General features: G+C 34.1%; 6 protein-coding genes across 8 annotated transcripts; 1 reads left to right on the top strand and 5 right to left on the bottom strand.

Annotated features, from left to right (window-relative positions):
• Positions 1–9,987: 9,987 nt before the first annotated feature.
• Positions 9,988–13,348, bottom strand: LOC112755182 (protein SIEVE ELEMENT OCCLUSION B). The gene is made up of 7 exons (XM_025803107.3): positions 12,807–13,348; positions 12,565–12,669; positions 11,982–12,430; positions 11,797–11,906; positions 11,568–11,710; positions 10,956–11,465; positions 9,988–10,878 (listed from the first exon to the last, which is right to left on the bottom strand). The coding sequence occupies exons 1-7, from the start codon at positions 13,017–13,019 to the stop codon at positions 10,201–10,203; spliced, it is 2,208 nt and encodes a 735-aa protein (XP_025658892.1). The 5' UTR covers positions 13,020–13,348; the 3' UTR covers positions 9,988–10,200.
• A 2,074-nt stretch (positions 13,349–15,422) lies between these two features.
• Positions 15,423–17,265, bottom strand: LOC112755181 (uncharacterized). The gene is made up of 2 exons (XM_025803106.2): positions 16,500–17,265; positions 15,423–15,850 (listed from the first exon to the last, which is right to left on the bottom strand). Exons 1-2 carry the CDS (start codon positions 17,001–17,003, stop codon positions 15,545–15,547), a joined length of 810 nt encoding a protein of 269 aa, XP_025658891.1. The 5' UTR covers positions 17,004–17,265; the 3' UTR covers positions 15,423–15,544.
• A 9,305-nt stretch (positions 17,266–26,570) lies between these two features.
• On the bottom strand, positions 26,571–29,645 carry LOC112755180 (uncharacterized). Of its 3 annotated transcripts, none has more exons than XM_072221278.1 (7): positions 29,484–29,645; positions 29,264–29,342; positions 28,909–29,159; positions 28,385–28,482; positions 27,905–28,222; positions 27,066–27,117; positions 26,571–26,927 (listed from the first exon to the last, which is right to left on the bottom strand). In XM_072221278.1, exons 3-7 carry the CDS (start codon positions 29,139–29,141, stop codon positions 26,846–26,848), a joined length of 783 nt encoding a protein of 260 aa, XP_072077379.1. In that variant the 5' UTR covers positions 29,142–29,159; positions 29,264–29,342; positions 29,484–29,645; the 3' UTR covers positions 26,571–26,845. The 3 variants fall into 3 exon arrangements, with proteins under 3 accessions (XP_072077379.1, XP_025658890.1, XP_025658889.1); XM_025803105.3 differs by having other exon boundaries at positions 28,909–29,156; positions 29,484–29,641; XM_025803104.3 differs by lacking the exon at positions 29,484–29,645 and having other exon boundaries at positions 29,264–29,481.
• Positions 29,646–31,393: 1,748 nt separating this feature from the next.
• LOC112757644 (protein FAR1-RELATED SEQUENCE 5-like) lies at positions 31,394–32,578 on the top strand. The gene has a single exon (XM_025806196.1). The coding sequence runs from the start codon at positions 31,394–31,396 to the stop codon at positions 32,576–32,578; it is 1,185 nt and encodes a 394-aa protein (XP_025661981.1).
• A 13,912-nt stretch (positions 32,579–46,490) lies between these two features.
• LOC140179863 (uncharacterized) lies at positions 46,491–47,460 on the bottom strand. The gene is made up of 2 exons (XM_072219609.1): positions 47,385–47,460; positions 46,491–47,273 (listed from the first exon to the last, which is right to left on the bottom strand). Exons 1-2 carry the CDS (start codon positions 47,440–47,442, stop codon positions 46,816–46,818), a joined length of 516 nt encoding a protein of 171 aa, XP_072075710.1. The 5' UTR covers positions 47,443–47,460; the 3' UTR covers positions 46,491–46,815.
• A 13,107-nt stretch (positions 47,461–60,567) lies between these two features.
• LOC140180268 (protein MAIN-LIKE 1-like) lies at positions 60,568–61,412 on the bottom strand. The gene is made up of 3 exons (XM_072220724.1): positions 61,332–61,412; positions 60,671–61,210; positions 60,568–60,624 (listed from the first exon to the last, which is right to left on the bottom strand). The coding sequence occupies exons 1-3, from the start codon at positions 61,410–61,412 to the stop codon at positions 60,568–60,570; spliced, it is 678 nt and encodes a 225-aa protein (XP_072076825.1).
• Between the last annotated feature and the right edge of the window lie 4,882 nt (positions 61,413–66,294).

The following is a 66,294-nucleotide window of genomic DNA, read 5'->3' as shown; positions in this document are numbered from 1 at the left end:
TTAAATCAAAATCTCACCCCCAACCAACGTAATCGAGCGGCTGCTAGGGTTCGCGAAGCTGGGTGGAGCCATGGTTGCCGAGAGCTCACGGTCATCTGCGCAGAAGATGGAGCTTCTCTGTGGACATGGTGAGAGACCGTGCTAAGAATTTCGGGAACGAAGAACAACCATGGGCGAGGATTTCAAGGCTGTGTCTGCTATGAGGTTCGTTTTTTAAATTTTTGTTCGTGATTGATGGCAATGTTTTCTTTTTTCTGGGTACTGACTCTGGTGGGATGCTGTAGATTAAAGAAGAGTGTGAGTTCTTCCGATGGACAGACCCAGAAGCAGAGAGTGAAGATCCGCAGGTTGCAAGGATGAAGAGGAAAGTTGCAGCCCTGAAAGTAAAAGTGAGGGACATTGAGTGGAAGTTCAAGGTTGCTGCAGTGTTGGGCACGGTTGGATGGGTTGGTTTAGTTTTGTTCTGGTTGAATCAGAAGCAGGGGCTACCTTGTGTAATGCCACTGAAATATGCCTGTTGGATCTCTTTTTACCTCTAGTTGCAGATTGCATAGCAGGTTGTGATGAGTACCTCTGAATCTGTCTCCTCCTAGACAAGTGGGACTGGCTGCTGTCCTCAACTTTATTTGGTCCTCTCTTCCTCTTCTTGACTGGTCTGTGGCTAGGCTTTCGATAGGGAGGTGGCATCACATCATCAAAGTTCGTCTTCTCCTACAAATCTGGGCCATTTATAGGGTTGATCACCAAATCATAGCATTTGACATAGACAGGCTTCTTGTAGCAATCATCCCCCTTCTTGTTTGCATTGCATATGTTGTTACAGTGTCTTTGAATTCCTCTCTTGAAGCATATATAGTTCCAACCTCCCATTTATAACTTGTCATGTCTTTAATATCTTTGTGAATCAGATACCGAGTAGCTTCATCGTTATCATTATCCTGTCTGTCCTCCTTATCTGAACCACCACCAACTTCATAATCCAAATCCACTTCATCACTATTGAAGCCTTCCTCATCACTGAAATCACCGTTCACAACTCCTTTGCCTTTATCAACCCGATCACTATCCGTAGCACCTCTAAGTTCCTCAAACCCACTCTCATCATCGTACTCCTCTTCACTATCTGTAAACTGAATATCATCTGCACTGTCAATCTCAAGATCAGACGGAATAAACTCCGTATCATCGCTATCATCGTCACTGTTCGATTCAACCCGTGCATTTTCAGCCTCTACATCCGGGTACAATTTATCTCCTTCATTAACCTGTTCCGCATTGTCCCTTTCCACCTGTTGACCCTGTTCACTCTCAAAAACCACCAATTGTTTCCTAGTATTTTTTCTGTTTGGCCCTGTTCACCCTATCCTCCGATATCAATATACCCTACTTCAGGAAAACCTTCAACATCCTCAACCTTATACACCACAAAAAGCTCAACATGACTCCTTAACTCCATTATTCTACACATCTCAAGTGCATCTCTGTCACCCGCAAATAACTTTAGATCCTTCTCTAACCACTCAGAACTTGGATCCTTATACCACAAAGCTGAAATGTTTTTCTTTGTGTGCCCAAACTGTCTCACCTCAGCATATGCCTCAAATACAGACCAGCAATCACTCTCAACATCTTCGATCAATGTCTTTTCTCCCCCTATATACTTCAATGTTCCATTGTCATATCCAAATCGCCCCCATGGTAGACACTCAGGTTAAAGGTTCCCATCCCTTAAAACAAAAAAAAAAAACAAAAAACCATAAATCAAACCCTACCAGTTTTTGAAAACTACCGAAACCAATGGTGCATACATACCTGATTCGAGATGACTACAGCGGAACGACCTCCTCCCACACTCTTGCCAATGCAATCCAAATGCAATAACGTTACTCCTTAGGTGACGACGAACCTCTGTTAGGGTATCATTGAAGGTGAAAGATCAGTTTCTAAGTGTACAACGTAAATCAGACACTGAAGCCCTTTTGCGGGAAGAAAACGAAGCGTTAAAGGCTTCAGGGGCAAAGGTGTCCGAAAATTTTGTTTAATGGAGGGAATGATGATTTTAAAGCATTTTTTAGCATTGGGAATGATTTTAATAACAAAAAAGGTCGGGGACGAATTTGATTTTTGCCCCAGACCTTAAGGACGAAAAAAGTACTTAACCCTAAAATTTATTATTTTTAGTTATCAGTTACTTATTAATGTTTAAAACAATAGGATAAAATATGTTGTTAGATTATTGGAATAAATATACTAGACTAAAAAAATTAAGTTAATAACTAAAAATAATAAATTTTGATGGTTCTCTAATATTTTTCTTTAATCTTTGAAAGATTGAGTGTCTCAAATTGATTCTTGAATAAAAAATTAGATGGATTTTTTATTAATTAAATGATGATATATAATATAATTATTTTGTAACATATTATTATGGAAAGATTAATTTGACTTATGATGGTTTTCAGTGGCTAAGAGAAGGGGGGGTTGAATCTTAGCCCCCTTTTTTTGCTCAGTAACACTTGCTGGTCCTTAGGAGACTCTCGTCCCTAGCCACGAGACTTTTCTTTTTGTCTCGTCACTTGGCACGAGACTTTTATTTTTGTCTCGTCACTTGACACGAGATATTTTCGGTTTTAGCTCCTGTGCAGTAGAAACAGAAATAGAGTAGAGATGAGAGAAAATTGCACCCTGATATATCCTGGTTCAGCTGCTAAGTGCAGTGCAGCCTACATCCAGTCTCCATCACAACCATGATGGAATTTCACTATAATCTTCTTGATTACAATCTGTAAAGTGCTAACCCAACTTACAAGGGGATTCCCACAGAATCATGAAACACAACATAGATGAACAAAGGAACTCTAAGGACATCTATGGCTTTTTCTTTTGATTTTGCACTCTTTGCCTTTTTCCGCTCTATGGCTTTTTTATACAAACCTCACTGTTTGCCTTTTTCCATGAGACTTAAGACATGACAAAATTAAATAGAAAAATACTAAACAAAATACATTGAAGGAGAAGAGAAAACTGTTAGCTCAGGTAGCTCTGAGAACACTGTGCCTTGCACTCTCAAACTTTCTCCTTGCTCCAAATAGTGGCTGTTCTCTCTTTTTATAGAAGAGGGAAGCCTCCACTTTTGAAGCCAAAAACCAAGCCAACTTCTTCTTCTCCAAGTAACAAAACCGGTTCGGCCAGAGAGAGAGAAGAGATAATCCATGCAAAACCCAACATGCAATTATCTCTAGTCCTTCCTTGGTCATCACTCTTCATCAATCCGAGCGCTCCATCCTTGGCTTGCTCTCCAAGATGGATTTCTGGCCCTTGATGCTTCATGATGATGATGGCTTCTTCTGCTCCACTTTTGCTTCCTCTCTCATGTAGCCACCCTAGCTACCTTCTGTGATGAGTGAACCCAAAAGCAGTGACAAGCCATCTCCTCCAAGATCTTCTCTTTGCTGGCCGAATCTCCTTCAACCATTTTTGGTATGGAGAAGCCAAGATCTCATCACAGAATCTTACTACAAGTGATAAGAATCTCAGCCACTACATTTTTTATGTTTTCTTGCCATCATTGTGATGGTCTTTTGGCGTGCCTTTTCTTCTTTTCAATAGCTCAATGTAGCTTCCATGGTTTGCTGGGTATTGTCCGAAAAGAGAAGAAAGAAAGAATGAATGAAAGAGAAGAAACAAATGAAAGAGAAGTAATTAAATGAAGTTAAACAATTAAGTAGAAAAAGTTGCTTTTACTTCCCTTGCTTGAGTGGCGTGCTGCACAAAGTAAATCAATCATGTCACTCATAATCTCTCTCATAGTTCTCATGCAATTAATGAAAATTGAGTGAATTTGAAATCCATCATGTGACAAGCTTTGAGATCCGTTAGAAGACATAAGGCAAATGATAATATTTGCTTTCCTGATGAATTATTTTCGGATCAAGCATGAGAAACAATTTTGGGCTTGGAGCATTGAAAATCATTCTAGCCCAAGTAACATAACAATCAATTCAGCCTTATAACATAAGAAACATTAATCAAGGCTGAGTGTAATTTTGATTTGGGCTTGCACCAGAATTCTTTTTATTTTCGGCCCAATTAAACAAAATATGGTTTCAGCCACTATGATCACAATAATTTGGCATCAAGGCTGAATGAGAATTATTCCAATGGGCTTGCTTAAATATTATTTTGTTCGGCCGATAAAGAATTCTGCACAGCAAAAATTATTATAATTAACATAATTTAATCACAAATAATTTAATAATTTTGCTGTTAATAATGTTTGATTATCATCAATTTAAATTAGAGTTTTCCAAACTCATCAACTTATTTTTATATTTTATTTTATTTTTTAGGTATTAATTTCATAATTTGAGATATTTAATATTTTAAAAGCTAAATTAATGAACTTGTGATCTTTTAGACATTATTTTGACTATTAGCCCTTTTAAATTTCTATTTTACGTTGCATGAGTTTTTAATTTCTAACACCAGAGAGGCGAAGAAATTTTAAACAGACCGCACCATAATCAGAACAAATACAGTAACATGAAAAAGTTTGTACCTGTAAAAAAAAGCATGAAGATAAATTATATCTCATGTTATTATTCAGGTATACTTAAGTGAAAAAGACCCCACCTACCCTAACAGAGATGGATTTATTAATAATTTAATATAGCTGTGTGGGGCTGTGGGCAATTGTCTCCATTAAAATTTTGTAAAAATATTAGAAAGTACATATATATAGTTGTATACTAGTATATATATGCCCATATTATGAAATTTACAGCATCCATGCCTATAACTAACACTAAAACACATGGTAATAGTATTATCTCTACAAATACATGCTACACTCCTACAAGCGTGACCCATAAAGCTTTTCACATGCATATTACACATTCCACGTGTTGGATTTTTGGGTTCCCTTCCTATGTGGAGAAAAAGTTCAAATACTAGTATCCAAATTCATGAATAGTTGAAGTGGCTGAGGTGAGTTAGGGTTGAAAGAGAGAGAGGTCATTTTGAAAGGAGAACACCAAATACTAGAGAGAAAAGAAGAGAGAAAGTTATTTTCGCACATACACAAAGCTGTCTCTGTAAATTGGTCGCTGCAGATTCGTTAACCGTTGGATCGAGCTCAAATTTGAACAGTGTGTTCTACATATCTGGTTCTTTGATTTCACCATTCAGATCTTTGATTCAATGTCTAGCTGGAGATATTTGGCCACACACAGTAGCTCTGTTTTTGTGGTATTTTCATCTTCTTGTTCTTGTTTTGTAAGTTTTGAAGCTTGGGTTGTTTGGCATTTTGTATGCACGTTTTGTGCAGCAATTTGTGACTCTCTTGTACCCTATTTTTCATCATAGTGAAGCAATATCCTGGCCTTGGTAACTCGTGGTTTTTACTTCTCTCATTGAGGAGGTTTTTCACATTAAAAATCTTGGTGTGTTAGCTTGTTTCTAATTTCTGGTTTATATGATTTTCCGCTGCTATTGGGTATTATTGTGCTGGTGTTAATACTTGTTGTGAGTGGATATTGTTGCTCCTCTAATTCTTGCAAGTAGAAAATTGTGTGTTTTATTCTTATTAATTGGTATCAGAGCTCAGTTTTGGGTATTTGGTTATAACTTGCTTGAAAGATGGAAGCAAATAATTCTACTAGGATGATAAGTTTGAATGGCACTAATTACTATCTATGGAAAGGCAAAATGAAAGATTTTTTGTTTGTCAAAAATCTACATTTACCCGTATTTTCTACACAAAAACCAGAATCTAAAACAGATGAAGAATGGGAGTTTGAACACCAACAAGTTTGTGGTTTTATTAGGCAATGGGTGGATAATAATGTTTACAATCACATTGCTAATGAGACTCGTGCTAGGGCTTTGTGGAATCAAATTGAATCCTTGTATGCTTCCAAGTCTGGCAATAATAAATTGTACTTGTTGAATATGTTGATGAATTTGAGTTACAAGGATGGGTCACAAGTATTAGATCACTTGAATGCATTTCAAGGGGTTCTGGATTAGTTGTCAAGCATGGGAATCAAGTTTGAAGATGAGATTCAAGGATTGTGGTTGCTAAATACTCTACCAGATTCTTGAGAGACATTTCGTATCTCTCTTACTAATTCTGCTCCGAATGGTAAAGTGAGCATGCAACTTGTTAAAGGTGGCATTTTAAATGAAGAGATGAGAAGGAGGACACAGAATTCTTCGTCACACTCTGAAATGTTAGTCACTGCAACCAGGAGAAGAAATCAGAATAGAGTTCAAAAGGATAGAGGTAAAAGCAGGAGCAAATCCAAGGGAAGATACAAGAATGTTGAGTGTCACTACTGTCACAAAATGGGTCACGTTAAAAAATATTGCTATCTTTGGAAAAAGGAAAACAAAGATAAGCAAGAAAAGAAGGATGATAGTGGTAATGATCGTGTATTTTCTATTTCAGATGATCTTCTTACTGTTGATATTGCTGATTATGAGTACAAGGTCAATCTTGTTTCTGATGATGAGTTCAGCTGGGTAATTGATAGTGGCGCCTCAATACATGTTACACCGAAGAAGGAGTTCTTCACTTCTTATACTCCAGGTAATTTTGGAGTGCTTAAGATGGGTAATGATGGCTTGGCCAAGGTTATTGGTGTAGGAGATGTTTGTCTTGAGACTAATATGGGAATGAAGCTGCTACTCAAAGATGTTAGATACGCTCCAGATGTTCGCTTGAATTTGGTTTCAGTTAAAAGGCTTGATAATGAAGGCTTTGTAAACACTTTCGGCTTTGGACAATGGAAGCTTACTAAAGGTAACTTAGTGGTGGCTCGGGAAAAAGGTACTTCAAGTTTTTATGTGATGCATGTCATGATTGCAAAAGGTAGTGTGAATGAGATTGAAAGTAAAGAAGTTTGTAGCTTGTGGCACAGACGCCTTGGTCATATTAGTGAAAAAGGACTTAATTATTTAGCTCGAAAAGATGCTCTTTCAAGTTTGAAGAATGCAGAGTTGGAGAAACGTTCTCATTGCATGCTGGCAAACAAAGAAGATTATCCTTCAAGAAGCATCAACCTTCAAAAAAATCAGACTTCTTGAAATTGGTGCACTCCGATATTTGTGGTCCTTTGAAGGTACGGTCTTTTAGCAGAGCTATTTACTTTATTACTTTATTGATGATTATTCAAGAAACCTTTGGACTTATGCTTTGAAAACAAAGAATCAAGCTTTGGAAAAGTTCAAACAATTCCAAGTTTCGGTTGAGAGGCAAACAGGTAAAAAGCTTAAATGTATTCGCACTGATAATGGTGGTGAGTATTGTGGACCATTTGATGTGTATTGCAAGCAGCAAGGCATTAGGCATGAAAAGACACCTCCTAAAACACCTCAGTTGAATGGTTTGGCAGAAAGGATGAATAGAACGTTGATTGAAAGAGTTAGGTGTATGCTTACTGAAGCTAAGCTACCTAAAGTCTTTTGGGGTGAAGTGCTACTTACAGCGGCTCATATGATTAATCTGAGTCCTACAATTGCTTTGGAAAATGATGTTCCGAATCATGTTTGGTCGGCAAAGATGTCTCGTATGGTCACTTGAGAGTCTTTGGATGCAAAGCATTTGTTCATGTTCCAAAGGACGAGAGGTCCAAGTTGGATGTGAAGACAAGGCAGTGCATTTTTATTGGATATAGTCAAGATGAGTTTGGTTACAAGCTTTATGATCTAGTTGAAAAGAAGCTTGTAAGAAGCCGTGATGTAGAGTTTATTGAAGACCAGACCATTGAGGACATTGATAAGGCAAAGAAGAGTCAATCACAAGAGAGCAGTGACGTGACTGATGTAGATCCAATTCAACCTTCTTCTTTGTCAGAACTAGCAGAGAATCAAGATCAGGAGCATATGCAGCAAAATGAGCCTTTGGTTCTTGATGACCAGGAGATGGGAGATCCAATTGATGGTCCAGTTGATGATGATGCTGATAATCAACCTGAGCTACCTGAAGATCCACCAGGTTTCTATCCTAGGAGGTCTACTAGAGAGCGACGACCTTCAACGAGGTATCCTTCTAGTGAGTATGTAAGTATGTAACATTTACTGATGGATATGTGACCTTGACTGATGGGGGAGAACCTGAATGTTATGCGGAAGCTATGGAAGGTGACGACAATAAGAAATGGTTTGATGCAATGTAGGATGAAATGAAAATCTTGTATGATAATCAAACATTTGAGCTTGTGAAGTTGCCAAAAGAAAAGAAAGCTTTGCAAAACAGATGTGTTTATAGGTTGAAGCATGAAGAAAATTCTCAGTGTCCAAGGTACAAGGTTAGATTGGTAGTTAAGGGCTACAGGCATAAAAAGGGAGTTGACTATAATGAAATCTTTTCACCGGTTGTGAGAAGATCTTCTATTAAGACTGTTTTGAGTTTGGCTGCAAGTCTTGATTTAGAAATAGAGCAGATGGATGTGAAAACTGCTTTCCTTCATGGTGATCTTAAAGATGAAATTTACATGGAACAACCTGAAGGCTTCATGGTAAACGGCAAAGAGGATCATGTTTGCAAACTGAAGAAGAGCTTGTATGGCTTGAAGCAAGCTCCAAGACAATGGTACAAAAAGTTCGAGTCTGTTATGACAGAACAAGGCTACAAGAAGACTACTTCTGATCATTGTGTATTTGTTAAACATTTTGTTAGTAATGATTTTATTATCCTTTTGATATATGTTGATGACATGCTTATTGTTGGTCAGAATGCTTCTAGGATTGATATGTTGAAGAAGCAACTTGCAATGTCATTTGCAATGAAGGACCTTGGGCCGGCAAAGGAGATTCTTAGTATAAGAATCGAGCGTGATAGAAAGGAGAAGAAACTTTGGTTGTCACAGGAGAAATACATAGAGGCCGAGTTTATTGCCATTATCGAAGCGTGCAATGAGATGTTTTGGATGAAGAAATTCTTGAAAGAACTCGGGTTTAATCAAGGGAGGTATGTGTTGTTTTGTGATAGTCAAAGTGCTATACATCTTGGTAAAAACTCTACTTTTCATTCTCGATCCAAACATATTGATGTGAGGTATCATTGGATACGTGATGTTTTGGATGCTGAGTTGTTAAAACTTAAAAAGGTTCATACTGATGAGAATGGTTTTGATATGATGACCAAGGCATTACTAAGATGGAAGTTTGAAGTTTGTTGCTTAATCGTCGGATTGGCGGTTACCTCCATATAGTCGTGAGGAGGAGATTTGTTGGGTTTTTGGGCTCCCTTCCTATGTGGAGAAAAAATCCAAATGCTAGTATCCAAGCCCATGAATAGTTGAAGTGGCTGAGGTGAGTTAGGGTTGAGAGGGAGAGGTCATTTTGAAAAGAGAACACCAAACACTAGAGAGAAAAGAAGAGAGAAAGTTATTTTCGAACATACACAAAGCTGTCTCTATAAATTAGTAGTTGCAGATTCGTTAACCGTTGGATCAAGCTCAAATTTGGACAGTGTGTTTTATACATTTGGTTCTTTGATTTCACCGTTAGGATCTTTGATTCAATGTCTGTAGCTGGAGATATTTGGCCACGCACAGTAGCTCTGTTTTTGTGGTATTTTCATCTTCTTGTTCTTGTTTTGTAAGCTTTGAAGCTTGGGTTGTTTGGCTTGTTGTAAGCACGTTTTGTGCAGTAATTTGTGACTCTCTTGTACCCTATTTTTCATCATAGTGAAGCTATATCCTGGTCTTGGTGACTCGTGGTTTTTACTTCTCTCATTGAGGTTTTCCACGTTAAAAATATTGGTGTGTTAGCTTGTTTCTAATTTCTAGTTTATGTGATTTTTCCGCTGCTATTGGGTATTATTGTGCTGGTGTTAATACTTGTTGTCAGTGGATATTGTTGCTCCTCTAATTCTTGCAAGTAGGAAATTGTGTGTTTTATTCCTATTATCATGAGAAAATGAATGAATAATGTAGTGTAAAAATGAATTCTGATGTGAAGAAGAGAAAAAAAAATGAAGAATTAACTGAAATGAAATTTTATTGAATAGTACAAAATACTTAGTGGGTTTAAGGTCTCATGTTGATACCAATGGCATAGCAAGAGGCAAGTTGTAACACAATGACATAATAAAATTGTAGGCTTATCTCCCTGTATAGGTATAGCTAGGGAAATCTTATTACATCAACAAAAGTGAAACACAAAAGGAATAATATAGCGAAATTTGAATGAATCTCAAATGGTAGGAGGGGCTAGAGCACTGACAAGAAACGCCTCGTCGACAGTTTCATCATGGCAGCACTGGAAAGTGGTGAGCATGTGCATGTAGCGGCGGCACTCAGGGCAGCGGAGCTTCTCCGGGATCCTCCCCATTGCGTGGGAGAATTCAAACCTACAACAAGGGTTATCGACTGCATGGAGCTTCCCATAGTGATCGCGAAAACCTGGCTCAAAGCCATCCCTCTCAGCATGCACCCTCCAAATGTCCTCATACTCCATCAGAGTCTGCAATCCTGTGTTGGCATGTCCATTGACTATGATGCGAGATCCTCTTGCGAGAACAATCCAGCCGCCCATCTTGTCATAGCTGAGAAGCCTCTTCACTTCCTGCATCACCAGGTCAGAGTCGTCGTCCGCTTGCTTCAGCTGGATCTTGGAGAACAGCATGCTCTCCAGGCGAGTCCAGAAGAACCATATCATGCTGTGTTCTTGCCAGCTATGACTTGGCAGCTTCTCACGACTTATGGTGTCTAGAACTTTCTGCACTTGATCGCTTTTGTTGCTCTTCCCCACATATACCATCTCTAAGTTTATTTGTGATGCCACCGCAACCCTGCGAGCTTCCCTCACGAATTTTCTAACCCAATCAGGGTCATTCCCTCCATATAAGAAGATGAATTTATCATCCTTGATCTGTCCAAATATCAAAATTAATCATGATTATAAAAAACCAACAAGTCAAGAAAGGCTTTTAATTATGTTATGCTCACCCAGTTCAATATTTCAGAGTCAATGCCATCCACAAGCAGTTCAAGTCTCCAGGTCTCTTCCTTCCACAGAGCTTCTTCTCTAGCGCTTGTGAATGGAAATGCAGCACTTCCCCAAATCCACATCATGTGAATAGCATTAGGACAAGCAACCCTCCCTTGAGGATCAAGAACCACAAGAATTGGCTTATTCTTGTACTTCCATTCCCTCTGGATGAACCAGATCACCGGCTTGCTTATCACCGAAGGATGATAAACAGAGAACCATGGCATGGTTAATTGCAGCTCCTCAAACTGCCTTTGCTTTCTCTGTGTTGATTCACCTTCATTCAGGTCCAGAATTGGGATCCATACAAGCTCATATCTATTTTCATATCTATTATCAAGCCTTGATGATGTGTGTGCCCTTGATTCATTATAGATTTGTTCAAGGATCAGAAGCTCATCATGGGAGAACTCCAACCCTGAAATCAGAAGTAACACATTCTTCCTTCTCAGTGGTTCCAGGCTAACCTGTTTGGTTTCAATTAAATTACACCAATATTAGCTTCACCAACTTGTCAAAATACTAGTGCATCATCATATATGCAATTACAATGTTGGAAAAAATGTAACCCTTTTCTTGGTTGCACCATCATATAGAGGTAGAGTATCGTCCTTCGCAGAAATCAAAGCCTTGAGAACCTTCATGTTGTCAATGTGGGGTGTCGTGAATAATTCGCGCAACATTTCATAAGCTTCAGAGTCCATTCTTTTCTCTGCATTCAATGTTAAACTTAAAATTAGCAGTCATGATCCAAAGAATTTCACTAAATGTATCCAATTGAAACTAAATTAATTAGACCAATCTGTCTGTAGCAGCTATCCAGATTCTTCCTTAGATGTTCAAGTATGTTCTTAAGCTTGTGAGCCAATGTAGATAGCTCCCATGACTCGGTAGTTGATTGCATGAACCTGGAACAATGTTTACTTAAAATGATGAAACAAATACAAAATAAAAGAAATGGAGAAGTGAAAGGGAAAACATACTCAAATCCAAGTGTAGTTAGGCTTGTAATCTGAGTTGCGCAGGCGACGATACCCCTGACGCTCCAATAGGTGGCAATGGGGATATGGTTAGAGGCAATGTTGTATGCTGTTGTGTCTTGAGCAATGTAGTGTCTTGGCAGACCATTGAACTCAATGACACACCTTGCCACCTCCAATATGACCTTAACTAGTTCATTCAGGGCTTCGAACCGGGGTCGCAGCATGCTTACATGCTCCATGATGTTTGGAACTTGCTTCAGAATGGCCATGGATCTTGCAAGCTGGTTTGTTAAATGCATGTGTGCAAGAAGCCAGAATTCACCATATGTCAGAGCAAAAGCAGCCAGAGAGAGCACCAACTTCACATCCCACTCATATGTTTGAAGCATATCAAATATTGCAAGTGCTGTAGAGTGTGCATCTACACCCGCAAGAGACTTGTACGAAATCTGAAATTTTATTGTACGTTTCATATTGTTAAAATAATGATATATCCTAAAAATTTCAAGCAATGTTATCAAGTCTCAAATTTAATACAAGATCATTGTTTTTGTATAGATTGTCTAGGTTATTCTTGAATCACCTCACAAGCAATTCGATCAATCTTGAAAGAAAGTGCCTCCAGCATGTTGGTGTAGCCAGGGTGATGGGTCACATCTTCGACCTGGTCAACATGCGCAAGCGCACCCTGAAAGAAAGCAGAGTCACTTAGAAGATACATAAACAAGAAAAAACAATAGAATTGCATGTTTGCAGATGCAACATTTTCTTGGCAATTTCATAAGCAACTAAGGTTTCAAACTATTATTAGAATTAGTATCATACCGAGGAAACACCTTCAGTGCTCAAGGTGGCACGTCTAAGAATATCCTCAACAATATGGAGAAGTGGCTTGGCATCATATTCTAGACCATCAGGTTTATGCTCAGCCACTATTTTCTTCACCAGAATGCTGTCATCAGACAATGCCGTCGCCGGCATGGGCCTTTCGCCTCTCAGCTGTTGTTTCATAGCAGCCAATTTGCCAATGTTATCCATCTTGTGCTATAGAAAAACAAAGACGCTAGATAGGAGGCAGAGAACAAAATACAAGGCTTGTGGTTTTAGCTGCCATGTTGATAGGCCAATATATAATACCCAGAAAGGAATAAAGCAAACATGAATCCACTTCTTTTCTTTCACCATAGTTTAAGGTGTTGGAACGTTAAGAAGAAGAAAGACTTTAGCTTCTTCACTCTTGTGTCCTTACGCTTCACTCACTTTAGTACGTACCAAGTTAATGACATATGCAGTGCAATACTACACTTTAGTAGCATACAGTAGCTTTTACAAATGGACCAATGGTCTCAAAGGACAATATCTACAGCTATGGGAAAACCAATGGCTAAATCCCGTGGTGTTACTTGAGATTTACGGTATGCACCAATTTGGTTTTAAGGTTCCAATTGTACTATTATCATAGTTGAGATTAAGCTCCGGATACTAATAGTCTCTTTTTTTTAATAATGACTCAGCAACTAGAGTGATGAGCTGAAAGTTTGACACTACCTTGTTTTACTGAACAATAGCAGAATGATGTCATTTGTTTTGATTGGACGATAAAAGCAAATGACTAGTTTTGTCATTGTCCAATATGACAAGAGAATGCCAACTTATCGCTCTGTTTGCTGAGTCATTATAGTTTTTTTAGCTCAATTTCAAGAATAACAATAGTGCAACTAGAATTTCAGGAATCAAATCGATACACAACGTAAATCTCAAAGACCGCTTTAAGAATTTAGTGGAAAAACAATGTTGGCTTTGATTGAGGATCAGTGTTTACCAAATAAGGCGCAACAATATTCTATTCTTGGTGGCAAGCAGGGAAAGTATCGAACGCTGTTGGCATGAAATGCTTCTTTTGCTTTGGAATTCTTTTATTTGCTTGCAACATCGGTCGAGAATATCTAATTCCTTCAATCAAAAGTTATAAACGACAACTGAAAGATTTGATTCCTTTTACTTTTTCAAGTATAACACAATTCATCAGGCCACGAGACTCACACTCATCATCGTTACAGTTTTATGTTCATTCACTAGTCACTAGAGTTTGATTTCACTGCAACGAAGACATGTTATTATTCTACTCTAAACACTTTGAATATTCCACTATAAAAAAAAAATAGATTCTTTTAGAAATCGCTCGCTTATAATTAAAGAGAAATGATATGAGCGAGAATTTATTGTATTTCGTTATCATTTAACCATTAATTTAATTTTTTAGTCTAATTCCTTTAGTCTAATAATCTAATAACATACTTTATCTCATATTTTAAAATATTGATAGTTAAATGATAACAAAAAATAATAAAATTATGTTGATTTCCTAACATTTTTCATAATTAAAATATAAAATAATACATATAAATATATACAAATATATAATCATTATTTTTTTTTAAAAATATTGATAAACAAAAAAAAAAGAATTAAAATTGAATAAAAAAATAAAATATAAATTAAAATTAAAATTAAATAAAAAAATTACTAATGAACATTTTTTAATCTAATTTTTTAATGCAATAAAAAAGAGATCCACTCAACTTAATTTGTTTACCATTGTTTAGGAATTAAATTGATGGAAATTACTTAATTTTTTATTCAATTTTTTAATGCAATAAAAGTGAGACTCACTCAACCTCATTTGTTCATACTATATACTATAGTTTCATCACGAAACTAAAAATAATTTTTTTTTCACCTCTAATATTTTATAATCACTACAACTATTTACAAGGTATTTATAATCTCATATTAAGTTAGAATAAAAAAGATTTTGGACCCACTAATATAAAACTCAATCTACTAACTAAATAAATGAAATCAAAATAAATAAAATTAAATTAAACATTCTAATTATTAAATAATATTGAACTCTTCATATTATACACATTTGAAGTATATATCATTTATTCTCACATCTATACCCATAAAATTAAAGTTATTCTATTTTTGAGATAGACTAAGGCTTGGTTTAATAAAAAAAATTTTGAAGAGGTATTTGTCAAAAGCATAAATTTCTTATTTCGTATTTGGTAAATAAAAAAGAACATGAGTTTGTTTTTGTAGCTTTTAAAAACACTTAAGATAAAACTTTTTAGAATTAATTTGTACTTATCAAAATTAAAAAATCTAATATAATTTTATATATTAATTAATTTTTTAAATTTATCTCTTACATTTATATCTATTATAGTATTTTTAAATTTAAAAAATTATTTTACTAAACATAATTATTGTTATTTGTACTTATTAAAAATTATTCTTAATTTAATTTACTAAACATAAATATTATAATTTTAAAAAATAATTTTATTTTTTTTAAAACATACAAATTTTACCAAATCAAGTTTAAATAGGATACTAAAGCACAAAAAAGCTTATGAACATAAACATCGAAAGTGACAAAAAATATCACTATAGCACAACATATAAATTTATTTGGATTTACATTGTTATTATTAGGTCATTTCTATTCATCAACACCCTCTGTCACATTGAGCAGCCATTACAAATTACAATAATCATTCTATGGGTTTAAAATTTCTATATGCAATCACGGCATAAAAGGGGTCTAACCCTGACATGAATCCAAAAAGTCCCATAATCCAATCAATTGGAGAAGAATTAGTAGTAGCTGGTAACTTCCGAACCACCTCAGGCTCTGTGAAACCTTCAACACATTGGAAGTATTGAACCACAAGTTGTACCCTACTATAGCCAGTGCCATCTCTCCAAGCACTAATGGCTTTCTCATAAAACATTCTGTTGCTGAAACTCACCATGAACACGCCCCCTGGCTTTAGTACCCGGAATACCTCTGCAAATACCTGTAATAAACAACATACATAGGAGATAGTCCATGCTATCCTTTTTATCTTTAAATATTATAAATTGCTAATAATTGCAATGATTAATAGACCAAAGTAGTTATCATCTTGATAAATTCTACATTTTTCAATATTGCACATATATTAAATTATTATAAAACTGAATATGAAGGCAATTTTCTTTTATATCTTTGTGTCACCATTTTTTTTATTTTGTTCCATGATAATATCTAAACGAGAAATGATAAAAGACTAGTAGAATTTATTTTTATTAGTAATTAGTCAGTAATATTTAAAATTATTATATTATTAAATTATTAGATTAAAAAATTAGATTAATAATTAAAACTGCTGACAAAAAATAATTAATTATATTATAACAATACAACCATTTAAAATTTTCAAAACCAATTTGTTCAAAGGCTCAACAACATGAAATTTCTTTGAGGCTTCATATCAATAGGGTGGTTTCTTGAATCACAAAGAAGAACTAAATTTTGTTTAATTTTAATATACTGTCAATGAAAAATAATTTTATACGGACATCTAATCACATAATATCACATTAACAAAAATATCTTATATTATCGTGTATCAAAATTATATATATAATTAATTAGAAACCCGAAACAATGATGGAATATCAAACCTTCTCTGGCTGTTGTAGATATTGGACACTAACTGTGCACAACACTGCGTCAAAACTGCAATTCGTAAACCCAAACTCTTGTTCCTCGTTTAGATCCTTGACAACAAAGTAATCCAGCCTTGGATTTTTGGCAAGTTCTTGTGCATTCAATCCATGACCCACCACTCTTTTGTAGTTGACATCATGGGGCAAGTGGCTGATCCAAGAGCTCATGAGATCAAGAATCTCTGTCTCAGGCTTCAACCTCTCTCTGTAGAGATTGGTGAGTGTGGAAATGAAGGCATCATCGACGTGTTTCACAAGGCGTGGGTATGCATAGAACTCTCTATCTGAGTATGGATTGAGTTTCGTTCTACCCTCTTGGGTCAGAACAAGGCGTTTGATTTTGCCTGTTGAGCTTGGCTCATTGCTCAATGTGCTTACGATTTTTGTTGAAATGTTGTTGGTTTTGATAAGAGGTGATGAGATAGGTTGTATGCTACTGGTGCGCATTGTTGAAGCCATGATTTTTTGTGTAGGTCATGAAAAGTGGGTATGAACTTGAATCAATCAAAATCGAACAGTAACTCTTTTTATGGTTAACTACACGTATACGTGTTTTTGTTTTTTGTTTATTATTTTATCTGGAATATATCATACAATATATTATTGTGGATAACTGTTCCACGGTTGGGAGAGCATTTAGAGTCTAGTGAGATTCAAAAGGGATCGGATTTCCTCTTCTTCTTTTTTTTTTGGGTATGAATAATTTCCTTCTCTTCTTTATTTGGGTGGAAGTTTCTACACAATTTATCATTTATTTATTATGAGGGGATCAAAATTTATTGATTTTGTGATCACTTTTAGCTATTAATCTAATTCTTTTATTTTACTAATTAAATAATATATTTTAATTTATATTTTTTAAACATTAATAATTAATTGATGAATAAAAATAATAAATTTTGATAGTTCTCTAATATTCTTCTTATTATAATTTAGGGTTAAGTGTATGTTTGGGCGCCATTATTTTATTAAAAAAGATCTTTTTTCAATGAAAAAATATCTTTTTTTTATTTTTTAACGTGTTTGGCAAATTTCTAGTAGTAAAAGTAAAAGCACTAGTAAAATCAAAAAAAGATCTTTTTTTGAGAAGCTGTAATTTACATCTTTTTTTAAAAGATATTTTTTCCTTAAAAAAAGATGTTTTTTCATGTAATAAATAAACAAAAAAATACTTTTATATTGTTATACCCAAACATAATTGATTGATAAAAAGACCTTTTTACATGAGATATCCAAACATAAAATTACTTTTACTTCTCTATAAGATCTTTTAAAAAAAAATAACTCGAAAAAAGATCTTTTCTTAGAAGCTCACCCAAACAAGCCCTAAGTACTGAAATCGTCCCTAAGGTAAGGGGTGAAAATTAAAATTGTCTCTGACCTTTTTTTGTTATTAAAATCATCCCCAACGTTACAAAACGTTATAAAATCGTCCTTTTGTCCATAAATAAAATTTTTTGGACAATTTTGTCCTTAAACAAAAATTAAAAAGCCTCTCCACCTTCACCACTACCCTCTACATTATCATCACCATCACCATCACCATCGCTACACCATAACCACCAACAATCCAGCAACACCAACAGCAACAATAAAAAATAAATCAACAAAAATTTTAAATTAAACAATTCAGCAATCATCAACTATAATTTCAGATCCAAAATTAGCAACAACATAAATTAAAAAATTTTAAAAAGAACTCAAATGTTCTTCCAAAAAAAAAGAAGAAGAAGAAGAAGAAGAGAGAAAGAGAACAGCGCGAAGAAACTGGGAACAAGAATTCAAAAAATAGAAGCAACGGATTAATTTTGAGTTAACCAACATGATCTCACTAACGAAGCTATTATCCACTGCCACAAAAAATAGCCTTGAGCTTCTTCACTTCAGAAAGATCAAGTAACGTAGTCTTGGTGATCAAATCAGAATTCAAGTTGCTACCAAACAACGCAACATCAAGAACAGACATCATTACCATTCATATATAACAGAAGTCTCATCATTCTCCTCTTCACCTTCCTCACCCCACCACCACCCCCCACTATCATCATTAACACCAGAACCCACCACCACCCCCACCTTAGAAAATCATAACTCAGAATAATCAACAAATTCACTTTGAACAATAATCAACAAATTCAGCAACAACAATATTCTAAATTTAAGCCAAATCACAAAAAATTAAATTATAGATATTCCATAACAAATTTCACTAAAAATTCAGAAATTCTACAACAAAAATCCAGTTCAAAGAAGAAGAAGAGGGCGGTGAGGGCGAGAAGGAGGAACAGTGGCGGATCACAGGCGGCAGGACGGCGGTGTGGCGGTGCGACGGGGCGGCGGTATAGCAGTGCGACGGTGCGGCTTTTCCTTCCCTCCCCCTCCCCCTCCCCCCCACCTCCCCTCAACGGCGGCCCTGGCGGTGGTGACGCTCCCCTCGGTGGCTCACTCCCTCTCTCGTGTTGTCTCTCTTCTCGGCTCAACTCTGATTCGCGACGACACTCTCTCTCCCTCTTCCCTTTGATGGCGACGATGACAAGCAAGGCAGCTGGGCATGGCGGCGGCGGCGCTGGACACGGCCTCCCTCTCTTCTCTTCTCAGTTCTCCGTCACTCTCTCCCTCAAGCCCTCACCGTTTCTTTCTTTCTTTCTTTTTGTTTCCTGAAGTCGTTTCTCTCTATATTTTTTCTTTTTTTTATTTATTTTATTTTATAATTATATTTATTTTATTTTATAATTTTTTAATGAGGAATAGTTTGGTAATAAAAAAAAATAAAATTGGTAAAAAGAATTATTTTAAAGTGTTTTTGAACATTCAGGATGATTTTAATAAGAAAAAAAAAAGATTAGGAACGATTTTAATTTTCACCCCTTACCTTAGGGACGATTTCAGTACTTAACCCTATAATTTAAGGTTTAACAAACATATTTGATGAGGATACAAGTATGTTAAGGTTATTATCAATAAAAAATATATTTTTTAATAAAAAATTTTAGTTGATAATTTTTAATATATACTCTTAGGACAAATAATGGCGCATATTAATGTTATTATTAGTAAATTTTTATTTTTTTAATAAATATATTAAAAATTTATATTTTTATAAAAAAATTAATTAATAAATTTAACATATCTGCCTTAATTTAAACAAATATTAGTTAAACTATATTTTTTTATGTTGACAAAATATGCTTCAAATAAAAAAAAAAGAGTTAAACCTTGGTGAACGATTCGGTAGTCTTCAGGTCTTGTTTTCCCAATATTAGTGAGATGTTTTAATGTTACATTTAGATCCCAAACACACTTTTTATATTTAGCAAATGCAACAATGTTATCTAATAATGTAAAATTAGTGCTACCTTGGATTTATTATGTGTATCCAAATGCAACAATTTATGATATTATCTAACAATGCAAAGTTCAAATGGTTACCGTTTATTATATGGGAATTGGATCAAATAGAAGAATTCAGTAAAATAAGGAAGTGAGAGTGAAAGAAGTATGGTTTTAGAGTTATTTTTGTGATTTTTTTTTTTTTTTTGTAGAGTTCTAACGACTTTTAGATAGGGTAGACTGCATCAGTATAGATACTTAACCCCTTGAAAAATGCTGATCGTAATCTTCAATTGCTTGCCATTATTTGTTGGAACTACTGGAAAGTTCGCAATTAGTTAATTTTTGAAGGTTCTACTTCAATGACGTCTGCCATTCTAGCAAGTTCTGTCAAGTTATTCCGTGAAATTCAAAGAACTTTCAGTTTAGATCGTCATCTCCATGTGACAATCTCTTAGTTTCATTCGATTTGATTTATCATTCTTTCTTCTTTAAAATTTTCTTCGTTTTTCGACCATGCACCGGTGGATGAATACCTTCAGTGTATTGTTTTGGAAAATTCTCACTTTTTATTTACGGTCCTGTTTTTGGACATCTTTATATTTTATTTTTCAATAATTAATGAAATATAACCTACTATCTTTGGAAAAAAAAGGAAGTAAAAGTCTAAATTAAGATGATAAAATTTATATATAAAAGATATTTTGACATAAAATTTGAATCTTCTAAATTTTAAATTTTTACTTAAGAGAATAAATTAACAATATAAAATTTAGTCATTTTTTAAAAATAATTTCTGAAGATCATAGATAATTATTTCTTTACAAAATAAAAAATTAATCTTATATTTTAGGCTGATTACCACTTGGATGGTAATGACTAAAATAATAGAAAAAACGTCTGATTTATTCTCTAAATCGGGTTAGATATGGATTCTAAAAGTGTCTGACTCATGCGAATTAGGCCACATGAATTGGATTGGGTATCATTGGGCCGACTTTACTTGGTCCAATTTCGAACGTAGCTTGTCTACCTAAAAAAATTGTAAACTGAGCTTATATTTTATAGGTCTAAATATGAACAATAAAAATTATGAATTTAATGGTAATTATTTTTTATTTTATTACTTTATAATTTTTTATTTTAAAAGGTTTTTTACTGAAGAATCTAAATCTATGAGTGATGTTATTTTCCTTTTGATTCTTTTGGCAAGAGCAAAGAAAGATTCTATTTTCTTGGTTTAAATTAGAAGCGAGAGTTAAACTCGTAAATTTTTAAATAAGTATAAAAAATTTATACCGTTTAAATTATAGTTTATTGACAAAAAAAAAGATTTTATAGTACGATCATAAATTTATGATGGCACTTATGAATAGAATCTTTGACTAAGGTGAGACTCAATAATGGCCAATACCTCAAACACAATAATGACACAATAAAGTAGGAAAAGTATAGAATACCGAAAGTTGTATCTGCCAGCTATTACCAACACTAATTAAAATTAATTAAATATAATTTGTTATGTCAATTAGGGATTTAGTGGATACAGTACAATGCATTTTGAAATAGCAAAGAGTGGTAACGTACTAACGTAACATGAGACTTTCACGCCAATTACGAACACAACATGGCACATTGTCACGCAAACCTAATACTCATTCTTCTCGCTGGTTGCGTCTCCGTCGGGTTGCTTTTCATCTCACCGGGACGCTGCCATTTGTTCCATCGACGGTGACTGCGCCTTCACCCAGAGGCCACTTCTTCTTCGTGGAACTTTTCAAGTCACTGAGACACCGACATTACCCTTCAACGGTGACTACGCCTTCACCCGGATCCATTGAAGTAACTATATCCGGTAGGTATATGTGTCTCCATTGAAGTCAAGTGGACCAACCACCATTTTCGTGGAAGAGACACATCTGTGGTTAACAAGCCACATCCAATCAGAAGACACATCCGTGAAAAGGAAAACCTGCCTGTTACCATCACATGACTATGATAGCCACCTCCAGTGTAAGACACATCCATGCTGAGACAACTCCAAAGATGTCACGATGAAATTAGACAGGAACATGGAAGACACATATGCGATTACATGCAAACACGAAAAAGACACATTCTTATAAGACACATGTGGCAGAAGACACATCCATATAGACTAGACACATCCGAGAACTAGCAATTAGCGAAAACCTTGAAGACCCACTTACCTGTTGTTGTTGCACTGGTGTCTGAGGGAAGAGACACTACAAGGGGGCTCGAACTCGAGACAGGGATCGACGCTGGGAGGGCGATGCAGCGGCAAACGAGTTGCGAGGATGCTAATGTCTCCACGAGGCCGGAAGTGTCCAGCCGCAGCGTATCTTCTGGCGGAGCTACTAGAGGGCGTCGCGATGAAGGTTTCACGTGTGGATGCGTCTCTACGACGGCAACATGTAGCCGCGCCAGGTGTCACTTTGGCGGATGTGGGACCGTACTTGTTAGTGGCGGCAACTGGTTTCTCGGAGGCGTTGACGCAGCCGACGAATGCAACCGGCGAAGACAGCAACCCGGAGTGCTATGCGACGATGCAAGTGGAGATGGAGAGTAGGGGGTGTGTCTCAACGGTAAGAACAAGTGAAAAAGGGTTAACTAGGTTACAGCGGTAACCAAGTGGTATTAGAATTAATTGGGTTAATTTAGAATTTGTTTTTTTTTTTAATAAGTGGGCTTTGTGAAGCAGCCCAATAACCTTTAGCAGATATTAGCAGATTTTATCTTGATAACGTAGCATTAATTTTTTAGGTTGAATAAAGTATATTAGTGTATTACTATTATTTTTTTATTTACTAAATATGTATAAAATGATAAACATAAAATTAATTGAAATAATAAATTATTTAAATAATAAATTTTGAGTTTAAGTTTTAAAAATAACGAAAAAATTTATTTTATAAATTATATATAATAAAAAATATTGTTTTAAAAAAAGAAAGTTAGCATTAACTATTTCTATATTCTCATTAAATACCCTATAAATATAGATGTAGCAGTAGATTTAAAGAAGAGCAGCAGCTTATGTCAACAATGATTAATTAAGTTCGCTGCATCCAGGTAACACTTTTTAATTTTCAGGTCCGGTCAACAAAATTTTGCATCCTACTATCCTACTAATTATTTAAAGTAATTCTAATACTTACACCACACTTTTAATATATTAAATACATTAAAAATTGAAAATTATTATTTTTATTTATTTAATAAATACATTTTTCTTCTTAAAATAACTATTTTTTAGGTTCACTAAAATTAAATACTAGTTTAAAAAAATATATATAATAATACTAATTTTTATGTTTCTATCATTTGTTTATTGTTTTTCATGTCTATTTTGTGCTTGTTTGGACGCCATTATTTTGTTAAAAAAAGATCTTTTTTTAACGAAAAAAGATCTTTTTTTATTTTTTAGCGTGTTTGGCAAATTTCTAGTAGTAAAAGTAAAAAGCACTAGAAAAAAAAACATCTTTTTTGAGAAGCTGTAATTTACATCTTTTTTTAAAGGATCTTTTTTCTTTAGAAAAAAGATGTTTTTCATATAATAAATAAACAAAAAGTACTTTTATATTGTTATACCCAAACATAATTGATAAATAAAAAGATCTTTTTGCATGAAATATCCAAACATAAAATTACTTTTATTTCTCCATAAAATTTAAAAAAAAAAAAATAACTCCAGAAAAGATTTTTTTTTAAAAACTCATTCAAACAAGCCCTTTATCTATTTTTAAAATGAAAAGACTAAATTATTTAATTAGTGAGCAACTTTTGGTAGGGAAAAAAAAAATCCAGAAGCAGTTGGTAAATGAATTTAGAAAGTAAAGGAATTTTCCATGAACAAAAACCCAACCTAGTATGGAGGCTTAATTATACCTAGTATGATTGTTATTATTATTATATTTGGAAAGGGGAAGAAGGAGCACACAAAACAAAACTTTCTCAGCAAAAAGCTTAGCTTGTGCATTAAAAAGCAATGAAATTTAAGATCATATATATATTACAGGCCCTATGCTCTGCAGTTACAGTTGCACATTAATTGTATGAAATATGAAACCTTAGCATAAGAAAGAAATAATATAAAATTAAAAAGACTTAGCAACTTTATTATTAGAGAGAGTGGAGAACTCCTTTTCAAGATACTTCAAAGATGCAGGATTGACTTGCATGAACAAGTAGTTGCCAGCAAAGAGATCACCCAAATGAACTTGCCCATCCTTGAACCTTTTCAGAACCTTAGCATATGAAACTTTCATGGCAGAGACAACCCTTGCTTTCTTCCTCCATAGTCTTCTCAAGCTTGGAACTTTCACCCTAAACCTTCTTCTAAAATGTCTCCTTCTGAATCTGAACCAGGTGCTCCTTGCTGGCCGCAGATTCACTCTCTCTCTTTCCTCCTCAACTAAACCAGCTTCAGGTTTCAGCCTTTTGTAACGGAATTTGCTCGTAGAAACCATTTGGATGGAAGACATGCTAGGCTTCACTTTATTTTATTTTATTTTATTTTATTTTTTCAATCGGAACTTGTTGAGATTGAGAGAATATATTGTTTTCTGAGTGGTTGGCTTTCTAACAATGTAATTAAAAGGTGACAGGACAGGGGGAAAGGGAAGGGTCGATGGCTTCTATTTTCGAAAGAAAAGGGTTTAGATGAATTGAGATTGTACAAGTTGTTGGAGTGAAATAAATGAAGGAGTGAAAGTTGTTGAGGGTATTCATATTTTTCCTTTTCGTTAAGTAATGAATTTTCCCACTTCCAAATTTGTTCATGTTTGTACTTATCCAATGAATCTATACCAAGCTTTCAATCAAGCACTACCGCTGCTATTGAGAGAATTTTGTTTGAGTAGTCATTGAATTAAATTAAGGTTTTTAATTTTTATTAATAGTGTCTTAAAGTTAGTGTTTTTTTTTTTTTTTTTGGTGACTTTAAAGTTAGTGTTTAAGATTACTACTAAGTACTAATATAAATTTTTTATTTTTTAAATAAATACATTATAAGTATATCAAAATTCTAATTATTTAGTATTTTCAAGAAAACTTTTTCATTTTGAACAATTTTTAACTAATTTCTTTAAAATATTTGTTAGCAATTAAATTAATTATAGAGAAATTTCTTGTGTGGTCGTATAACAAATTTAATAAATTATTTTAGTATATTTATTTCAATTCACTCAAATTTACATTTTTTATTTCAATTAAAAAGGAAGCGAAGAAGATGACTAAATTGAGAATAATAATAATAATAATAATAATAATAATAATAATAATAATAATAATAATAATAATAAAGGCAAAAGAGGGTGCGCAATTTTGGGGTTCACTTTTACATACAGCAGCACTGATTTAATTAGATTCACATGATTACTTACTTCATTTCAATTTTATTTTCCAATTCATATGGTCAATTGTAATTTTCATTATTAATTTATTAATGTCTAAAGAAAAACTTAAATAGTTTTTAAAACTTGATAACTTTTACACGTGTGAGACTACTCTAATATCTTAAGATAGCTTTTAGACCAGTTTGGCCTATTTAATTTTTATATGACATCCCGACTAAGACTTGTTACTAGACCATCCTACACAAGATGCTGGAAGTCTTTGTCCAGTTGTGGGCACAAGGAGCTGTACAAGTCCCACCTCGTTGAGAATTGAATCTCATGGAATAGTTTGCTTAGCTTCTTATTATACTCACCATATAATTTGTTTTATGATGGTCCAACTTAGGAATTTATGTTAAGAGGTTAGCCTTTAGGTTGTTAACTAAAATTAGATTGGGGAAATAAATTCCCAAAAAGGCAAACTAAAAACCATAGTACGAATTACGATCATAGGCAACTCTTGCTTCTCGTTTAAGATTAGCAATTTAGCAGTGTAAGTTTTACGATACGTGGAGTAATAAAAGTGGATGGCAAGCAAGTTTTCTGTGACTTGCATGTTGCAATTTTTAATAACATGCTAGAAGATGACAAAATTAATAGCCACACGAAAGATCATCAATAAAGTGATTCTGTTGGCTTTTACATATTGTTAGGCTTTGATGTAATCGCCACCAAACTATGGTTCTTTCATCTGCGGTGTTTGGTTATTGTTCAATCAACTGGTCAAACGTGGAAACAAGATAAAACCAACAACATTGAACAATGCCATTATTATACACAAAAAACAAGTATCACGTTTGTGAGAAATCAATGTCATAGTTTATAAAATTACCGAATATCATAAACTTAAATATCAAGGTAAGTATACTTTAAGAATATTGCGTGTAACACGACAATCTGTAATTCACCATAATAATTCAGACACCATTTGCTGTAACAAGACCAGAGAGAATCACCTTGCCCCTACATATAGTACAATCTTGATGAATGTACAAAATAGGGTGCCTTCAATGAGGTTTGAAAATTTAAAGACTTTAAAGCATACTACCCAAACTAGTCACTACTAAACTTCTAGTAGCTTAACAAAAATTCTCTCATATATTTGTACAAATTTTATAAAATAATCAAAATTTCAGAACATTATAAATTTTCAATTTTTTTCCCTTCGAAGATTTACGAAAACAAGTTGTAAGCTTATTTGTTTGAAAATCAAACAAAATCACCCTTCATCTCATCAGAGATTATAGCTACAATAGTGTAATAGAAAAGGCTAATTAACTTAAAATAAAACGTAAGGTTTATTAACTAGGAGTATATTAAGAATTCAGCCTCCTCAAAATAGTTGCAGCTGATATAACTGATTTAAAGGAATAACATAACAAGAATGGCAATCTCATAATACAAATGCTTGCTTACTTGAAATCAAAATCATAAACTTCAGAAAATGCCACACGCATCTGCTGAAGTAAATATCTTGATACGAGATGGTTTTGGCTGTTTAAGTTCTAACTTGCTCTAGTTTCTCTCCAACTAAACTAAACTTACCAAAATATATTATGTTTCATGGCTTTTCTTACTCTTCTTCTTTCTTGAAGCAAAGCTGCTTGGTCCAACTTCTATGGACATTCTTTTTGTCCTACAGGTAGGGAAGCAGATCAGAAATCAACAATATACTTGGGACAAGATGAAAAGTTGGAACTATTGTTTGTTACTGACTTGTCCTAAACACCGGAAATTATCTTATTTTGTTTAAATTCATAGGGAAGCAAAATACCTTGATGATAACTCTTCTGACTCTCTGCATCCCTCATCATCAGGAAAACCATCTATTAAAAAATTCATCAACGCAGTTAGTAACTTAAGAGATGCCAACACTCGTTATAATTTATAGTAAGGAATGATTAATACAATAACAATTAACTGAGTGTTGGGTATGCCTCTATCCTTAGATCAGTTTTTGCTGACTAGGTTTGTTTGTTTTGGGAGCAGTAGAGAGGTGAATTTGTGGCATTGTGAATTATACACCATGACTGGAATAATTGGTTCAAGAGCAATGTATGCACCCTTAACGATAACATTTTCAGGTCAAGAGGTTTAATGGGCTACAATTAGATGCTAAACCTCTATCTCCTATAAAGGCCATGAGAGATTGGAATGCTATTCCTCTTTAGCAGGGAAAAAAGATGTTATGATTTAGTATCATCCTTCTAGTTTTGTCATGATAATAATAATTGCTAACAGTAGATAATGTTTAACTAACACTTACCCTAAGGGCACTTCTTAAATTGTCTAATGTAGAAAGTTCCTGAAAATCTAAAATGCTATATTTTGCAATGCATATGTTTTATAAAAAGCTTTAGAAATTCTACTATGAAAATCCTTAACAAGTGTCCCAACAGGACCTTGTAATGTCTTGCAACAAATCGTCAATGTTTCTAATCAAGATTTTCATGCAATTTCTACTTTCTTCTTTTATGCATTTTGGGTGTGCTCTTGACCAAAGTGAATTATTTATCATTATCAATATGAGTAGTAATTCAACATCAGGCCTCAAACTGAATAACAAGGTTGAAGTTCTTTTGTTACTAAATATCATTTGACCGGTACACGTACCAGTTATATCTCTTTCTCCCTCTTCAATTTCCTGCTCCAACTCTGAATCTGTGCCCCATCGATCTCCACCATCGTCATTGTCCCAACGTTCACCAACAGGAGGCATCCAGAAATCTTCCTCTTCGCAGGAGCTGCCCTCATTAGAAGGATCCCTAACTTCAGATATAATCTCTTCAACCCCCTTCTCCTTACTCTTCTCCTTCTTTTTCTTCTTCTTATTCTTCTTATCTTTTTTTCCCCTATCTGCACTTTGGGGCTCCTCCGAGCATTCCACGCCTTCCATTCCATGACCTGCCAACTTCTGCTCTTCCTCTTGTTCTGTTTACATATAAGCTAATAATGCATCAGTTAACGTAGCATATTATAAAACTAATATGCATTCCCAAATCATATATTCCGCAAACACTAGCACAAACACTAGATCTCACTCCATATCATCCAAACCAAAAACCGAGTGAGACAAAAGACACAACAACTAACCCAACTTATTGAGGAACCTCTTCCCAGTCATATGCTTCCAGATATGTTTCTCTGACTTATTCACCTTGTCTCCAGTTAGCTTACATATCACCTTTGAACTGGAACAAAAAAGGCAAAAGCTATGCTATTATGTTATCACTTACCGTTAAATTGTCAACAATCAACAGACTCAAACAGATACCACAATATAAAATATGAACATTTATCACAATTTTTTTTTTAGTTACACAATCATAGGCAAGAGAAACCCCAAATTCCATAGTAAATTATGCCTTACATATTCAGTTCATGTTTTATTGATTTATTTGTTTATCAAAAATACTATATGCACACCAAAAATAAGTCAGTATGTATTTGTGTATAAATATATGTATTGTTTAATTTATTTTCAATTTGTATTTCATATTTCAACATATAATCTGTAAGTGTGGTCGATTTAGCGGGTAATATTTGGTGTAGACATAGCATTATTGTTTATTTATTGTGTTGATCGAAAAAAGTAGGAAAGATAAGGGGTTAATTACCGGCAAAGAGGGTCTTGATTGAACATATTGAGAGGTGGTTTATGATTGGACAATGCAAAATCGATGAGACCCAAACGGCACTTTTTGCTGCGAGAGTAAAAGTCTATGTCCTTGGAGAGGACCTCGTGACCAGTCTCTACGCACTTGAAACGGCCATTTCCCAGCTCGCTGAAGCTCGGGGACCCGAGAAGGTTCGCCCCTTCCTCTTTCCCACTCTCTTCAGCTGTCGCCATATCCCTCTTTCCGAGCTTCTAGGTAAACAATACAACAATCAGAAATTGGTAATTAATTTGCGCCTAAAGAACTAACGAAATTAAACAACAACAGCAGCAACAATAATGTAATTAAACAGTACCGGGAGGAGAGACAATGAACTTGCGGACGGCGGTGAAGCTCCACGACAGATGGCGAAGCTTGAGGAACGGCGGCGATTGCTGTAGGAACAGGGAGGGTTTGTTAAGACCAAGACTAGGGCCACGGCGAAGTATCAAAATTGAAGATTGCTTAAAAAAAAAAAAAAGATATTATATAAAAAAAAGGCTTTTGCTAGTGTGTAGATTGGCAGAATATTCTACATGTATAGAAGTCCACTTGTCAAATGGAAGATTGTGCACGTAAGGCTAGGGGTAGAAGATGTCGAGCAAAGAGACCCACACCTGCATTGGGGTTTGTGCTTGCAGGAGACAAAGTCTGTGTTTTTGCAGTCAGTTTGGCTAGATTAAAGTTGGTGTTTATCTGATAATTAAAAAGTGATTATATTAATTATTACCTAGATTCATGGTTGGGCTTTTTGGGTTTATGATTGTGGACGTGGGCTATTTAATAATGCAATTTTTGGATGAGGTATTTTCGTTTTATATAGCCCAAATACAAAGAGGACTTTTGTAGTTGATTTAAAGTAGCTAACATTGAAATAGTTTTTTTTTTGTTGTAAATTGTGATGACTGAGGAATGATGGTCACATAAGGCAAAAAAAAATTTGGAATGGGATAAAAAATGAACTAACATGACATACCTTGTCCAAAAAAAAAAAAAAAAAAGAATAGAAACATTTGCATAAATATTGTTTATACTTAAAATTATTACTGTTAGAGAAATGGAAAGAAAATAAGTGTTTGTAATGTAATTATCAACAAATTGAAATTAATAATTAGTATTAAGAGGATATTTTAGAGAAATATGTGATGGAGTAAAGATAAAGAAGCTAGATGATTCATTATTAAGTGATAAATTATAGATTTGTTTTGAAATATTGGTCAAAAGCATTTATGCGAATGATTTGGAAAATAATTTTGTGAGAAGCATATAAAGATTCTACTTTAATATATTGAAACTGAGTTTTCTCCCCAGTTAATAAAAGTAAGTTGTCGATTTCTTATGAATCTATTTTTTCGCCAAATTGAATATACTATTTTCTCCTTTAAGTTTATTTTATAAAAATATCTTTGTTACAATGAGCTTATAATTAACATTTTAGTAGTAATGCATAATTATACTAATTTAAGAAAATATCTTTATCATAGTTATATAAAATCAATGTTTAATACATTATTTAACTAATTATCAATTATGAATCGAAAATACTTTTAATCATTTTAATAATAATAATAATAATAATAATAATAATAATAATAATAATAATAATAATAATAATAATATGATATGATAAATATATGATAATGGCACCGGTTATTAATAGCCAATTTATATTTCTGTAAATAAATTTATTTTAAAAAATATGTTTATTATAATTATATTATAATTTTATAATTAGTATTTAATAGCTAATGCATATTTATTTTAATTTTATAAAATATCTTTATTATAATTATATAAAATCAATATTTAATATGGTGCGGTGGTATGGGATCCTTGGCTCATTGTTGCTAAGATTGTGTGTCTGCAATGCTTGTACTATATAACTCTGGGAATCTTGTTGTCCTTGCTTGTTGGAACTCGCGTGTCTTGGCTGAGCCTGGTATATTTCTTTGACTATGCTACCATCACTACCTCCACGGTTACTGGTTGGTGTGTTATTGCTACGATTCTAATCAGCTCAAGCACTAATGGCTTTTTGTAAATAAATTATTTAATCACAGCAGAAGATATATGTAAGAAGGTCTTTCGGAGCGAGGAACGTGCTTATGATTTCTTCGCAAAACTTGGAAAATTTCTTGGGTTTGGGTTCGAAAGGGTGACTACGGGAAAGATAAGGAGGGGAATTTGATAAGGCGGAGATTCTTTTGCAACAAGGCCGGTTTAAGGGACCAGAAGCATTACAACCGGGTGGATAGAAAAAGATCACATTGTCCAGAAACGCGAACGAATTGCAAGGCAATGCTGTCAGTATATCTTGATAGGGTATCTTGCACCTGGAAGGTTAGGAAGGTGAACCTGGAACATAATCACCCACTGACGCCCAGGATAATAGTACATATGATTCCAGGATTTCGCCGTATGTCAGATTCTGCCAAGGCACACATAGATGGGATACAGCGGTACGGCTTACCAACCTCAAAGATACTGGGGTACATGGCAGGAATTTCTGGGGGGGTATTCTCTCCTTGGATTCACCAAAAAGGATGCTTACAATTACATCGAGAAGAGCAAACGCGACAAGATTACGGACGGTGACACTAATGCGGCCGTCATATACCTTGAGGGAAAGGCCACAGCCGATCCGATGTCGATGGCAAGGTACAACCTCACCGATGATGGTATGTTGGCGAACCTCTTCTGGGTTGACGGAGCGAGTCAAGTTGATTACCAATATTTTGGTGACGTCCTTGCTTTTGACTCAACCTACAAGAAAAACAAATATAAGAGGTCGTTAGTCATATTCTCTGGCACGAATAACCATAAACAAACAACAATCTTTGGCTTTGGTCTTGTTTTGGATGAGCGCATACCTTCTTACATGTGGATGCTTGAGAGCCTGGTTGAAGTAATGTGTGGCAAGACACCGTCTGTAGTTGTTACAGACGGAGATGATGCAATGATTGCAGCTGTGCGGAAAGTTTTCCCACGAGCAACTCATAGGCTGTGTGCGTGGCATCTACAAAGAAATGTAACCTCGAACTCAAACGAAGAAATGTTTCAAAATGTGTTTGCAAAGTGGTTATATGCTGACATGGAAATTGCTGACTTTGAGGCTGAGTGGACTCAGGCAGTGATAGACTTTGAATTGAGTGACAAGTTATGGGCTTCCCAGATGTACGAGAAGCGGGAGATGTGGGCCAACGCATATCTGCGGAACAAGTTTTGTGATGGCTTTCGGATGACATCTAGGTGCGAGGGAATCAACGCTAATGTAAAAAAATTCCTCACTTATAGGCACAACATTCTAGAACTTGTTCAGAATCTCGAGTTGCTTGTTCGGGAGTACCGAAACAACGAGCTTTCTGCACAGTTTAATACATTATATAGCATGCCGGTCATCATAAGTTGCTTGGATTCCATTGAAAGATCTGCTGTGAAAGTGTATACCCGAGCTGTATTCAACGAGGTTAAAAAAGAGATGGATCGGGTGGGCACTGTCAACTTTGTTAGTCGAACGAGGGTCTCCACAACAATTTTGTATATCATAGAAGACTATGGTAACCCGGGAAGACGAGTTATGATGCTATTCGAGAATAATGTGGTTAAGTTAGAATGCCGTTGTCGGTTCTAGGAACGAGTGGGGTACCCTTGTAGGCACATATTTTTCGTTATGAAGCACGAGTATTTGTATGCTATTCCCGATCGCTTGATAATTAAAAGATGGAGACAAGATGCCAAGGACATCGGACAGTACGTTGATGACATCGAAGAGGAATCCGAGAGGGGCTTTTTGCTGAGGCATGGTGCCCTTCATGCAGCTTCTCAATGGATGCTTTTCGTCAGTGCCAAGAAACAAGAGTTGTTTAGAGTTTCATTGAATGGGATTAGAAACGTTTGCAGGGACCTGGAAAATGGAAATGCTAAAGCTGTAGATGGTGCTTCGAAGAGGGTTGATGTCGGCATTAGGGACCCTGTGGTTGTTAGAACGAAAGGAGCACCGTCTTCGAAGAAATTAAAGTCAAAGAAAAGAAGGTGTACTACTTGTAGAAAAACAGGGCACACTAAGCGGAGGTGTACAGTTAGCATGAGGTCCTTTAATGAAACAGATGCCACTAAAGGTGCTGATATATCCAACACAGACCGTGCGGAGATATTCTTCCTACATAATCACTTGATAAGGATTACTATTTTTATTTTGTCAAAAAAAATTTAAAATTGTATCTAAGTTTTCCACTAATGAATTGTGCACCCATGACGAGTTTATTGTGTATTTACTGATCCATATTAAGTTAAGAATGTCGAGGCGGAGTGCAAGAAAGAAGTAACATGAGCAGGTGTTGATGTTGATGTGTTGGAGGAACATCAGAGTGGTGACCAAAAATGCAACGGTGATCAGAGAGTTTGCACAGCTCAAAGCCAAAACATGCACTCATTAGGCGATCAAAATGAACCTGACTGGAAAACAAAAGTGCTTAAATCTTGCCTAGCTGATACGTGTTGTGTGTTTAGTTGGAATCCTTATTGGTATTATCGTGACAATGTTTCTCTTCCTAGGTCATGGATATTTTGAGGAAGCTGAATCCAAGAACGGAAGCCAAGTCTTGATGCGTGGGGGAAGGATGTGATTGCTTTTTTCTGTTTTTTTGGACGGAGTGTGATTGCTATATGAACTGTTAAATTTTTTTTTCTACATATGAGAAATCTATGTATCTAAAATCTCAGTTTGACACATGTTCTCTAAAAGTGGGATACATGCAGCAGGTCTTTGATTTTCTCTAGCTACTACAAACATGTCAGAATTTGTTCCCTAAAATAATTAAGTATAATGTCATTATTTAACATCTAATTTAATTTGTAGGTTTTTTTTTGTCGAAATGGATTATTGGGTCAAAAACTATCGATTGGCACTTGGCGACAATATATCCGGGTCATGAGAAAATAAAATAATAATAATAATTAATAATAACAATGATAACAATAATAGTAATTCTTTCAAAAAGTTCTTTTTCCCTTTGTAGTTGCATTTTATTTTAAAAGTAATTGGATTTTATCTCGTGTAGTATTTAAATCCTGTGCTATTAAATTCATATAATAATATAATATAAAAATGAACCACAAAATTTTATTATTGTAAATTAAAAAGAATTATTTATTCTATTAATAATACTGATATAACTATCCACCGAATATAATTAATAATAAAATTTAAGATTAGTCAAGATACTACATGTGTTACACTAAAATTAAAAAAAAATATATATATATATATATAAATTGTAGACAACACTTATCTAATTTTGTTTTTAAACTCTCCCATAACTTAATAATAATAATAATAATAATAATAATAATAATAATATTAATTATTATTATTATTATTATTATTATTATTATTATTATTATCTCATAGTCCAAAATATATTGTTATTAATAGAGTGATTTTTGAGATCCAATCAGTGCATCTCAATCCAAAAAGTCCACAAATTAAATCGGAAGTTAAATAATAGAATTATAATTAATTACTTCAGCTAAAAGGGAAATAAATACTGACTACGCAGTGAAAATCAGAACCTGCTACATATATTTCACCTATTTCAAAACGGACGTCAAACTCAGAGTTTTAACACATAAGTTCGTCACCTATAGAAAAAATTTGAATTCCTCACTGTAGCATTACCCTTTTTTGAGAGGCCAAAATAAAAGAGGTATTGTCGTTGGAAGTCATATGCAAATTTGCTTCATTAAATGTGGAGATCAAAATTGCAAAATCTGATGGCCTCATCCCTCTTATCGTTTACGTCGATAAGTTGACACAAACGAATGGTGATTTCTTTCTTTAATTATCTTAAAAACGAGATCACGCAGATGTTGATATGATATATAATAACGTAATATAAAGTCTTAGCATAAAATGCTTAATACGTGATAAAGTCTTGCATGTCTTGTCAGAGTTGTGCATGCCAAAAAGTGTGAACTACGATCTATAATGCTTGCAATAATGCGAGTCAGAAAACAACCAAAATGGCGTGTGCCAAGGACAGTTGTTTTCGGGTCACATTACTAAAGCCTAGGATAACATGTCATCCACGACGTCCATTTCAAGTACATACATCTTCACAAAATATTATAACTAAGTGCTCCTCAGAAGATGCCTATATGGTTGGGCTTTGACTACTGACGCTAATCACTGGTGATGCCTTTAAGGATTTTTTTTTGTTGCCATCTGGGGCTTTCGGGCAGAACCCCTCACTGCATTATCCCCGTATTCAACCGCTCTTTGACAAATTTTGGACCTTATTGGGTTGGCCCTTGACATGACCAAATCCACCGCCAACTGCATTCGGTGGGTGTCATTTACAATCTGCGAAGAATATTCAGTTCGTTAACAGAGTTGAAGGAGTCCCTATATAAGTAATGTAAAGGGTATCATAATTTTAGAATGGCCTGGTACCTCGAGATCATACGAAGTCCACAATTCAGACATATGCATCCATTGCGTAACCCAGACCTCGCAATCTAGTCTGATCAAGGATAGTACGATCAAAAGCAACAAAATCAGGATCTAAATTTCGTGTAAAACTGTGAATTTTATAAGATGCAAAGGATATGGTGTGCTCACGATTTTGGTCGCTGTTGGCTGGTCATGGGCTCTCGGACCTCAAACTCTGACCTTTCTAGACATTTGCTCTCCTTCTTCCTATAAAATTTCCTATCCTTGAGTAGCCTAAGCAGGAAAAATGCCTGCTTGAAAATTTGTGATGCACAAACACAACGCTGATAAGCACGGTATGGATAACTAATTGGTTATGCTTGATGCAAAAAAAAAAAAAATTTATTACGTCTTTAAGCACCCAAAAAATGGAAACAGTGTTCGGAATTAAATTTTTACCCATAGATATTTCATGATGTATCCCTAAGCCTTGAAAATATTATTCATTATTTCAAACAAAGCAGAGTACTGAATTCTAAGTAACAGTTAAAATATATTCTAGTCTTCTAACAAAAAGTTTTATAATTTATTATTTGTGTAACTCACGCTAATATTATACTTTATATTCATATCTTGAATCAATTTCAATGATATATATATATATATATATGTTAGACCGCTTCCAATTTTGCAAATAACTATGGTTACATATAATATGAAGAGTACGTAACTTTAATTTAATATGGTTAAACATAAAATGTTGAAGTCAATGGACAAATCATTAATTAAATTTACACCACACATATGTTTGATAAATTTAAACAACACTATGTGAAAAAATCATGATGGCAACTACATACCACGTACTCCATTTGCTCCATTCTGCCTTCTCACGCGTCAATGTCTTTAGCAGAGTCCAGATATATGAAAGCTTTTTCGCGCAAATTCACAACCATAAGGTACCAGTGTTGATCCTTGTTTAAGGGAATGTAAATCTGGGATGAAAGAAAAGGACGTTTTCAGAAAGTAAGTCATGAGTTGCTGACGTTAGGATTTTTGCCAGTAAAGAATTTCATAAAAACAGTCGCGTTGTAGATATAGTCTCTAAACCAACAAAAATCCCTTTGTACAAACGTTTTGGTTGTCACAAGTAACAAACCCCTTTGAAATTGATAACCGAGTATTCAAACCTCGGGTCGTCTTCTCAAGGAATTGCAGGGAAGTATGTTCTTATTATTGGTTATGAAGATTGTAAATTGGGGGTTTTGGAAGTAAGGTGGGAATATGTTATATGACAAGTAAAATAAAATAATAATAATAAAATCTCTTGGAAAGGTATAAGAAATTGGAAGTCCAGACTTAGTTATCCTTATCAATAATAATGAAAGTTGAATCTTAATTCTACTTAGTTGACATTTACTAAAGCAAAGGAAAGTCAATGGACAAATTGGTTTGATCTTCGAATCCTATTTATTTCCTAAGAAAAGATTGGGATTATTGAAATTCAACTCAATTGGCAAGATAACAATTATCAAATATGCTGTTGAATTGGATAACTCCTGAGTTACTGATTTCTTAACCAAAACCAAAAGGGGAAAAGTAAATCTACTGGAATAAAAATGCCTTCAGATGGGAAGCAATAATCATGTAAATAAAAGAAAGCAATATTAAACTGAAATACCTCAAATTGCATTAACAAAAGAACTTAAATCTGACATAGACATTCATAAATTAAATTGAAAAAATAAATAAAAGAACATTGAACCTCGATTGAGAGTCACTCCTAAAACTAAGAGAAATCCTAAATCCTAATCCTAAGAGAGAGGAGAGAACCTCTCTCTCTAAAAACTACATCTACTCCTAAAATTGTGAATTGTGAAAGCTTGTCTATGAATGGATGTAATCCCCCACTTTATAGCCTTTAATCTGTGTTTTCTGGACTGCGAACTAGGTCGAAAATAGCCCGAAAATTGCTGGAGAAGAATTCAAACACGCTGATTTTCGTCACTGCGACACGGCCGCATGGAGCACGAGGTCGCGTCGCCTAGCATCAGAGCAACTATGGCATATTATATATCAAATCGAAGCCCCAGACGTTAGCTTTCCAACACAACTAGAACCGCGTCGTTTGGACCTCTGTAGCTAAAGTTATAGTCGTTTGAGTGCGAAGAGGTCAGACTGGACAGCTTAGCAATTTCTCCAACTTCTTGTATTCCTTCCACTTTTGCATGCTTCCTTTCCATCCTCTGAGCCATTCCTGCCCTATAATCTCTGAAAGCACTTAACACACATATCAAGGCATCTAATTATAATAAGAGAGGATTAATAATAAGCAATTATAAGATCAAAGAAACATGTTTTCAATTAAGGCACATAATTAGGAAGGCAAATGTAAAACCATGCAAATAGTATGAATAAGTGGGTAAAGAGTAGATAAAAATTACTCAATTGAGCACAAGATAAACCATAAAATAGTGGTTTATCAACCTCCCCACACTTAAACATTAGCATGTCCTCATGCTAAGCTCAAGAGAAGCTAAAAAGATGAAGAGGAATGGTAGAATGTATGAAATGCAACCTATCTATATGAATGCAACTACATGCAAAATGTTTCTACCTACTTGGTTAAAAATAAATAAATTCTCCAAGACAAATATAAATCAGATTCCACTAATTCAAATCATACAAAATAAGGTACAAGTAAACTTGTAAGAAGATAGCTCATGAAAGCAGGGAACATAGAATTTAGCACTGAACCCTTACTGGTAGTGTATATCACTCTAACTCTCAAGTGTCTAGGGTCAATTACTCTATTCTTCCCTAGTCATGCTTTCTAAACCTTGTTCTTCATCTAACCAATCAACAAATACTTAGTATACTAATGCAAACATCATGAGGTCTTTTCAAGGTTGTAATGGGGCTGAGGTAAAGGTAAGGATATATGTATGACCAAGTGAGCTATAATATGAATCTTTAATTAACCTAAGCTCTCGCCTAATATACATATACTCTATATACTTTTAAATTCATGCCTAGCTACCCATAATTCCCACTTTTGTATAATTCCCATACTCATGTACCAAATTTTCTTTAATTTTTATCACATGTGCATTGATCTTTTATTAAACTTAATATTGGGGTAATTTTGTCCTCTTATTTATATATATATTTCTTTTTCTCGTTTTTTTTTTTGAATCATAAAAGCAAACATAACTTATCAATGCACATAGATTTTCCATTATTTTTCTATTTTGGTTTTTCATGAGTAGGTTCCCAAATTCCTAATATTCAAATAAATTAGAAACATGATACATTCCCTTATTAACCCATGTTCCCACAGTTTCCCCACACTTAATTGTTACACAATCCCTATCTTAAGCTAACCAAAGATTCAATTGGGATATTTAATTATTTTTCTGCTTAAGGCTAGTGATGTAGTTATAGAACAGAATAAATGGGGATAAAAAGGCTCAAGGTGGCTAACAAGGGTGATGTAAAAGGTAGGCTTATTTGGGATAAGTGAGCTAATAACAAGTAATGACCTCAATCATATGCAAGCATGTAAATATACTAAATAATGGACATATAGATTGGAACAAAATATAGATTACAATCATAGAGAAGGAAACACACAAGAATAAAATATTTATGGTTAAATAATGTAACCATATAAATAAGCTCAAATCTCACAGGTTGTGTGTTCTTTGGCTCAAAAACCATGTTCCACATACAACTTCAAACAAGTTTTAACATAAAAGTTTTTTTTTTCAATTTAAATTAGTGAAATTTTTCAAAGATAGGGTCTTAAAAGAATTTTATTACTTTAACCAAGTAGTAACTAAATGCATAAAATCAAACAAATATGCAAATGCAATAACTAATTTAACAAAGAAAATTTAAACATTGGTGTTGAAACAAAAAGGTACTAACCCATGGAGATCGGTATCGATCTCCCCACACTTAAAGATTGCACCGTCCTCGGTGCATGCTAAGATGTGCAAGTGGACGGGTGGCTTCAACTGATGCTTTTCTCTATAGATTGTGCAGATTGACTTGCCTGTCTCCCCATGTAAACGTCTTCCGGTTCCCTTCTGGGTGGCCATCCTGAAAGAAAAAGGGAAGAAAAGTAACCCAGAAATAGAGATAAGAAAATAAAAGAAGTATGGGTGGGTTAATGCCAATTGATAAGGGTCTCAATTACATGGTAGCTACAACATGTAAGTGAAAAAACAATAGAAGCCATGGCATGCCAGTGGTGCAGAATATGCAGCAAAGGGGAGGTGTGTGGGTAATGAAAATATAAGTTCATGTCAATGCAAGTGAATGTGCAAGTATCATAAAAAAAAAATTAGCATTGATTTAAATAATGTTACCCAATCAGAATAAAACAAGTCATAAACACAAAGATAATACCAGAAAAGATGTAACAGTTGAATAAGAACATTTGAACACCAATGGTAAAATAATAAATTTAGAAAAAATAAAAATATGCAATGAATGAAAGTATGCAAATAAATTAAATAAAATAAAAGATAAGAAGAATGAGAAGGAAAAGAAATAAAGTAAGAAAGAAGAAAGAAAGAAGAAACGATAGAAGAAATTAGGATTAGAGAAGAAAAGATAAGAAAATTGGCACTAATCTGGATAGGTTGTGTGACGCTGGCGACGCGGTCGCGTGGGTGACGCGGTCGCATGGTGCGCAATAAGGTTAGGCGACGCGGACGCGTGGGGCACGCGATCGCGTGATTTGATTTGTGCTAGTGGCGCGAGTGCAGCCTCGCGGTCGCACAACTCTCTGTTCGAAACTTGGTATTGCCAAAATTCAGGGTGACGCGGTCGCGTGGTCGACGCGATCGCGTGAGTGGCCATCATGGGGATATGATGCGGACGCGTGGGGCACGCGTTCGCGTGGGGCACGCGTTCGCGTGGGAGGGCTTGGGCTTCCAGCACGAGTCCAGCCCGACTCCAGCTCAACTTACTGACATATACCCTTGCTTACGTCGATTTACATGGCACGCGGCCGCGTGGGTGACGCGGTCGCGTGGGAGGTCAAAGTTCCCACATGACGCGGTCGCGTGGGGTCAAATTATGCTAAAGGCGCACCTCCAGCCACGCTTTCGCGTGACTCTCTGTTCAATTCTTTTCTCCCCAACGCACTAGTGACGCGGACGCGTCAGCGACGCTGCCGCGTCGCGTGCGTATTTTTTTTTTTAATCTGAAAAAAATGCAGAATGCAGTGTTAATATGAATGTGATGCAAAAACTCTAGGTTCAATATAATGAAATAAAATAAAACTCGAAAACAAATAAAACTAAAAAAATGAAAAAGGAACGATCATACCATGGTGGGTTGTCTCCCACCTAGCACTTTTAGTTAAAGTTCTTAAGTTGGACATTTGGTGAGCTCCCTGTTATGGTGGCTTGTGTTTGTACTGATCCAAGAATCCCCACCAATGTTTGTACTTCCAATAACCTCCGGGGTCCCAAACTAAGCATGTAAAGCCCTTAAGAAGCTTCAAACAGATTCTTAGGCTCCCGGGGTAACAAGTGTCAGAGCAGATTCCAGGATTCCAAATCTTGCTTTTACACCCATCTTTGTCGGGATCTGTATTTTTCCAACTGGGTGATAAGTAATCTGAATTCTCACTGCAGCTATCAAACAGCTTCCTAGACCCATTCAGTTGAGCTTTACACCAACCTTTGCGTTTAAACTTAAAGCTTCCAACCATGATGAACCTTGCAGGACAATTCTTACCACTGGCCATCTTCCTCTTACTCTTAATGTTACAAAGAGCTCTAAGTTGACCATCCGTCTCCAGTAGCCCATATTCAAGTGGAATTAGAAAGCTAAGGGATATGAATTTTACCCACTTGAATGTTGTGAAGGATGATGGCAACTTAGGGGGAGGTATTTTTAATGAAATTGCAAGCTCCACTCCCTTGTGCTCTTCTCTGATAATTACCACCTCTTTGCAAGCTTCTTCAATTTCAACCTCTTCCTCTTGGTAGCTTTCTTCCAATTCAATCTTCCCTTCATTGCTTTCCAAGGGCATGGGAGGTTGTGCTTCTTCTTCTTGAATCTCCATCTCTTGATCAACCTCTTCCAAATCTTTAACTGTGATATGCCTTGGAGGTTGTACACCCTCCTTAGCATCAATTTCAAATGTCTTGGAAGGGGGTTCTATGACTGGACTTTCCCATGGAGGTTCTGCATCTCCTAAGTCTTCAACCAATTCTTCTTCTTTGATAATTACAGCTTCCTCCATTTGTTCCAGTACAAAGTCATGTTCCGTACTGTCCACCGGAGTTTCTAATGTCTCCTTCATGCTACGTTCGTCATTAGATTGTCCACATGAAGTCATGGGGGTTCCTTGAGTGTCCGAACGTCGGGAAGCTAATTGATTTATCGCTTGCTCCAATTGACAAATGGTTGCCTGAAATCAATCCACTGTTTCCTTGAAACGATCCTTTGTCTCTTAATGCACTCAGTTTTCATAAATAGGATCATAGTGCTCTTGGATTGATGGATATAGAGATGGTAAATATTGAAGTGGTGGTTCTTGTGAGTAATTGGGTTGGAATTGGGGTGGTTCTATATATGGTTCATATGGCTCATAAGGTGGTTGATATGGTGGTTGAGGGTTAGGGTCATATGGAGGTGAATGGCGGAAAAGGGCTTGTGAGTTTGGTGGTCTAAAGTCATGTTGAGGAGAGGGTTCATAGGCGTATGGTGGTGGTTGTTGATAATCAAAAGAGCGCTCACCATAGCCATTGCCTTGATATGCATCACAGAATGGTTGTTGACAGTCCATTGGAGGTGGTTGTTGCCATGAGGGTTGATCAAATCCTTGTGGCTTCTCCCATCTTTGATTGTTCCAACCTTGATGCCTGTTCTCATTGTAATTTCTTCTTCCTGCAACATAATTGTAACCAGACTCATAGCGATGGGGGTGAGAACTCATGATAGTAAATAAAAATTAAAAACAAAAATAAAAAAAAATTTAAATTAAAAGGTTATTTAAATTTTGAATTTGAAAATTAAATTTTGAAAATTTGATTTTTGAATTTTAAATTTTTTGAAATTTGAAAATTGAAAATTTTTAAATTTGAATTTTGAAATTTGATTTTTGAAATAAGATAAGATAAAATAAAAATTTTAAAATAAAAACCAATAACCTCTTAACTTAAGAAAAAGCAAAAATAAAATATTTACAATAACCAATAATAAGGCACACGTTTGCAATTCCCCGGCAACGGCGCCATTTTGACGTTAGGATTTTTGCCAGTAAAGAATTTCATAAAAACAGTCACGTTGTAGATATAGTCTCTAAACCAACAAAAATCTCTTCATACAAACGTTTTGGTTGTCACAAGTAACAAACCCCTTTGAAATTGATAACCGAGTATTCAAACCTCGGGTCGTCTTCTCAAGGAATTGCAGGGAAGTATGTTCTTATTATTGGTTATGAAGATTGTAAATTGGGGGTTTTGGAAGTAAGGTGGGAATATGTTATATGACAAGTAAAATAAAATAATAATAATAAAATCTCTTGGCAAGGTATAAGAAATTGGAAGTCCAGACTTAGTTATCCTTATCAATAATAATGAAAGTTAAATCTTAATTCTACTTAGTTGACCTTTACTAAAGCAAAGGAAAGTCAAGGGACAAATTGGTTTGATCTTCGAATCCTATTTATTTCCTAAGTAAAGATTGGGATTATTGAAGTTCAACTCAATTGGCAAGATAACAATTATCAATTATACTGTTGAATTGGATAACTCCTGAGTTACTGATTTCTTAACCAAAACCAAAAGGGGAAAAGTAAATCTACTGGAATAAAAATGCCTTCAGATGGGAAGCAATAATCATGTAAATAAAAGAAAGCAATATTAAACTGAAATACCTCAAATTGCATTAACAAAAGAACTTAAATCTGACATAGACATTCATAAATTAAATTGGAAAAATAAATAAAAGAACATTGAACCTGGATTGAGAGTCACTCCTAAAACTAAGAGAAATCCTAAATCCTAATCCTAAGAGAGAGGAGAGAACCTCTCTCTCTAAAAACTACATCTAGTCCTAAAATTATGAATTGTGAAAGCTTCTCTATGAATGGATGTAATCCCCCACTTTATAGCCTCTAATCTGTGTTTTCTGGGCCGCGAGCTGGGTCGAAAACAGCCCGGAAATCGCTGGAGAAGAATTCAAACACGCTGATTTCCGTCACTGCGACGCGGCCGCATGGAGCACGCAGTCGCGTCGCCTAGCGTCAGAGCAACTATGGCATATTATATATCAAATCGAAGCCCCGGACGTTTGCTTTCCAACGCAACTAGAACCGCGTCGTTTGGACCTCTTTAGCTAAAGTTATAGCCGTTTGAGTGCGAAGAGGTCAGACTGGACAGCTTAGCAATTTCTCCAACTTCTTGTATTCCTTCCACTTTTGCATGCTTCCTTTCCATCCTCTGAGCCATTCCTGCCCTATAATCTCTGAAAGCACTTAACACACATATCAAGGCATCTAATAGTAATAAGAGATGATTAATAATAAGCAATTATAATATCAAAGAAACATGTTTTCAATTAAGGCACATAATTGGGAAGGCAAATGTAAAACCATGCAAATAGTATGAATAAGTGGGTAAAGAGTAGATAAAAACCACTCAATTGAGCACAAGATAAACTATAAAATAGTGGTTTATCAGTTGCCCCTTTTTTCTTAAAATGAACTACGTTAAATGTTTAACCTTTGGCGTGTCGTCAACATATTTCATGTATTTGTGACGAATAAAGGCCAAAGTTTCCTTGCAATAAGTGGAAGGATTCAAAGCTATTTGCTACATCAATAGAATAAGGATTATGCCTGACCTTATGTCACATGTACGCTAAGGAAGTGTTTATCATTTAATGGGTTCCAACAGACACTTACATCAAACGTGGTCGGAAGCCACCATACGGAGTCATGACGCTCGTCATTAAGTATGGTTGCTACGAGGTTTATAACCTAAGCGTGTATTAAAAAAAATGACTGAAGTCGAATACCAATTGCTGGTCAAAATAACACTTATGAAGCCTTTAAAAAACCGATGAATGCTCATTACAAATAGCATGTTATAAGTCACCACTTACATCGTCCACAACTTCCTGACGGGGACGCAACGACCAGAATGCATGTCTAGCTCCGTGGCAGTGTTCCCCAGAATACAATATCTCGCTGAAGAAAAAATTGAAAACAATGTTAGGAGCATCTCCACAATCGTGAAATGATGCACACGGCTAGAAACATGCGTGTGCACCATGTTTTACGACTTAATGTTGAGGATGTACCCCTGTTCTAGGTCTCTGGCGAAAATGTAGGCTGCCACGGCTAGTTCCGTTGCGATAAATTTTATCCCCTTCGGTGGTCTGAAATCTACATCCAAGAACTATTGACATAGCAAACTACAGTGTAAGACATCAAGTATCGCCAACTATACAGAAAATCGAAAGCATATACAAATACCTTAGGCATATCTTCCGATGATAACAACCCATCCTTCTTAATCTCAAACAGCAACGGTGTAACATCCCCCAGATTCTCCCCTAGCACTTCTCTCCCATGCTCGTCGTCGCTGCTGTCAAAGTCTAGCTTTCTCTGCATAGCAAAGTAGAAAACCTCATTTCATTCCCAAGTGAAACGGAGGATTGCACAATATGGATAAATACATGAAGGAGAAAATACCTTCAGTGGATGATCTGAGTCAGTGACCCGTCTCGACCCCAACTTGTAGTCATACCTTTGTTTGCAATGACAGCCTCTTTCTTTCCAGGCCAGTCTGCCTTGCACGGTTCAATCCCAGCTTGAGGATACTGCTTCCTGCGCCGGTCCGCATATTCTTCCCATAAAATCTCTAGTATCTTTCCGTGGCTCGTGATGCAGTCGGAGAGCGTTTTCAATGTACGGGCCTGGGAAGCTTGCAATGCTTGTGTGGTGCTAACATTTTCCATGAGATGCTGTTCAAAAACACCACCATACCAGTCAGTATGGTATGAAACAGAAAACAACATAACACAATCTTACCGTGGCCAAAATGGATAAGTACAACTGACCCGGCGAAATTTATTGAAAACAAAAACCAACGGAGTCTTCTGTCATCAGTTTTGGAATGTCACTGAAACAAACATATCTTAGATTTTAGCCCGACAATGAACCAACGATGCAAGGGGGTGTTGAGGAAAAAAAGTTTCCATACCCTATACCGTCGGCGCAAGAGTCTGCTGCAGTGGGGTGATTTGCATCCTCCTTCTTCTCTGATTCCCTTAAACCTTCCATTATGTTGACTTGCACTACCAGAGTTATCTTTTGTCACAAACTGAAGGTAGTTTATACATGCAAGGACGAGGTTTGATAGAATACTTAACCCAAGTCGCGTACAAATAGTCGGGCTGGTCTCAGTTGGAAGGCCCAAATAAAGAATTGGCCCATTCACCCGTCCACACCATGTTTTACGAAGCCTTATTTTAATAGAGTACAAAAGGTTCGAAGCACAAATTTGGCTGAATGCTTTTGCCTGGGAGATTAATACCACTCCCAACGCATTATCACTCGCTAAACCCAATGACCCGTAACTTGCCTTGCAGGTGCCGCTCATGCTTGACGGGGTAAGCATACTTGAGATGACAATTACAACGTGACTATAACAATCTCAATCACATTTTCTTCTAATTTACAGAACAATTGATGCCCCACCCCTCAGTATGAATTTTTTTGTTATTACGAAATCATGATACGTTTTTCCTTTTAATTTTGTGAATATTACCCCAATTTGTTTTAACATGAGCATTTAGTAATTTACCCTAAACCATATGATAGTTGTATATAATTTACTTTAGGCATAATAAATTGTTTTGGATTTTTAACCTTTATCTATGCTTAATCATATCTTAAGTATACCAATATTCGTTTCTATACATGGTTTATGTACATATAGTGTAAGAATAAAATATTTTGGAGTCATGAATATTCAATATAGACATGCTTAGTCATAGTAGAGTCTATACTAAAATTTAGGACTAAACCTCCCTTATAGAGCGTTAACATATTCATCCTACAGAAACCGAAAGAATAAAATATATAATGTAAAATGGCATACCACATGCACAACTAATCGAAATTAAGTACACTTGTGGGATTAACTGACGTCATCGTTCGTTCTTGTTAAAGCATAAAAACTTAATTATCATAAATAACACAGAGAAGCCCATGCACTAACTATACTAATGTACCACGAAGCCAACTTTCACGAACCCAAACAAACTTGTTAATACTACATAAAACACATTTTCATGCGCTCCCACACTAAAAATACCTTCCACGCAAAGATGATACCACTACAGATTCAACATGTAACTTGCTTATGAAGACCCAAACCCCTATAATAAGAAATCACTAACCACTAGCCGTCGAAAATTTCTTGAAACCTTGAGAGTTGGCTTACCAGTTCCGCATTCTCCTCCTCCAACACACGAACACGCTCCCTCAAGCCAACTACCGTCTCAGCCCTAGAAGATTCATGCGGATCTTGCATGCAGACCATGACTCTATAGTTGTAATCATGTATCTTATACCCAGTTGCGCCTAACACCGGTTCCAACATCAGGAACGCCACTTCTTGCCTGTCACTTCTCTCATCTGCATATGCAGGACCATACACCACAAGGTCTAACCCTCTTCCATTTTCTGGGAGCACTACCGTATAGCGGAACATTAATCCCCCACCCTTGGAATCGGGTGGTTGTGGGACATATATAGGACTACCGATATGTAAAAGCGCGCAAATCCTTAGCAGCATCAGTTCCATATCCTCCACGTGGATGAACGTACTACCATTCGTCCCCATGTTGGATTGGCCACCTACATCCAAAATAATGGAGATAAATACCTACCAAATAAAAAGCGCGGAAAAAATGGACTTAATCCATGAAAAGTTATGAAAACCAAAACTGCCACATCAGTCGCCCGCACCATCGAACTTCTCAGTTGATGCAATGGTAACCCCACGAAGCAAACGGGTCAAATCCATGTCATACACAGTCCGTGTTTTTCCATGCGATGGAAGGTCGTCATGAAGCATGATTCCCCCGCCCGTAGCCAAGATTGTGCCTCCTCGAACACCCGGAAGCCCTTGTACTCGTTGTTTCTAAAACCAACCACTTGTTGCTCACACTCCTTCCAAGTGGTGTATATCCCGGGGGATTTGCCCTTCCTCACGGCGTAATAAGGGTATCGTCCACTCTGCATTCCCTAACTACCACTTTAGAAAAAATTTACAACGTTTAGATGGTGGTGGGAGATTTGTGCGATTCTGAAAACAACGACCCTCCTCGATATATAGTCCAACCCCCTCACATGAACCCACTTCCCTCCCATAGTCACGTTGTCTTTTACTGGTCTCGTCTTAACTACAACAATTCTCCGTCAAAAATGTTGCATGCATTTATTTATTTCTTTATCCAAAAAAGCCTAAACAAGTAAGCATACTGACAAAATTCCTATAATTAAAACCCTAAACCCCTACTATGCCAACGCATTTCTGTAATATATTAACTGGCAGGGGATCGGATATACCAAAGATCACTTAATATTATCTACGAAAAATAAAATTATTTAACTATGATAGAAAGGCCTCTAATTTCGTTACTTACATTAAAAGTGATGTTTAGCGAAATATATTCTTTAATTATACTAGAAAGTGTGTTTCGTCAAAAATATTGGGCAAAAAAATTTTGATATGGAAGCAAAATAAGTGATATACTTTAACATGATAATTTTTGGTGTTTTTTAAAATTGTGGGAGTACACAAATCGGATCCTCCGATTTGTGTTGAAAAAGTTGAAAAAAATTCAGAGTACACAAATCGGAGGGTCCGATTTGTGTTAAAAAATTGAAAAAACTCAGAGTACACAACTCGGACCATGCGAGTTCTTTGGTCATGAAATTTTGCTTCACAAATCGCATGGTCCGATTTGCAGCTGTTGGAATTTGAAATCTGAAACATGAAATTCGGACCCTCCGTTTTGTTTGTTCTGGGTAATTTTTTTTTTACATTCTGATGGACACAACTCGCAGGGTCCGAGTTCTGCTTCCTCTGATCCCACAACGAGGTGAAGCACCCCTCCTTCCCATACGCGAGTTCAACACTTCCTCTGATTCCATATTCAAATTAAAAACTCAAAATATTCTTTACGGGATTTACCAATTCGTATAGAGCATATTTAATAATTCTTAACTTATTAATCGGACCCACAGTAATTATTAATCTCATTGTGTAATTAAAATTATTTTTAAAAGGATATTACATTCTTTTCGTTTTTTCAAAACGAATACCTGAAAACTACGACGCCATGCCCTACAAAACACCATTCAAAATTAAAGTTCTTCAACCCATTATTATTACTACCACGTGATATTACCTTAACATCAACTGAGATTTTCTCAGCCAGAGATAATATCAGCTACTATCACCTACTATATCTCTTTGTATAGTCACATCAATCGTGGAAGGCTACACTGATGGATGACAGATTCTCATTGATATACTCTTCATCTCATTGGATAAATTATTTGCTCAATGAAACAACATCAACAAATTGAACCTAGTCACATAATTTAGTTAGGGTAACCAAACTAGGATTTGAATTCTTTTTTGAAATTGTTTACTATATATATAAATGACCATAACTAAAATATCTTCGTAGGCATGGTAAAAAATAACACAGTTTCATAAGCTACGAACCTTTGGAATATATATAAATTTAACATATACTAATTAAATGAAATATTGTTGAATACAAGTATTTTTCCTAAACTCGGTAAATGGGACAGGCCTTGCAATGTCTCGGTAATAGCATCAACAAAAAACAAGTATTTTATTTATTTATTTTAATAGTAAAAAAAATTATATTATGCGATTTTTATAATTCAATACACTCATGTAGTCAATGTTTAAAGTCAAAGTTTGTGTTTTTGTGCTTCACAAGATAAATAAATTATAATATCCTAAGAACAAAGATAAAAAAAGGGCAAGAAAATGTTGACAATTTTTGTTAAAATTGATTTTGATAAAATAAATATTATTTGGATAATATTAATTAAAATTACTTATAGATAACTAATTAATTAATTATTAAAAAAATATAATATTAAATTATAATATTAATTTTTTACATATAGTTTAATTTTTTTAGTATTTTGTTATAGTATTTTATTTTAGTATATTATAATTTTCTACTATTATAATAAAAATTAATATTTATTTATGAACTTAAAAATAACATATAAAAATTGATAATTTTTTAAGTATACCTTGTAGTAAAAATTAATATTTATTTACTAACTTAAAAATAATATATATTAACATATTTTGGTACTCCTTTTATGTATTCTTAATATTGTTACTTTTACTATTCTTTTTAAGTATTCTTAATAATTTTATGTTTATTATTAGTTTAGGTTCTAAATTTTTACTAGTTATATTATTATTATTATTATTATTATTATTATTATTATTATTATTATTATTATTATTATTATTATTTATAATCAATATTTTATTTAATTTGGCAATTCTAATAAGAACAATAATATATATATTAAAAAATTAGAATAGCAAATAGTGCACAAAAATTATAATAATTATTTTAATACTTTCAGTATTATTTATTCAAAGAAAGTTATGGAAAAAATCTATAATGACTAGCAACAAACCTAAGGCAGAAGTTATAATTGCTTGCTTCGAGTGATCGGACTTTCGGGATGCAATATTCCTTCCGAATTCATAAAAAAAAATTGCCAACTATATCAAAGAACAACGTTTAAAGCACTTAAACACACTTTTATCCTCTTCAACATGTTTCACAAACACACCCTATATCGATCATTATATTTAATCTTAGTTTATTTTATATAACTATAAAAATGAATTGATAAATTAGTTTCTCAACTTTTATCTTAATTAATTCTTTAACCGCATGTGTTTTCGTAAAACATTATGTTACTCTTAACATTATTAACATGAAAAAGACGTCATTACACACTTAAAAGTAGTGTAGAGATCTAATCAAGATAAAAAAAAAATTACAACGAACTAATTGAAAATTTGGAGATTCAGTAAAGATATTAAACTTAAACATTTTTTTAACAAAATCAAAATATGTAGAATTAATTTACCGAAATTATTAAATATTATTTAAATTATAATTTATTTATCATCATTATTGGTAAATTAACAGCTACTATACCCGCTATTAATTTTTATTATTATTATTATTTTTATTACTATTATTATTCAGTAATTAAAATAGAAGATAAAGAATTATATAGTCAAGGATGTGTGAGGATTATAGCATGAATTATTGTGATACAAAAACAAACAAATAGGTAAGTTACAATCTTATAACAACAACCAACTGAAACATAATAAGTTTGGATATTTAGAATTTGTGCAAATTCAGTCTATCCTATTGTTAAATAAGTTTCATCATCCGCTATTCACGCAACACGGCAAGATATAGAATTACTACACCGAGAAACTAAACTGGCCCTTATACCCCCAATGGCATTACATTAATGCAAAAGAAAGTTGCTAATTTCTGAAAAAAATTACAATGTCTTATAAAATTATTTTAATAACGAAAAACTTAAGATAAGAAAATTTAAAGATATTACCAATCATTGAAATTTCATATCCGAGTTTGACACGAATTTAGAAAAACAGAACTTAAATTGAGGGACTTCAATCTCATTATATAATCCACTTCGAATATCTCCGAGTAGACGTAGAAACCATGGAGGGGATGGAACTTGAACTTGGCCAACAAAGCTCCGTGGATACAAATCCTCAATTAAAAATCTAGAACCTCCCAACGAAACTAATTTTACCCACATTTCATTTGGTTGGTCACGATATGTGAGTAGATCCAACCATCATTCGGTAAAATAGAGTTTGCTGTCTCTTTTTTGGATGCTTACATCGTTAGAACCCAAGTCAGTGAACCCTCCTCGATGAGATATTTTATAGATGTGATGCATTATAAACGATGCGGCAAGAGACAATCGTAATGGAACATTAGACGAAAAGAATAAGTTAGAGTAAAAACAATCATTAAATAATACATTAAATATTGATTTTATATAATTATAATAAATATATTTTCTAAAATTAAAATAAATATGCATTAGCTATTAAATACTAATTATAAAATTATAATATAATTAAAATAAACATATTTTTTAAAAATAAATTTATTTACAGAAATATAAATTGGCTATTAATAACTGGTGCCATTGTCATATATTTATCATATCATATTATTATTATTATTATTATTAAAAGTATTTTCGATTCATAATTGATAATTAGTTAAATAATGTATTAAACATTGATTTTATATAACTATGATAAAGATATTTTCTTAAATTAGTATAATTATGTATTACTACTAAAATGTTAATTATAAGCTCATTGTAACAAAGATATTTTTATAAAATAAATTTAAAGGAGAAGATAGTATATTCAATTTGGCGAAAAAATAGATTCATTAGAAATTGACAACTCACTTCCATTAACTGGAGAGAAAATTCAGTTTCAATATATTAAAGTAGAATCTTTTCATGCTTCTCACAAAATTATTTTCCAAATTATTCGCATAAATACTCTTGACCAATATTTCAAAACAAATCTATAATTTATCACTTAATAATGAATTATCTAGCTTCTTTATCTGTACTGCATAACATATTTCTCTAAAATATCCTCTTAATACTAATTATTAATTTCAATTTATTGATAATTACATTACAAACACTTATTTTCTTTCAATTTCTCTAACAGTAATAATTTTAAGTATAAACAATATTTATGCAAATGTTTCTATTCTTTTTTTTTTTTTTTTTTGGACAAGGTATCTCATGCTAGTTCATTTTTTATCTCATTCCAAATTCTTTTTTGGCCTTATGTGACCATCATTCCCCAGTCATCACAATTTACAACAAAAAAAAACTATTTCAATGTTAGCTACTTTAAATCAACTACAAAAGCCCTCTTTGTATTTGGGCTATATAAAACGAAAATACCTCATCCAAAAATTGTATTATTAAATAGCCCCACGTCCACAATCATAAACCCAAAAAGCCCAATCATGAATCTAGGTAATAATTAATATGATTACTTTTTAATTATCAGATAAACACCAACTTTAATCTAGCCAAACTGATTGCAAAAACACAAACTTTGTCTCTTGTAAGCACAAACCCCAATGCAAGTGTGGGTTCCTTTTGCTCGACATCTTCTGTCCCTAGTCTTACGTGCACAATCTTCTATTTGACAAGTGGACTTCTATACATGTAAAATATTCTGTCAATCTACACACTAGCAAAAGCCCTCTAATAAAATCTCTCAACAAATTATTCCTTGATTTTTAGAATATTATATCAATTAATTTTTGATAAAATAAAATAATCAATTAGTCTTTAGATTTTTTAAAAAATAGACAAATTAATCCCTAATTTTCATAAAACTTAATATGATTGGTGAGATTAAATTGTCTAAGGTTTTAAAGTTAGAAATTAATTTATCTAATATTCTAAAGAATAAAAAATCAGTAATTTACCCTTTTATTGGGGGGGGGGGGGTGTGTGTGTTTTTTTTCCTGAATAATTACTCCATTGACAATAATATATATATATATATATATATATATATATATATATATATATATATAAAATATTTGACAATAAAAATATTTAAAAAAATAAATTAAGTAATAAAAATTTACGAATTTTAAGAAACATGACTCTAAATAACACTTTGAAGTTATTACACTTTTAGAATCAAGAAAGAGCTATACAATTGTTTATTTACATTTGTGATATATTAAAAAAAAAAAAAACCAATGCTCTTTAAAAAGAGTACTTGATTACAATTAAAAATCTATGAACTAATATTATTTATCTCTCGAATTTGTACAGAATAATTTTTTAAATATGTAAAAATCAATAGAATTCCTTATGATGATTCTTATTGATTGTGTTATATGGTTCAATTGTCTCAATTATAACTTATAAGCTTCTCAAATCTTATATTGTTTGCAAAATTATATTATTATTATTATTATTATTATTATTATTATTATTATTATTATTATTATTATTATTATTATTATTATTATTATTATGGGTTATATTATATGATAATATATTTTAGTATTTGATTACCAAAACAAATCTAAATTCTAATCCAATTAGAGCGTGGAATCTAGATTAATAAACAACAAATATTATTTATAAACTAAAATTAGTTATTATATATTTATATATATTATTTAATTTATTTTTAATATATATTATATTAATAACTAATTTTAAAGGATGATTTTAATATACATTTAATATGCTTGTTTATAATTATAAAAACTATAGTGCTTTATCTTTTTTTAGCTTTCATTTGTTGTTTTTTTTTTTCTTTCTTTCTTCGGCACATAAACTCATTGTTATTAGGTGGATTTTTTAGTGTCTACAATTTTTTTTTTAATTTATCTAAAAATAGAGATAGAATAAAGTGAAATTTATCTCTTAAATTTTGAGTTTTATGAATAAATGTTAGGCATTATTATTATAATTAAATGCATGTTTCAAGATATCTTCCTTTTTTATTTTTCTTATGCTAATTATATTCTCTATTTCGTTTATTATTTTTTCTATAGAAATTTAATTTTCAATGATTTTATAAGCAACACTTCATGTATTTAATTTGACAAAAACACTATATGTTTATTGTCAAGTTGACATAAAATTAGAGTTCTTTAAGTTAAAACACTTATTTAATGCTAATTGAATGTGCAAAAGTATTAGAGTCTTAATGATAGTTAAATACTAATCAAATTAACCTATAGATAACATAAAAATGATCCCAAATTTGAAAGATTTTTTTTTATTCAAATATTAATGTTGTTGTTGTTATTGTTATTGTTGTTGTTAAAAGATTAAGTTACAATAGAAGATGTTGTTATTATTTTTAACGACCCAATACGGATTGATGACCAAATTTTTAATTCAATCAACTAAGTCAAACTGAATTTACCAATTTAACTAACAAAATCAAACTGGATCTAATAATTATGCTAAAAATAACTTTTACTAATTTTTTTTTACCTAAGAACTTAATTTCATTAAACAAAAAAATGAGGGTCAATCTTGGTTTTTTGAAAATGTAATTTTTTTTTGCTTTTTGATAAACAGAAAAAAATTATTGCACATTAAGGGGTAAGCTTTAACTTATATTGTTTAAGATTTAAGAGTATAAGATTTGGGTTTAAGTTTAGGGTTATAATTATTATTATTTTTGTGGAGGTTGGTAGTTATATAGCTCGTTTGTCGATAAGTTTCTGCAAGCTTTTCATCGAGATGAATTATACGTCGGTAATAAAAGAATAAGGGAGTGGATATCTGTAAAAAGCACTCCGATGTTCAAGTCAATAAGTGAATAATAGGCTTTCCAATAAAAATAAATTTTTAAAAATATTTTTGTATTTTGCGAATATATCCGATCTGACCCAATCCGCAAATGTACGGATCAGATCGAATCCAAACTTAAAAAATGCGGATATTGGATCCGATGATTTTAGTGTAGATCGGATCGAAATTTTGGCTATATCCGATCTTATCCAATCTGCGTTCATCCCGTTGAATTTTCGAGTAATTTTACCATTAATAGAAAGTAATAACGCATTTGAGCATTGTGATATCTGCTTTAATGATCATTATTGATAACCAATTTATAACATTTTTGGCCGAATTATAACGATTTATAACGATCATATCAATTATAATTTTATAAAGTTTACGTTTTAAAGTGTTAGATTTAGAGTTTATGATGTTTTATTATTTATTTATTTATTTGTTTTTTTTTTTTTTGTGTTTACTTTTAACAACAAGTTAAATTTACATAGCACTACACTATTTTTTTTAAAGTGTATTAACATTTGTCTGTACTGATATACTAATATTTGATGCATTGACTCTAAATTTATTTTATTTATATTGGATATAATAATATACACAAAAAATAAGATACTAAATTAGTGTGTTTATGAATTAAGAAATAATTAAATATTATGTTTGATTAAAAAAAATAATTTATTGCGGATAGAGTTAGATAGAGAACTTTAAGATATAAGTACGATTAGAATTCAAAGATTCTTAACTCGCAAATCTAATAGAATTGAATTTTAAAAATAATTTAAACACGTGGATAGAATTAGGATAGAATCTAAATTCTACTCTATTATTATCCAATACATTGCTAATCGAAAAGTCATTATTTAAGGTTTAATTTAGAATTGTAATTATTGCTAGTTATTTTTAGGAATTTATGGTACTATTAACTAATTATGTAGATATTTATTTATGAAAATCTATTTTATTATATAAAAATTGAATTTCTACACTTAATGATGGAGTTGTCATGGCATGCTTCTGAGAATATTTTTTGATTTATTTCTTTTAATTCTGTAAAGCAAATCAATTATAACTAATTAATAATATCAATTAATTAATTTGATTAGACATTCAAATCTTACAATTAATTATATTAATTAATTAATTTAGTTAATTATATTAATTATTTGATTTGATTTGATTAGAATAAATATCAAATTATTTTAGTAAATAATAAATATGATAACGAAATACATAAATTAATTTAATTAGTTTATTTTTTTCAATGTCATCTATTTATACGAAATCATAATGTGTTTTTTACTCATTCTTTTTCTTTTCTCTCGTTCTTTCTCTCTCTTATGTTTAAGGGTTTTGAATTTATTTAATTTTTACTTCTTTTAATTGTTCTCTTTATTTTATTTTTAATTTTTTTATTTTATTTTTACTCCTCATATATAAATTAATTATAATTCATCACATGCATGTTCTTTTTGAATTTAAGTGACTTTTTTAGGTTAAATTTTACCATTTATGCTCTATATTGTTTAGTGTGTTTGTTTTTAATTTTTTAGTTATCTGTAAATATATTTATAAAAATATAATTTTATTTTGTCCAGTATTTACTACCGCATTTAGTAGATAAATAATAAAATTTTTATTTATTGTTATATTGATTGAGTTTGAAGATTTTATTTCTACTTTTATACATTTGTTTATATTGTATGATTTGTATTTATGTTAGTGACATCACGACAGTTCATACATTTTAATATTCGTGTAAGAAAATATTTTGAATTTTTTTCACTAACTAGAATTAATTTTAAAATAAAAAATTATTTTGTACATTATGTTATTAAATAGTGTAGTTATTCATTTTTTTAATGGCAATTATTATCAAATAAAATGATATAAAAATAGAGAAAAAATATATTCCAATCTAAGAATAATAATTTATTTTTCAATAGAATAAATTATATATTGAATAACAAAAGTTATTATAGTTTCTTTTTACACAAATTAATATACTCAACTACGGTGTTTTGGTAATATTGCCAAAAAATATTAATCAATCTAATAGCTTTTGTAATGACATAAGTTTATAAGTTTAGAAGCTTGAAAATCATGTAATAAAAGATAAAATTTTAACCGATAATAACGTTGATTATATTGTTTGACTTCCTGAATAAATATGATACCAATAAATAAAACTGTCACAGTTAAATTTTAACAAAGGCAAATCTTCATAAGTATTGCTATCATCAATTAGAATTGTTCTACTTTCAAGACAAATACTATTTTCTTTCACTATATTTTCCAACTCAGCAGGTCAAGAACTAATCATCCACGGATTGAAACTCCATTTATTAAGGGTCTGCCGCTAGCTAGGAGCGGAAACAGGCCAGGCCTGTCATGTAGTTGATTGGCCTGAGCCTGGTCTGCAGCCTGCTATAGGCTTTTTTCAAAGTACTAAGTCTGGCCTGGCCTGAAGCCTGTTAAAAGGCCTGCTAATTTTTTTTTTTACAAAAATAAAAATATTATTTAAAAAAAATATTTTTTAATAAATATATTTATATATAAAATGTCATATTTAATATTTATAAGAATTTTTAAATTTTAAAGTATTTAAAATATATAAAATTATTTATAATTAAATATAGTAAATTTAAAATATCTCATTATTTTATTAATAATAAAAAAATTATTTATATATATAATTATATATTAAAAGGCCCAAACAGGCTTGACAGGCCATGCCAGACTAATTAGTGAGCCTGGGCCTGGCCTATTAACATAATAAGGCTTTTATAACAGCCTGAGCCTGTGCCTATTTTATAACAGGCCAGGACAGGCCAGGCCAAACACAGGCCAGGCTTACAGGCCCCTGGCAGGCCGCCTGGCATTTTTCCACCCCTACCGCTAGCCAATGAGTTGTTACATACACAAGGCGGGATTCGAAACTCTAATACTTAATTAGGTAGATGAGTGAGATGATCACTCAATCAATCCAAATCAGTTAAAACAAATACTAATTATTTTTAATATTAAAAATAATTAAACTTTGATTTTAATTATAATTTTGTAAAATATTTATAATAATACTTATTATATATATTTTTTATTTAATCTCTTTTAATAAAAAAATTATATATTTTTATTAATTATCTCGTACAATGTACGGGAATATACACTAGTGTATTTAAAAAAACGTAATCTTTGTTAAAAATATTTTTTTTTGATAAACCTCCATTAGAAATTTATATTACTATAAAATTGTTATTAGGCAAAAAAAAAAATCTTAAACAAAACTCTTAAAACTCTCGAATAAAAAATAAATAAGATTATTAAATTTTTATATATGATCACTCAACTCAAATGTACTTTTAGCCGAGCCCGCCTTTCTACAGCCATGGTCACAAGCTGATTGCTACAAGAGAGAAAATAAAAACACGTGTCTATCGATAAACATTTCAGAGAGAATCTCTGTACCTTACATCTTTACCGTAGTGTGACCCATTTATGCTACTTGATACTTATATCTATTACTTATGGATGCAACTATGCAAGAATGCAGATGAGCTTAGCTATTATTTTTACCTACAGATTTACTAGAATGGCATTTTACTACTAGTATATATTGCATACGTTGTGTTGCAAACGTGAATGTATAACTTGCGTAAATGATTATATACTTGATGTAATGTCGCCTTGTTCCTTTTATTCTTTGTTTTGCTTTTCAAGATTACGCACTCGTTAGGAAAACGTTTTAAAAAGTTTTTAAATTAACCTAACCTCGCTAAAAAGCTTATATGACTATCAAATCAGCTAAATAGACATATACATTAGGAGTTTAGTTCTTTAAGTCATTTGATATTTGGTTGAGTAGAGACTTAACATCCAATTTTCAAAAAATCTAATTTTAATTAAAGAATAAAATCCCATCCCAATTCCTATTAATTTGTTAAAATGATAACTTGCCTTCTAATAATGTAAATAAACATTGGAAACACTTTCATTCCTGGAATACGCATGTTTTGAAATTTTTTCTTAAATACGCATGCTCATATCAAGACTGTCGGCCACGAAATGGAGATGCCTACCATCTCACAACTGGCGCCCGCGAAATGGAGGGGACAGGTGCAGGGTCCAATTCAACTCTGGCGCACACGAAATGGAGGGATAGCCATTTAGTGGCTGCCATCCACGAAATGGGGAAACCTGGGGCGGCGGTCACGAATTGGATGAAAATCACGTGTACCGCCCACGAATTGAGACCAGAATTTGGCTATATAAAGGCTCGTAGATGACCCGAAAGAAGCCATTATCTTCACTCTCCTCTCACTCTCGAAAGTTGCTCTCAATCTCTTCACCCTCTTTCTTTCTTAAAGAATTTCTGGTGTTAAGATTTGTTTGCTATTTCTATGGCTTCGGAGAACGTTTACGTGATTATATACCCAAACGGTGAAATCTCTCATACAGCAGAAGGTATTACATTCGTTTACGATGATCCACTGTGGATAATGATTCCGCCACAGACATCGTTGCAAGAGTTGAAGAATCTGATTCTGATGCATACCGGAATGGTTGGAAAAAAAGAAATCAGGAAGCTGACTTACAGGATGCCGGTTGTAGTGACCAACTCGTTTTCCTATCAAAAAATGCAAATAAAATCCGATCAGCATGTGTCGATGATGTTTTCTTATCATCGCAGCATAGGAAGCATCTATTCGTTGGAGCTTTGTCTGAATCTTCAAGATATTGGTGGAAGCTCATCCAGTTTGAATAATGTGGAGGGTGTGAGAAATCGTGGGGTGGCTGATTTTGTTCCGACTCGGGATACTAGTAGGGCCCCAAGTCCAAGCTTCAACGCGTTCGTTCCGCGGGAACAGAGTGTAGGTATTCGTGGAGTACGCCCCGCCCCTTCTACACATGTTGGGGTCGATATGGTTCTTGATGCTGCTATTGCAGATACGTCTGACGAGGATGACATTGAAGATTTCAGTGATGGTGAGGCAGAAGCCGTTCTGGAGACGCAGCCTCTGCATGGCGATGCTGTTCCGGCAACACGGGTCGAACCGGAAGGTGGTGGTGTATCCTCATCCACACCAGCACACTACCTGTCCCTAAATCTTGGAGCAATGCATTCCAGTAACGCAAAGGACGGACCGAGCAGCTACCCTTTGTCAGGAGAGATGGAGCTCGAGATTGGGTTGAAATTTCCTAATCGGGAAACAGCGACGCTAGCAGTAAAAAACTACAACATCCGTAGGAGTGCAGAATATAAGGTGGTAGAGTCAGACCAAAGTAGGTATGTATGTCGATGCAAGCAGTTCGGGGATCAATGTCGCTGGATGGTACGGGTTGCGAAGACAAGGTCCTCTAGATTTTGGGAAATCCGAAAGTACGAAGGGTCTCACAGTTGCTTGGCAAGTTCAATGTCTCAAGACCACGCTCAACTGGATAGCAATGTCATCTGTCAGCACATATTCCCCATGGTGCATGCTGATGCGACAATATGTGTAAAGGTATTGCAAGGATCGGTAGAGTCAGCGTACGGTTACAAGGTGTCATACAAGAAGGTTTGGCACGCGAAGCAAAAGGCAATCGCAAGGATCTATGGTGACATTCGGGGCCCAGAACGGTAATCTGTAGTATATCCACAACATGAGCAACGTGTGACACCCGGCCATACCCTCAACACTGTAATCTGTTGCTAGGCACATAGCACGATATAACCAACAGAGGACGGCACTACCCCAACTGTAGGTACCTATGGCATCATACTCAGCCAATAAAGGCAGATATCGAACATGGACTATGTTGTTGGCCTTGTCTGGAAGAAGCACGCCTCCCAACAGGTAAAGTATGTAATATCGTGCATACTGCATGAGGCCATTATCATCTAAGTCAAGCGGCATCTGTTGAAGACGAGTTCTGAGCCACTTCAACTTGATGTTGTACTTCGTTGTCCCTACGTGGCCGGCGGGAACCTCACCTAGAAGTTCATGACACCATTCCCAAATATCTCTTTGGTGAAACTTACTCCATGACCTTAACGTACCGCTAACAGGCTGACCATCAACAGGTAGACCTAACTGCATGGCTACATCTTCCAGGGTTATGGTACACTCACCCCAAGGGAGATGAAAAGTATGAGTCTCTGGTCGCCATCGTTCGACAAAGGCACTAATAAGTGGATTGTCGTACTCGAAGCGCTTGATCAGCGAGGCATGATAAAATCCGGTGCGTCTCAGATAAGGCTCAAGCCTCTCCCGCCTAATTTCCATGGTTGGATCCTCAGCCTCTAACATGAAAACATCAACCAGCGTGCCATGAGGAGTAAGAACACGTGTGGGCTACAACATAAGAAGCCAAGAAAGACAACAGTTACGAATACTATATAAAATTTTTAAATATTGAAGAAATTAGTTATAACAATCCCTAACAACATCAATCCGATTAATGACGTAAACTAACCTTATGGAATAAATGTGCCGCTATGTGAAGTTCGTCCAACCGGTTCAAGTTCTCCTCCACGTTCACCCCTCCCCCACTCATATTTAGTTAATTTTTTTTTAAAACTCACCACCACAAACTCACCCCCTATCAGCTTTCATTTACCACTCTCACAACTTTATTTTTCTACCCCTATTCTAATTTCACCGTGCATGAAGGCTCTCCCCACCCCCCTTTTATAACATTCTTGGCTCCATTTGCAATACACCCCCTGCCACCCAACACGCCAATGCATGTGAGCTTCCTGCTGCTGCCGCTTTGACCACCCAACTCGTGCCCACCAGAAACAAAGATCCCAATTCGTGGTCGCCGCCAACTAAATGGCCCATTTCGTGGCCGGTGAGCTAGAGATGCTCCATTTCGTGTGCGCCGTCCAAAAAGTGCCTCATCTCCTTGGTGGCAGCCACGAATTCGCAGACCCTGCACCTGTCCCCTCCATTTCGCGGGCACCGGTTGTGAGATGGTAGGCATCTCCATTTCGTGGCCGAAGGTCTTGATATGAGCATGCGTATTTAAGAAAAAATTTCAAAGCATGCATATTTCAGGAATTAAAGTGTTTCCAATGTTTATTTATATAAAAAAGCCATAATTTATTATGTCTTTATTATCTTTTAACAGAACAATTTCGCATAATCCATTAGTTATTTATGTGTCAAATAATAATTTAATAGAGACAGATTATCTTCTATTGCCAGCAAAATAAATGTATTTTGAAATAGATAAATTCCTATCTATTTATTTGGCCAAATTATTTGTTTTATGCTTGTGGTCAATTTTGATTAATTTTATTTTTGGTCACATGAGTTTAAATAATTATTGATTACATTTTTCATGTTTTATTCTATTAATTACAAATACATTTTATGTGCATGTGACTTTTGAAAATAAAATTTTAGTGGAGGGTTCTGTTGCGAATAATAATAGTAATGACAATGATGAGGTCCAAAATAAACAAGAGGATAAGCCTAATGAAGTTATTATAGCAGAATAATCCAAGTAACAAAAAGGTGAGGAAACTATCCATATAAATGAAAAATTACGAGAATAAAGTTCTGAAAATCGGATCAGATTGGTCGGTTCGATTGGTTAAGTAAGAATCGATCTTCTGTGTGGTCCGATTGATACCCAAAATTATTTTGCAAAAAATCGGTTAAAAAATTGGTACAATCGATGATTAACCGTTGAACTGAATGAGTCGGCCCGATTTCTTGAAGGTCTGATTTGCTACTTCCTCTTAAAATAATGGCGTTTTAAGGGGAATAAAAGAAAAATTAAAACAACAGCTGCAGAACCCATTTCCCTCCCCCTTCATTCTCTCACAAGTCACAAGTCTCCCCCCAAATTTCAGCGAGAAAAATCCCTATCAGAGCAAATAACCCATTTCTCCTCGCTGTGGAATTTCTATTCGGACACATCATCATTGCTCGCGTCGCCCACCTCACCGTCGCTCGCATCGCTCATCTTGTCGGCTCGCCTCTTTGGTCTTCGGCCTCTGCTCACCTCGTCGTTGCTCACCTCTAGGGTAAGAACTCCTCGGCTGCTCCCTCACCCGCGTCCCTCTTCTTGCTACTGCACGGCTCATCTACTTTGTCTCTGTCATTGGCTTGCTGCCAAAATCGCCTTTCTGCTCGCCTCTCCATTTCTCCGTCGCGAGTGATGAGGAACTGAGAATGGTGATTTGAGAACTCGGAATGGTGATTTGGAATTTGGATTTAATTGATTGTGCCATTGTTATAAGAAACTGAGAATGATGATAACTCCACAATTTTCTCAGTCTCAATAATAATACATTACTTTTTCTGTTCTTGTTTCTAGGGCCTTGCTTATATTGCAAAAAAATATATCATTTATATTGCAGATACTGAAAACCATGCTTTGAGGTATGTGATAGATTCAAAATAGTAATAGTCTGATGGTAATCTTCATGATCTATGTTACAACAATTGTTGGTGTTAAAATGGTGAATTTAGTCATAGAACTATATGTCATATATTAATAATATACACATGGTTTTATTTTCAAAAGATTCCTGAACTTTAGTAACCCCAAAAAAATTACAATTTTGTTGAATGCTTAATTAGAAGTCTTTGTTAAAATTTGTTATGATTTTGCTTTTTTGCATTTTTGTAAAAGTTGGTGTTTTTCATTGTTAATTATTTAATTATTAGAAATTATTGTTAAATTTTTTATTCTAAATTTTTGTTGCTAATGTGATGAATATTGTTGCTGATTACTTAATTATAACTTATAAGTTATTTAAAAATTTTTATTTTGTGAATATTTAAAGATAAAATATGTATAAGTTATATATGAAATTACAAAATTTTGAATTTTATTAGTTGAGAAATAATTGAATTTGAATATTTGAAATTGTATACTGAATTTTTAATAATTTTATTGTATATTTAATTAAATCGGTTAAACCACAGTTCGACTACGGTTGAACTATTGAACCATTGAATCAGTCATTTAACCGGTTTAATGGCCAGTTTGGTTCTTGTAACCTTGAAGAGAAGTAAATAGGAGTGTGTCCTTGGGAATTATAGTGTAAGAAAAGGGGATAGGCATTATGTTGCTATTTGATAGTGTGGACCTCCCTTGAGCTTAGGGTGGTATTGGTATACTGTTTCATTAATTCTTGCTTTATATATCAATTGAGTACTTCATTTGTCAATAGAGTACATTTATATTACTTTGCCATATTGCTACTGTGATTGATGTGAATTGCCATTAATGTTTGTAGTGCCTATTAATTAGTGCTTTCATTGAGAGCAAGCGTTGCCATGGCCGACGGAGGAACTCACCTTATCCAACAAACAGGAGGTAACCACTCTTAGCTGCGGGTGGGTGGAGGCAAATGAGAGGATCACCGATACGAAAATTCAACTCACAAACATGGACTCCTTACTGAGATCTATCAAGAAATTGCTACGTGAAAACTTGAAGCTAAAAATGAAGGTCGCTGATTATGGCTCCACTGGTGATGATGTCGCAGATCACGGTTCCAGTGCGGGATTAGTAAGCATGGGAACTGAGTAGCCATGGCCTCGACTAAGGGTGAAAGTCGCTGATCTTTCCTATTCGACGGTGAAGGAGTGGAAGATTGGGTCTTCCGCGCTTGTCAATACTTGGAAACGTTCGAGATACCCGTAGAACAGAGAATTCGGGTGTTATCATTTTATTTAGTAGGAGCGGCATATGCATGATATCGATGGGGCATTAACAACAATATCATCTACACCTGGGACACATTTCTGGAAGCGCTAGTAGTTAGATTTGGGAAGAATATCTTCTATGACCGTTGCACCACCATTAAAGAATTGAAGCAGAGTGGATCAGAAGAGGAGTACCAAAACCAATTTGAAGAGTTGACCAACAAGGTCAATGGGTTGAACGAAGAGTGGATCATCTCCCTCTTTGTTGTTAGGCTTCAAGACCAGCTCAAATGTGAATTGCTCCTAGCCCAACCCACATCTTATGTCCAGGCTGTTTCCATCGCTAAACTCCATGAGCAGAAGAATGCAACAATGTTGGGCTTATCTTAGAATGGTAGCAATAAGGCCCTGATAAATCCATATTTTATGATTCATCTTGTGCTCAATTAAGTATTTTTATCAATTCTTCACCCATTTATTCATGTAAATTACATGGTTTTACAATTTCTTCCTTATTTTATGATATATGTGAAAACATGTTTCCTATGCTTTAAAAATATTTAATTTAATTATTCTTTATTACCATTCGATGTCATGATTTGTGTGTTAAGTATTTTCAGGCTTCATAGGGCAAGAATGGTTTAAAGGACAGAAAGGAAACCTACAAAAATGGAAGAAAAGCACAAAAATAGAGTTTTGAAGAAAAGGGCAGCGACGCGCACGCGTGGACGACGCGGACGCGTGCCTAGCGCGAAATAGCAGCGACGCGTACGCGTGGACGACGCGGACGCGTGCCTAGAACAGAACATAAATGACGCGAACGCGTGACTGACGCGTATGCGTGACAAAGAAAAATCCAAACCACGCGAACACGTGACCCACGCGCACGCGTGACGGACGCCACGTGCAGAAAATTGCAAAAGTCGCCCCTAGTGATTTCTGGGCCCTTTTTTAGCCCAAATCCAAGCCAGAAACACAGAATATAAGCCAGAGAATGGGAGAATCAAAAAGAGGGAGAGAAACAACTTTCAAATACACAATTTTAGGTTCTTAGATGTAGCTTTTAGAGAGAGAGGCTCTCTCCTCTCTCTTAGGATTTAGGATTTCTATTAGGATTAGGATTTAGGATTTCTATTATGGGCTACTTCTCTTCAATCACAGGTTCAATGTTCCTTTAATTTATTTTCTACTTTTATTTATTCTATTACTTTAATTGTTATTTATCTTTCCAAATTGGCTTATGAACCTTCTCATGTTAGATTTGAATATTCTATTTAATATAATTCGAGGTATTTTAGCTTTATGATTGTTTTATTCTATTTATGATGCTTTCAATTTAATTTAGATTTTTCTCCCTTTGGCTTTGGTTAAGTAATTGGTAACACTTGAGTTGTCAAACTCAGCAGTTGATTGAGATTTGGGAATTGCTGATTAATTTGGATCGCTCTAAAGCTAGTCTTTCCACGGGAGTTGACTAGGACTTGAGGGTCAAATTAATTAGTCCACTTGACTTTTCTTTATTTAGTAAGGGTTAACTAAGTGGGAGCAAAATCCAATTCTCATCACACTTGATAAGGATAACTAGGATAGGATTTTTAGTTCTCATACCTTGCCAAGAGATTCTCTTAATTATTAATTTATTTTTCTTGTCCTTTAAATTACTTATTCCTTATTTCAAAAACTCAAAAATACACTTTTTTCCATAACTAATAATAAATCATACTTCCCTGCAATTCCTTGAGAAGACGACCCGAGGTTTAAATACTTCG

This window comes from Arachis hypogaea, chromosome 16 (assembly GCF_003086295.3).
Source record: "Arachis hypogaea cultivar Tifrunner chromosome 16, arahy.Tifrunner.gnm2.J5K5, whole genome shotgun sequence".
In the NCBI taxonomy this organism is placed as follows: Eukaryota; Viridiplantae; Streptophyta; class Magnoliopsida; order Fabales; family Fabaceae; genus Arachis; species Arachis hypogaea.
This window is presented reverse-complemented; position numbering and strand designations above follow the sequence as displayed.

Bases quoted from the DNA above. Each gene is read 5' to 3' on its own strand.
- LOC112755182 (XM_025803107.3), bottom strand. From the start codon at position 13,019: ATGGATAACATTGGCAAATTGGCTGCTATGAAACAACAGCTGAGAGGC. The intron at 11,711-11,796 runs GTCTAATTAATT...CATTGAATGCAG, and splicing joins TAGCTGCTACAGACAGATTG to AGAAAAGAATGGACTCTGAA. The intron at 11,466-11,567 runs GTTACATTTTTT...GAAACCAAACAG, and splicing joins ATGGTGCAACCAAGAAAAGG to GTTAGCCTGGAACCACTGAG.
- LOC112755181 (XM_025803106.2), bottom strand. From the start codon at position 17,003: ATGGCTTCAACAATGCGCACCAGTAGCATACAACCTATCTCATCACCT. The intron at 15,851-16,499 runs GTTTGATATTCC...TGTTTATTACAG, and splicing joins ATCTACAACAGCCAGAGAAG to GTATTTGCAGAGGTATTCCG.
- LOC112755180 (XM_072221278.1), bottom strand. From the start codon at position 29,141: ATGGCGACAGCTGAAGAGAGTGGGAAAGAGGAAGGGGCGAACCTTCTC. The intron at 28,483-28,908 runs GTAATTAACCCC...TTTTTGTTCCAG, and splicing joins AATCAAGACCCTCTTTGCCG to TTCAAAGGTGATATGTAAGC. The intron at 27,118-27,904 runs GTACGTGTACCG...ATTTTTTAATAG, and splicing joins GGGAGAAAGAGATATAACTG to ATGGTTTTCCTGATGATGAG.
- LOC112757644 (XM_025806196.1), top strand. From the start codon at position 31,394: ATGGGATACAGCGGTACGGCTTACCAACCTCAAAGATACTGGGGTACA.
- LOC140179863 (XM_072219609.1), bottom strand. From the start codon at position 47,442: ATGGATTTGACCCGTTTGCTTCGTGGGGTTACCATTGCATCAACTGAG. The intron at 47,274-47,384 runs GTGCGGGCGACT...TTTTGGATGTAG, and splicing joins ATCAACTGAGAAGTTCGATG to GTGGCCAATCCAACATGGGG.
- LOC140180268 (XM_072220724.1), bottom strand. From the start codon at position 61,412: ATGAGTGGGGGAGGGGTGAACGTGGAGGAGAACTTGAACCGGTTGGAC. The intron at 61,211-61,331 runs GTTAGTTTACGT...CTTATGTTGTAG, and splicing joins CGGCACATTTATTCCATAAG to CCCACACGTGTTCTTACTCC. The intron at 60,625-60,670 runs GTCCATGTTCGA...ATGATGCCATAG, and splicing joins CAGACAAGGCCAACAACATA to GTACCTACAGTTGGGGTAGT.